The sequence below is a fragment of the Lissotriton vulgaris genome, chromosome 5 (genome assembly GCF_964263255.1).
Source record: "Lissotriton vulgaris chromosome 5, aLisVul1.2, whole genome shotgun sequence".
In the NCBI taxonomy this organism is placed as follows: domain Eukaryota; kingdom Metazoa; phylum Chordata; class Amphibia; order Caudata; family Salamandridae; genus Lissotriton; species Lissotriton vulgaris.
Window position 1 is genome coordinate 1,327,597,163 of NC_141693.1, and position 72,089 is coordinate 1,327,669,251.

The 72,089-nt window shown below is 45.8% G+C and overlaps 1 protein-coding gene across 1 annotated transcript; it reads left to right on the forward strand.

Moving 5' to 3' along the window:
• The first annotated feature begins 25,023 nt into the window (after positions 1-25,023).
• LHFPL5 (LHFPL tetraspan subfamily member 5) lies at positions 25,024-49,640 on the forward strand. Its single transcript, XM_086919664.1, has 2 exons — positions 25,024-25,569; positions 49,369-49,640. The coding sequence occupies exons 1-2, from the start codon at positions 25,158-25,160 to the stop codon at positions 49,638-49,640; spliced, it is 684 nt and encodes a 227-aa protein (XP_086775790.1). The 5' UTR covers positions 25,024-25,157.
• The last annotated feature ends 22,449 nt before the right edge of the window (positions 49,641-72,089 follow it).

A 72,089-nucleotide genomic window follows, 5' to 3' on the forward strand; every position in this document is an offset into this window, starting at 1 on the left:
CCAACCCGCGGACTCGTGGCAGGAGGCAGCAAGGAAGGAACCGGAGCTGAGAGCGAGGAGCGAGGAGTCGGAGAGTCGAGCTGAAGAAGAGGAGGAGGACGCCGACGGCGACGTGTGGTCTGAGGACTGGTGGAGTCCTCAGGAGGTGGCTGGAGAGCGGCCGCAACTCACCAGGGAGTTGCGGCGGGCCACGTGAGTAACCATCATCCGTTTCCGTGTGCCTATTGTAGATAGTTGTAAATAGTATAAAGCTGCACAAATCTGAGCACGATAGCACTGTATATATATATATAGGCCCCTCCTACACCGTGAGCACCCTGTCACCCCTTTTTCTCCCCTCCTATTTGTCGGTCTCTTACACCTCCCCGTTTACCCGTCCCTCACCATCACTTCTTCCGTATCCTCACATCCCGGTGTCGGTGGCAGTTACGGTACTTGAGAAGAGCGAAAGACTAACGGCTCTGTATTTTTCTCTCGCCCCAAACCTCCGAGGCCCACCGGTGGGAGCCCAAGACCCGACGAAGCAGCCGAGAGCGAAGGCGTACACCATCCTGACGACTTCAGCCCAGCGGCAGGACGTATTCCACAACCCTTCCCGATCCGACGTCTTCTCTCCTCCGGACATCACCAAGAACACCATCGGCCCCTTTGCAGAGACTTATTATCACCACCTACCTGTGTCCACAATAAAACTCGCTAATCATAGCGCACTATATCTGGCCTCCCCGCTTGTTATTCCGGCCCGCCGAAGCCCACACCCCACAGACATACACTAGACCGAATAACTGAGAACACTCTCACAGGCAGCAAGTAATGTTGTACATGTATCAGCATATTGAGCATAGTAACCTGCAGAATGATTGATGCAGTGTGTTTTTAACAAACAAACTATTTCTCACGTTTTCTAACTATGTGCGCATGCGCAATAGAGTAGTGTCTCTTTTCGCGCTTGCTCCGATAGTTCTGTTAGGCTCAATACTTAAGAGAATATAAAAATACATTCTCACACGACGCATGTAACGCTGCATCGTAACAGCGACTGACCATAGAATTCTCCTTATGAATGATGAAATGGATTTGGAACAACAAACCTTATCTGCATTTCCTGAATTATGTGCGCATGCGCGATGGAGCAGTATCTTGTTTCGCGTTTGCTCCGACAGTTTTGTTCAGTAGGATGCCCCGTATGCCTCGTCGGCCTCATTATTCACCGTTTGGCGGGTATTTAAGAGCAGAGGGCTACCTTGCGAGTGCCTCCACTCCCGCTTGGCCCATAGACGGAGGTACCGACGGACAGGTGAGTGTCCTTTTAGACTCTCCTCATTTTAGCCAGGCTGTACAGAAGAGATCAGTCCAGTTAGTCTCTGTTGAAGTAAGGAGATTATAAGTAATCTGTGAGGTCCTTATCTTTCAAAATGACTGCGATATAAGATGGGTCTTCGATGCTCCATACTCCTTGATACTGTAAGGGCTCCTAATTGAGGGCAGCCCAGTTAACCTTCTTTGGACCATTATCAGCCCCTCTCACTAGTGCCACTAGACTGCAAGTTTCTAGTATAATTAATTGAATGAGAGGTTTAGATACCATCACAAGAGTTGTTCATAGGCACTCTTGAGTGTCTGTATTATGCTATCTTTAATGTGACACATGGGTAGCTGCGTTGTGTGTGAACTTTAGCTTGACAGTTGGGTACCTATCACACATCCGTTGGGTTTGTGTGTAGAGCAATTGGCTTGGGCACTGTAGAACTGTGTGCTTACTGTGTCCTTTTTCTACACCACAGAGCGGGGCCTCATAGTCTCGAGCGGTTGCCGGGTGAGGTGAGGTCTTCACCCACACAAAGCTGGGTGAGTATCACTGTGAGGAAATGCCTCGAAGTGATAAAGCTATTATGCTTTTTTCATATATGCAGAATGTCAATTATTCATGCAGGTGTGTCTTGTCTATATAGTCTCTCTGTATGCAGGTGGTTGTGTATGTGTAACTTAGTGTTGTTAAACAATACTTTTTTGTTTATTGATAGGAAGAAGACATGCTTCTCTCCCACCAGTGGACGTTTAACCGTTAAAGTTCCTGGTAGATATGTATCCTTCTACTAGTAATCTTATCGTTATTTTTCACTGAACACAACAATTGTAGTTATAGCTGCAGTAGCTACTTTACATTGAAGGTCCTGAAGAATGCCGGTGAAAAGCCCCTTTGGCTGAAACATGTTGACCGTACTGCACAAGCGCCAGAGGGTAGTCGTTCTACCAGGCGCGGTTTTTATCCCTTGACACACGGACGTCTGTATATACGTTCTTTCAGAGCCTGTGTAGTCAATTTTATTTATCACTTTCACTCGAGCACTGCACATTATCTAGTCCACTACATGGTAAACATCATGGCTAGTTTTCTGACATCCAGTTCTACACTGGCACTATATGGCCGGCCGAGATATGGATCGATCTGCAATTCCCACGTGACGTAAACTCCACCGGAAGGGTGGTCTGATGGGATTGGTACTAGCTTTGTTTTTTCAATAGCCTCCAGCAGCATTGGTTCACATATGCAGCCTACTGTCCCTTAGTCACTGATATGGCCACACACCACCCCTTGACCTGTTCTGCTCTCTTGTGTGTTTTTTCTGACAATTGGGGAGCGAGCAGACAGGTCGTTAAATATTCCCCCCGACCCTCCACATATGTTTGTTTTTGTTAGAGTTCATTTCATAGCCTCTGGCGCACGGTGAGTTCACTTCACAGGCTGAGAGCGCACAGTGAGTTCCCATCATATCTTTTTCGTCTTCCACAGTACTCCTTGAAAAAGGGCTCCCCCACCCGAAATGCATCGGAGTTGGAGTATATATATTTAACCCAATGTTTAATGAGAATATCATCATTACATTGCAGAAGCTAAAATGTTGAAGACATTCATTTGAAATTGAACATTATAAATACACTTTGACAATATCAATTCACACCCTGTGGAGTCATTTTTTGGAACCTTAAGGAGTGCCTCACCCGGGGATGCATTCACTTGTATGTATGCACGACTCATACTCGACTTGTTAGCGTTGCGGACGGACACGCTACCCGTGAGAGCAACCTAACTGATTAACTCTAAAGTCACATTTTTGTTAAACTCTAACGCTGTACATCTTCCCACCTATTAGTACTATTAGTGCTCAGACAGTTCACAGGCCGTTCACTACCTGGGGAGTGTGTGGATAGTTCACAGGCTGCGGCATACGATAACAATTCACAGGCTGCAAATTGCAATAAATTTACACAGGCTGGAAATGCAAGGGCAGTTCACTAGTTTGGGAGCGCGTGAATGGTTTGAAGGCTGGGAACAGTTCACAGGCTGGGAGTGTGTGTTCAGTTCACAGCCTGAGAGTTCCTAGGCCATTCATAGGCTGGCGTTACAAGGACAGTTCATAGGCTCGTGGTGCCAGGGAATATCACAGACTGGCAGTGCAACAGCAGTTCCCTAGCAGGGGATTCTGCAGACACTTCACAGGCTGGGAGTGGGCATACAGTTTACAGGCAGGGAGTGCGCAGACAGTTCACAGGCTGGGAGTGGGCAGACAATTCACATGCTGGGAGTGCGCAGACAGATCACAGGCTGGGAGGGTACAGATAGTTCACAGGCTGGGAGTGTGCTGACAGTTCACAGGCTGGGAGGGTACAGATAGTTCACAGGCTGGGAGTGGGCAGACAATTCACATGCTGGGAGTGCGCAGACAGATCACAGGCTGGGAGTGCACAGACAGATCACAGGCTGGGAGTGCGCAGACAGTTCACAGGCTGGGAGTGGGCAGACAATTCACATGCTGGGAGTGCGCAGACAGATCACAGGACGGAAGTGTACAGATAGTTCACAGACTGGGAGTGGGCAGACAATTCACTGGCTGGGAGTGCGCAGACAGATCACAGGCTGGAAGTGTACAGATAGTTCACAGGCTGGGAGTGTGCTGATAGTTCACAGGCTGGGAGGGTACAGATAGTTCACAGACTGGGAGTGTACAGACAGTTTACAGGCTGGGAGCACGCAGACAGTTCACTGGCTGCAAAATGCTAGGGCAGGTCACAGGCTGCGAATACAAAGGCAGTTCACTAGCTAGGGAGTGCAAGGGCAGTTCGCATGATGGGAGTGCGCAGACAGTACACAGGCTGGGAGCACAAGGGCCGTTCACACAATGGGAGTGCGTAGATAGTACACAGGATGGGAGCACAAGGTCAGTTCACTAGCTGTGGAATGTGCAGCCAGTTCACAGGCTGGCAGTGTAAGGGCAGTTCACTAGCTGGGGAGTGCAAAGAGTTTACAGGCCAGGAGGGCACAGGCAGTTCACACGCTGCAAGTATCTGGACAGTTCACAGGCTGGGAGTGCAGGGATAAATTACAAACTGTGATAACAGTGATCATACACCCCTGCCCTCTACGAGTCCAGATGCACCTGTAGACCACTGAAGAGGAGATGGAGGAACGACTAAACCCCGGAAACCCACGCAGCCTTCAAAGTCGCCGCCTCTCCACACCACACCCTCCATAAAACTGCAAAACGGCCTTTCAAATCAGCATCAACGCCAACGTACACAACAGCAAAGAAATCTTCACCATTATCAAGAAGTTCCCCAAAACCAATATCGAGACAACAGAAGTCCCACCCTCCCTAGACCTCTGCAACAAACTCAGCACCTACCTCCACTACAAGATCAAGCAGATCTACAACAGCTTGACACCCAAAACCTGCCCATTACTCCCTCCACCACCTCATGAGATGACACTGCCCCTCAAGAGATCCTGCTCAACTGAACCCACGCACCCCAACAGACGACACCCTCAAGACCATGAAGAGCATTCACTCCGGAGCCCCCTCAGACCCCTGCCCGCATAACATCTTCCACAGAGATGCCACCACCATCAACCCCAAACTACACCAAACCATCAACTGCTCCATTGAGACTACCATCTTTCCAGATGACTGGAAACACACCGAGATCAACCCCCTGCTGAAGAAACCGTCCACTGACCCAATAGGCCTCAAGAACTTCAGACCCATCTCCCTGCTCCACTTCCTACTCAAGGTCATCGAGAAGGCCATCAACACCAAACTCTTCGAGTTCATCAAAGCCAACTATGTCCTGGAATGCTCTCAATACAGATTCCGAGACAACCACAGCACCGAGACCGCAGTCCTCTCTGCCACCAACAACATCTGCTCCCTCCTCAACAAGGGAGAAACAGCAGACCTCATCCTCCTCGACCTCTCAACCACCTTCAACACCATCTCAACACCCTATTCATGAGACTCCACGACGCCGGCATCCATGACAAAGCCCAGGACTGGATCCGTTCCTTCCTCACCGGTTAAACACAGCAAATCAGACTCCCCCCATTCTTCTCGGTACCAACAGAGATCAGCTGCAGAGTGCCTCAGGCCTTCTCCTTGGAGGCCCTTGCTTTCAACATCTTCATGGCCTCGCTCGCAGCCATCGTCAGGAGCCACAAACTCAACATTGTGACACCTGGCTAATTCTATCCCTCACCAACGAACCTACTATCACCAGAAACAACTTTCACAACAAGATGAAGGCCGTCGCCATCTGGATGGGAGACAGCTGCCTCAAACTCAACTCAGTCAAGACCGAAGTCCTCATCCTGGGGCCCAACACATGTACTTGGGAAGACTGCTGGTGGCCCGCTGACCTAGGAACTGCCCCACATCCACTGACCATGCACGAAACCTCCGGACTCTTCACTTACCATGAACCACCAGATCAACACCATCACCTCATCATGCTTTCACACCCTTTGCCTGCTTTGGAAGACCTTCAAATGGATCCCCACTGAGGCCAGGAAGATGGTCACACATGCATTCATCAACAGCAGACTCAACTATGTCAACACACTTTATGCTGGCGCCACCCAGAAACTCCTCAAGAAACTTCCGAACGTGCAGAGCGCTGCAGCCAGACTGGTCCTCAACATCCCCCAATGCAGCCACATCCTGAACACCTACGAGAACTCCACTGGCTCCCAGTCAACAAAAGAGTCACCTTCAAGCTCCTCTCACACACCTACAAAGCCGTTCATTCATGACACCAGACCAGCATACATGCACCACCGCCTCTCATTCCACGTACCCACCACACACCTCTGCTCTGCCCAACAGGCCTCGCCACCATCCCTCACATATGCAAAAACAGGACCGGAGGAAGATCTTTCTCGTACCACGCCACCATATCCTGGAACGCCAGACTCTCCACCTCAGGATATCCCCGTCGTTGACCCAATTCAGGAAGGATCTCAAGACCTTGCTCTTCGAATGAACCACATCGCCCAGTCAGACCTGCAAACCCCTCCCCTCCCACATCCCCAGCGCCTTGAGACCCTCAAAGGTGAGTAGCTGCATTTAACAAGTACTGATTGATTGATTGATTGATGGTACACTAGCTAAGGAGTACACAGACAGTTCACAAGTTGGAAGTGCCGCTGCTCAACACAGGCTTGCATTACAATGGCGGTTCACTAGCCGGGGAGTGTGGATACAGTTCAATGGCTGAAAGTGCACGGATAGTTCACAGGCTTGAAGTACAATGGCAGATTATTAGCTGGGTAGTATGAAGACAGTTCACAGATTTAGGAGGGTGTGGACAGTTCACAGGCTGCTGATTTCCAGGCCAACTCCCAGTCTTGGAGTACAAGGGCGGTTCACAGGCATAAAGAGTTTGGAGATCTCAAATAGTTCACAGGCTGGTACTGTAGAGACAGTTCACATGCTGGACAAAGTGGACATACAAGGAAAGTTCACAGTTTGAAAGGGCAATGGCAGTTCATAGACTGGGAGTATGCAAACAGTTCATATGTTGGGAGTACAAGGGTAGTTCACAGGCTAAACGTTGTGTGGATAATCGATAGGCTGGGGGTACAAGGGGAAGTCACAGACTAGGAGTACACAGGCAGTGCATTAGCTGAGAAATCTTTCCAGTTTACAGGCTGGGAGTACAAGGGTAGTTCACACGCTGGATGTGCCAGGATACTTTACAGGCTAGAAGTACAAAGGCAGTTCAGTAGTTGGGGAGTGCTTGAACAGTTCACAGGCTGGGAGTTTGTAGGGAGTTCACAGGCTGGAAGTAGAAGACCACTTCACAGGCTGGGATGCGGGGATAGTACAAAAGCTGAATGCGCATGGATTCTGGCAGTACTAATGGTATCAGAATAGTATCAGGCTGGGAGTGCAAGGACAGTGCTCTATCTGAGGAGTGCGCACAGTTCTCAGGCTGGGTGTACACAGCGCTTAATTTGTAAAATAATAAGTGCCAGGGCCCTGACTATGAGGCCACCGCTGCTTGCACCACCCATTGCCCCTGTGTCGCTGCCAATGACGGTACCAAAACAACTACTAACCATCTTTAGCCTGCAGAAGACAGTTCAGAATATTTCAGGTCCCCAAAGCTAAAGGAATCGCAGAGGTGGCAGGCATTAGTACTTTTTATGTATATTGTATTCATAAACAACTGTTGTTCTGCTCATCTCTAAATTAGATGAGCAGCGCCACCATGTGACAGACTGTCATAAATGCGGTGTTCATAATTGAGTGCCAGTGCAGAGCACCAGACACCAATTAAGTGCCAATGCCAAGCACCAGAAGCAACCAGCTCAAATTAAGCACTGGAAAGGAAGTCCGCAGGCCTAAAGTGTGCAAACAGTTCACAGGCTGGAAGTGCCAGGGCACTTCACAGGCTATAAGTACATGGGCAGTTTACTAGTTCGGGAGGGAGGGGAAATTCACATACTGAGAATATGCCAGGGGTTCACAGGCTGAGAGTAGAAGGGTAGTTCACAGGCTGGGGGTGAGGGGATTGTACAAAGGCTGGGCGTGCATGGATTCCCTCAAGATTAAGGGTATTAGGATAGTGTACAGAGTGGGATCAAGCCTGTGCTGTGTAACTCTAGACACATATTTTCTGTCTGAGAAGGCTCCCTTGAGCTACTGAACTGACAAGCTTATGTTGATGCACCTGTGTCCAGTGAGTGGTACAGAGACCTGAGAAGACTTTGGGCAGCATTTCCTGCACCATCAAAATGACTCTTTGCTCTCTACTGATGAAGGAAGGAATCCAGAAACGCATGTCTAGAGTTACATAGCACAGACTGCAGCAAAAAGGGTAACAAAAATTAAAGGCTACTACTGAAGTAAGTGTTATCATGCACTGTGTTTACCAAGATGCATTGGGGCAACTAGCGTGCTGGGATGTGAAGCAATGTGCTTCCACCCTGCTCCTGACTGTATTAAAACAATGGCTTTATTTTGGTGCCCCTCCGCTTTTAAATCTCACCCTTCGCCACCACGTTGCTCATGTCACTGCTATACCTGTTATGTGTGTGGGATGGAAGCTTGCACTTGTGGTACCTTTTCCATCTGTGAGGGAAACCTGCATTGCTTATGCCCATCCTGTAGCTGCTGTTTGAGTGTGAGTAAAGTGTGCACTTCTGATGTCCACGTTGTACCTGTGAGTGTGTGTGTGTGTGTCCATGTCTGTGGGAGAGTGACTATTGCTGACTCAACCATACTTAAATTATGTGAACAAGAGAGCTTGCACTGCTAATGCCCCTGTAGTACTTGCCCTAATTGTGCAAGGGACTTTTAAATTGCCCATGCCCATGTGATATGTGTTCGATTGGCGTACGAGGGATGTTTGCACGCCTGAGGTCCCCATGGGGGCTTTTCTTTGAGTGTGTGCCCATGCGATATGTGTATGATTACTGTATGAGGGACGCTTGAATTTCTGATGATCCAGTGGGGCCTGTTCTCTCAGTATGAGGATGCTTGGACTCCTGATGTCCCTGTGGGACCTGTTCTCTGAGTGTGAGGGATGATTCTACCTCACAGGACCTGTTCTCTGCACTCTTGATGCCCCTGCGGTCCTTGGACTCTGTGTTTGAGAAGCTTGCACTGCTGCTGCCTGCATTATACCGGTCTGGTAAAACAAACGTGCACACCTGATGCCATGTGGTGGATGATGAACAAGTTACTTACCTTTGGTAACAATGTATCTGGTAGAGACATAGTCTAGCCGCAAATTCCTTAACTTAGAATATCCCCAGGCGTCAGACTGGTCTGGAATATTTTGCGCAGCAGCACCTCTGCATGCCAGCGGGCGGCGCCGTACTGCTCCGCCCTGACATCGTCTATGGACGTGACGTCAGCGGAGCAATAAATGCCCTGCCTCAGCTGATGATGTAAGAGGGCACTGCCAAGACCAAGGCAGGAAAGCCCGCAGAAGCCATTAGGAAGATGATGGCGCAGAAACAGCCTCAAGAGGATGCCGAAACCCGGCCAAACCCAGGGAATAGGGTACGTTCAAAAGTACCCGCATTTATACAGAAAGTAGAACTAGTCCAGGCTATAAGCAGCGTCTGCCTCTTGTCCGGAAGAGAGAGTAGTCCCCTCGCAAGACAATGAGAAGAATAGACAAGCCGAACTAGGGAGTACTCAGGACCAACTCATGGGTCCTAGACGCCAGGAAGAGCGGAGTTCAAGGAGAGCCGGCTCCACGAGTCCGCCACATTAAGAATGCCAGCAGAACGTACAAATCCCTGCGTGGAAGCAGCGGGGTGTGGAGAAAACTGCTGGGGAATAAGCCAAAAAGCCATAACAACGTACAACGGAGAGGCCCACGGCAACTCCCTACTGGCAACAACAACCCAGAAGGGGCTGTGCCAAAACCATATGACAAAAAGCAGGATGCCAGGCCATGCGAGGTAGATACCACACGCAGCATAGACCTAGACCAGGAGTGGAAGCACCACAGACAACAAAGCGATGCGACCCTGTGGGACGCAGTAAAGGGGTATATGAATCCCAGAGGGATACCCAGAATGAAAACTCCACAGGAGCGAAGAAAGACATATGCAGACACCTGCCACCAGCCAATACCCCACATAGGGCAATGGTCAACCCCTGGCAAGAAGGGGGGGACCTCTTGGCAAAACAGACAGTCAGAGGACTGAAAACAAAAACAATTAGCCATACAGCCATACAGCCATACAGACCATACAGAGACACCAACCTGTCTCTAATAAACAGGGGCTGTAAAAAAGACCCGCAACCAAGAAGAAAGTCAGTCAGTGACACAGCAGAATTATGGTAGCCCTGACAGAAGCCTGGAAATCACCAAGTCCGCATGGGACCCAAAAAGATCTATTCCGTTAAACGGCATGTCTTGGAGGCTCTCCCGAATATTATCAGGGAATCAACTATCATGCATCCAGGCATGGCAGCGCAAAGCCACCGACCGTGCTAAAACACGGCTCACAGAGTCTGTGGTATCCAAGGAGGAGCGGATTGAAAAATGTGCCATCTCCTTGCCGTGAAGGACAAGACGGAGAAACTCTGAGCGCACTTCCTCCAGAAAGGAAGGAAGAAGGTTAGCCCTGGTGTCCTAGAGTACGGAGGACGCACGTGCAAACTGAATGTACTGTTTAAAGCGCAGAAGGCTGCGCTAGAAGAAGCAAAAAGCTGTCTTCCAAATGCATCCAGCCACCTGGATTCCCAGGTGGGAAGAAACAAGGGCAAAGTGGAGGAGTCCTGTAGCCCAAAAGCCGTTTGAATTACCAGGCCCTGAGCAGTAGGGTGGAGGGATAGGCAAAGTGGATCCCCAGGGGCGGGACGGAGCCTACCAACAATGGCACGATCGACTGAGGCTCTGGAAGAGGGCCGTGCCCATGCGCCACGCAGGGCTTCTAATAAAGCACCCCAAGGAGTAGCAAGGGCTCCACTGTAATGGGCTTGAGATGAAGCAGATCCATTAAGGGATCGGGACAATTATATCGAAGTTTAAATATCGATGGGACAAAATATCGAAGGTAAGTAATATCGACAGTCTTAATATCGATATTAGTATGATATCAGTAATATCGAAGTTTTAAATATCGATGTCAATAATATCGAAATAAATAACTTCGATGTTACTAATATCCATTTTTAAATAAATTTAGTGTATATTATATTGTATTTATTATGTTTTATTATTTATTTTTAATGTAATTTAATTAAATATTGTCTTTTACTACTGTAGCGGGTTGTGAGTTTATAGGGGAATAGGGTGGGAAGTAATTTAATTATGTTAAATTAATTATTAATTAGTAGGAATTATTAATTAATTAATTGAGAATTAATTTTTAATTAATTTTAATTCATTGATTAATTGATAAATATGTTCTGTAGCGGGTTATGGGTTTATAGGGGAATAGGGTGGGAAGTAATTCAATTATAATATATGTTTGTACATATTTTAATTAATAATTAATTGGTAATTAATTTATATTAATTAGTTAATTAATTAATATAATTTTGTACATATTTTTAATTATTAATTAGTTGGTAATTAATTAATATTAATTAGTTAATTACATTAATTAGAGTATTTTTTTATATATAATTTTTTGTTATTCTTAATTAATTAATTGGGAAAAATAATATTAATTATTAAATTAAATTAATTACAGCTAATGTGCTAATATATTTACGTTATTGTTATTGTTAATTAATAATTAATTGGTAATTAAATAATATTAATAAATTTTGGGTAAAGGAGTATTTTTAGGGTTCAGGGTCAGTTTTCAGTTTTTGGGTAAAGGGGTATTTTTAGGGTTCAGGGTCAGTTTTCAGTTTTTGGGTAAAGGGGTATTTTTAGGGTTCAGGGTCAGTTTTCAGTTCTTGGGTAAAGGGGTATTTTTAGGGGTCAGGGTCAGTTTTCAGTTCTTGGGTAAAGGGGTATTTTTAGGGTTCAGGGTCAGTTTTCAGTTTTTGGGTAAAGGGGTAATTTTAGGGTTCAGGGTCAGTTTTTAGTTTTTGGGTAAAGGGGTATTTTTAGGGTTCAGGGTCAGTTTTGGGTTTTTGGGGTACAGGGATATTTTTAGGGTTCAGGGTCAGTTTTGGGTTTTTGGGGTACAGGGATATTTTTAGGGTTCAGGGTCAGTTTGGGGTTTTTGGGGTACAGGCGTACAGGGTAAAAATAAAAAAAATTACTTTAAATCAATTAAATGAAATTTAAAAAAAAGAAAATTACATTAAATTATTAAGTGTTTTATTTATTTTAAATGTATATGTATTAGTTTTAATTTTGTTTTAATATTTTTATTTAATATTTGTAAAATTATATGTATTTTAAAATTATTTTTACATTATTATTAATACATTTTAAAAAACGATATTTTTAATTTCGATATTTTTGTACTACGGTATTATTTTTTCGATATTTTTGTACTTACCTTTATGAAGATATGACTCCGATATTTTTGATGTCGATATTTGTGCCGATATTTTTGTATTTCGATATTCTGTCTGTCGATATTATGTCAGACATTCAACTATCACGCATCCAGGCATGGCAGCGCAAAGCCACCGACCGTGCTAAAACACGGCCCACAGAGTCTGTGGTATCCAAGGAGGAGCGGATTGAAAAATGTGCCATCTCCTTGCCGTGAAGGACAAGACGGAGAAGCTCTGAGCGCACCTCCTCCAGAAAGGAAGGAAGAAGGTTAGCCTTGGCGTCCCAGAGTACCGAGGACGCACGTGCTAACTGAATGTACTGTTTAAAGCGCAGATGGCTGCGCTAGAAGAAGCAAAAAGCTGTCTTCCAAATGCATCCAGCCACCTGGATTCCCAGGTGGGAAGAAACAAGGGCAAAGTGGAGGAGTCCTGTAGCCTAAAAGCCGTCTGAATTACCAGGCCCTGAGCAGTAGGGTGGAGGGATAGGCAAAGTGGATCCCCAGGGGCGGGACGGAGCCTACCAACAATGGCCCGATCAACTGAGGCTCTGGTAGAGGGCCGTGCCCATGCGCCACGCAGGGCTTCTAATAAAGCACCCCAAGGAGTAGCAAGGGCTCCGCGGTAATGGGCTGAGATGAAGCAGATCCATTAAGGGATCGGAACTGAGGGGTACCACAGGAGGCTGAAAGCTGAGGATAGCTGCCCGGTTTAAAGTCCATGCATAGGCAGCCCCTAGCTCAGTAGTCACCCTAGGAGGGGACAAGAGGTCGTCTGTAGGAGACGGTTGGAGACTAATTCTCCCAGTTGCCATAAAGAGTGGGACTGGGGAACGACCCGAAGGCCATGCCACACTAGGGACCTGCACCAGTGGCTCCCGATCAGGGGAAGCGGCAGCCTCCGAAAAGGCTGTAGCGGATACCGGAGTCCCCCGACCCCGCTGAGGAGACAGAAACGAAGAATCCGGAGAGAGGTCAACCCCAGGTATGGACGCTGGTGTCGATGAACAGATGGACACCGGCGGCGATGGATGCGTCGACAGCGGTGTCGGTGGCGCTTTGCCGGAGTCGACTGGACGTCGACGGCTTCCACTAGGGACACTACCTTGACTTTGACTGGCGTCGGATGATGCGTTGCCCCAGACGTGGGCTCAGGCTTAGAGCTAGGTGTGGGTTTGGGCGTGGAGCCCGGCTTTTGATTCGACTTGGAGTCCAGCTCTGAGCCCGGCGTCACCGACGGCGCATCCGCCGTCCATGCAGGAAGCCGCACAGGGCTATGCGTTGACTGGCGGTGAGAGACTGGCGTCGAACCCGGCATCATCGATGCCGCTTCCGCCGTCTGTGCAGGAAGCCACACAGAGCTATGCGTTGACTGGCGGAGTGTGCCTGAGTGACGAGGACGGTTTGGGCCATGGCTCAACGTCATCGCCTCGGCTTCGGAGACGGAGTCAGTGCACACAACCCTGGTCAGGGAAGGATCCGCCGATGAGGGCCTGGCCTGAGTACCCTCTGCCTCTGTAGGTCCCGAAGGCGCGCCAGGAAGAGAGGGGGACTCAAAGTTGTCCTGAAGAGCCCAGGAGTAGGCCTCCATTCAGGAGCGCATCGGTCCAACTCCTGGAAAAGGAGGGTATGGAGGAGGTGACCTCCGGGCGCCCATAGCTGACCCCGTACGAGAGGAATGGGGGCCAGTGGCGCGCCTACAGGAGGTGGACCTCAGTTGATGCTTGCGGCCTCCTTACCTTTTTTAGGGCACCAGTCGTGGGAGCAGTCTCAGGAACGAGCCCCCTCTGGAGAGGGAGAGTTGTGACGAGAAGAGGCTGGGCCGGACAGCCGCACAGCCAACAGCTTCATACATCATTCCCGAAGGGACTTCGGTTTTATCTGTTGACAGTCGCCGCATTGCATGGAATCGTGGTGCACACCAAGGCACCACATGCAAATAACGTGTGGATCAGTGCCAGACATCTGACGTGCACAGGCCCCAAAGGCTTTGAACCCGGAAGGCATTGCACACTTTTCCAGTACCACGCCAACGTTGTTGAGAAGGTCCAAAACAAGGCCAGGAACTGCTGGTTTCCAGGATCCGCGTCGTGACGCGGAAAAGAAGAAAAATTATGTTTGTGCGCCGGGGCGGGCATATATGGCTCCACTGACGTTATGTCCATGGACGACGTCAAGGCGGCGCCGTACGGCGCCGCCCCGGGAACGCAGAGGCGCTGCTGCGCAAAATTTTACGGACCAGTCTGACGCCTGGGGATAGTCTAAGTTAAGGAATCTCTGACAAGACGTCTCTATCAGATTAGAGTGTGCAATGAATATTTATGTGAATCATGTGTATATGTTGTGTGTATGTGTGGAGAGATTTCTTTATTTTATTTATTTTGAAAGTTTTATATAGCCCGAACATGACCACTGAGGGTATCAGAGCGCTTTACAGATTATGCATCACAAGGTAATAAGCATACGAAACAGAATAAACAAAACAACACATTCAAAGTCAAAATTATCCAGCAATCTCGTGAAGGCACAGCAAAGCAAATCATAAACAACAGAGGGAGTAAAAAGATCACAGTCTAGAATTGTCCGACCGACTCATGAACAATGTGGCTGGGGAAGAGTCAACGGGTATGGACCCGGAAATTACTTCACCAGTAGCCCTAGCACTTCTTTTTTGAAGAAGACAGTAGACGGGTTCACCCTGACTTCAGGGGGAAGGGAGTTCCAGATCCTCTGAGCCATCCCTGAGAAGGCTCGATTATAGGTCTTTTTTTAGGTTTAAGCAAAAGGGAACTGGTGCTTCTGAAGGCTGTAGAACCACAGGAGAGTACCAGTTTCTGCGTATGGTACAACAGCGTCTTGAAGTGGAGCTTTGTGAGCCATGCATGCAATTTTTAGCTGAATCCAAGCTTCATACGGCAGCCAATTCAGTTCCCGCAAGTCAGGGGAGATGTGGTGGTATTTCTTTGTGCCATTTAAGATTCTCGCAGCAGAGTTGAGGGTAGCTCTAAGAGGAGCCGTCTTAACTCTGGGCAGGCTACAAAGTGTTGCACTTCCAAAGTCCAGCTTTGAGATCATTAATGCTTGTACTGCAACCTTTAGGTCAGGAGCAGGGAGGAAGGGTTTGAGCTTCCTACGTAAGCTGAGTTGGAAGTTCGCTCCTTTGGTGAGGGAACTGATGTGCTTCTGCATGTTCAGGCTTTTGTCTAGAATGATGCCCAGAGATGATGCCGAATCTACAGGGTGCGGTCTGCAGTTAAGGGAAGTCAGCAGATTCAACAATTGCTCCATGGCGAGGGATTGGTTGTGGGGTGAGATCAGTAGGAATTCCGTTTTAAGAGCATCTAGCTTCAGGTGATTGCATGTCAGCCATCTTTGTGTTTCCAGCAGGACTGAATTGATGGACTGGATGTCTTCGGGGGAGGCAATCTTCAGGTATAGTTAGGTATTGTCTACATACATATGATAGCGAATGCTGGATGATTTTAACATTTCTGTCAGATGCTCCATAAACAGGTTAAAGAGCGTGAGGGACAATGCAGACCCTGGTGGCACCCCCAAGGTGACTGGTGCAGGGTGGGACAAGGATTGATTCACCTTGAAGCTTTGGGTTCTGTTCTGAAGGAAGGACAAGAACCAGCTTAATACCGGCCAAGACAGCCCCGTCCTGTGCTCTAGGAGGTCAATTAGGTGATCAGGTTTGACAGTATCACATGCTGATGAAAGGTCCAGATGGATCAGTAAGCACGACTCACTGTGGTCCAGCATTCTAAGCGCATCATCCACGATGTGCGTTAGCGCCGACTCTGTACTATGACCTAGGCGGAAACCAATGTGATAGCAAAGTTGGGCAAGCACACATTTCTCTAAGTGTTTTGCTAAGGTGGGGATGTTAGTGATTGGGCGAAAGTTAAGAAGGTCCATGGGATTTGCATTTGGTTTCTTTAGGATCGGAGTAACTTGAACTGCTTTAAGGCAATCCAGAATAGCTTCTTGCATAAGAGAAGCATTGACGATTGTCGTCCAAAGAGTTCGTAAGGCGAATCTCACTTACGGGAACAAGTTCGATGGCAGGGGGTCATTGTAGTGATTGGAAGGTTTCAAGGTCAACAGCATTTTGTGTATAGTGTATTCATCCACGGTTTGGAACAGATTCCAGGATGCATTGTTTTTGAGGCGGCAGGGCTGTGAGGGTTCAGTGATATTCGACTCTGAGGGGCAAAGGGTGATCAGCGGCCCGCTCGAGATGGGATCATCGACCGAGCCTAGTTCAGATTCGATCTTAATAGTCTTCTCCATTAAGAAAACAGTTCGGCAGTGTCCCTTGACCTGGGGCCGAGAGGTTAGGATGATTATTAGATTGGGACTTGATGATTTCGATTAGTTTTTTCAGACAGTTTTTTGCTTGATCTAGTTGAGTTCTGAAGAAGGTAGCCTTTGAGCATCTAATGCGTTTGCTGTATATGCTTTGCAAGGATCTCAGATGACAAAGATGTTCAAGGGAGGGATATAATCGGCACTTCCTTTCTGCAAGATTTAGTTCTTTTTTTCGGCATTAAGACTACCATTGAACCATGGTTTGAAGAGCTTAGCAGACACTCTTCTAAGCTGAAGTGGTGAAACTGAGTCAAGTACATTAAACATTGCATGAGTATAGTAGGTCGTCAGGGGGGCTAGATGTTATCACAGATCTCTGTCAGGTCTTGCTAGTTCATGTTCTGTAAACCTCTTTTTAACTGTTTTGGGTTCTTAGGTTGGGATCTGCTTGCTCTTACCGACTCAAGGACGAGGAAGGTGATGCAGTAGTGGTCAGTCCAGTCACAAGGGAGGATTGCCTCCAAGCTGAAACATTTGAGCTTACCAATGACAAGATCTAACGTGGCTCCTTTGATATGTGTAGGGCTGTCACATATTTGGAATGGTTATGGTCAAGAAGGAAGGATTTAAGGCTATTGACCAGCACATCATTTACATCATTCCAGTGGAGGTTGAAATTGCGATTCTCCTATTAACATGACCAGAGAATCTGGATTTCATTAAAGACTCGGAGGCTGACATTATGCATTATCCTTTAATAGCAACTCACACAGCCGCACTACATCATAAAGGATAAAGTTCTAGAGTTAACAACACTGAACAAAGGATGTAACCAGGAGATGATCTGCTTCTTTTAAAAGAATCGCAGCAGGAAAGAACTTCAAAACTGAGAGATCCGAGTAACAGGAAAGAACTTCATAGGCTGAGAGATCCAGGTAGAACTTGAAAAACATCAAGGAAGAAACTTCAGCATGTCAAAGGCCAGCCGGTTAAACGGAGTTGCCTAAAAGAAAGAAATGATTAAGAACCAAGAGCCTAAAAGAGTTATCTCATCACATAGGCATAATAATAGAATAAAAAACAATTGAAGCAATCAATAAGATCATGAACAATATATCAAAAGATGTAATAAGTTCATAAAAGACATCCCAAAGTTGTAAAAGGGAGGAGGGAGGGATAATGTCAGCCTCCGAGTCTTTAATGAAATCCAGATTCTCTGGTCATGTTAATAGGAGAATCGCAATTTCATTACAAGACCGGAGGCTACATTATGATTGTTCGTAGCCCCGAAGGACAACATCAGACATATGCTCGATAGGCTTGTAATAATGACGAGCAAAGGTATTAGCATTTGACCAGTCAGCAGCTTTCAGGATATCATCCAACTTACCACCTGACCAGAAGGATTTACTGGCCACTGGAGGTTGAAATCACCCAGGAAGATCTGAGAGGGAAAGTCTGGTTTGTTGTCTGTGCTATTCATGTTTTTGTAAGTGAGGGAAGCTTACACTGCTCATGCCAATGTGGTACTAGGTCTGTCTGTGCTGAGTAGGAGCCTCTGTCTGTAGTAGGAGCATGCACAGCTGCTGCCTTGTGGGGCCTTCTAAGGTTTAGCAGATGAATGTGCTCCCTCGGGAGAGTGGTCTGGGGACTGGTCATGAGGCTGAACCTGGTTCTCCAGTTCCAAATTCATCAGCTCTGACCATAGGGCACATCCTCTCCGCCACTGAACACCATTCTGCCCCACTGAGAGAAACTTGCACTGCCTTCAACTACAACCCAATTGTGCCCCGCTATAAACACCTGGATGCGACTCAGTTTAAATTGCACACTAGAAAAGAGCAATATGCTGCCTAAATAAATTACCAACATGCTGGAAATAGCAAACACTCATAGGGAATGCAGGATTAAGTAAAGCATTTGAAATGTAAGCAGGAAAAACTTGGTTACCTTAATGCTTTTACACTCACTATTCAGAAATCAGTGAGTGCTTTTGCCTAAAAGGTTAAGGACATGACTACAGGGCCCGGAAGGGACCCATTTTAATGTCCATTGCTTGTATTCTTACAAAAATGTAAGCAGTATGGTTTAAAAAGACCAGATTGTGAAAACAGAGGCCAGGTATACATTTTGTTTACCAATCCACCCTTCAATCAGGCTTTGCAGTACCTCCAAGATTGGTGCATTTTCCCAAAATAACCACAGAAAAACTCTACCTATATCAATTTAAACGGTGCTTTAAGTCACCTATTTTCATTGACCGCTCTTGCTTAACCACCGCAATCAAAAACAAAATTCAAAAAAGCATAGTCATTATTTAGTTTATTATTTTTTAGCTTTTTCCTTATATAAACATTGATGCATTGATAAGAACAAATCGTAACTATAAAGTTCAAAGAAATTCATCAGATCCCATTGATAACAGTTCATTCATCAACATGCAATCTCTTTCATACCCACAACATACTCATGCAAAACCTCCAATACATACATCAAATATATACAAAAAACAGCATAATACGCACTAACATATAAGAAATCGCAAAATTTGCGATTCGCAAAAAAATTGCATTTGCGATCGCAAACTACAGTGTAGCAATGCATCAACGTTATTTTTGCGAAAAACTGTGATTTTTCGCAAAAATAAAGAATCGCAAATTAATTCTGAGAAAACATTTGCGATTCTTTATTTGCGTCTCCCAAATAGAGAATCGCAAATGAAATGCATAAAAAATCGCAAATAGTGATTCCCTTGAAAATCATAAAATTGCTTTTGCAAAATAAGAAGGAACACAACCAGGTGGTAATCATGAGTGCAAATTTCCTACAGCTGCAAATCAACTCAAACTGATTTAAACACACCCAGAATGAGCTACCACAAGTCACAATGGCAGGGCTTTACCTGACGGCGAGGAGGATGAGGCTGCAGGCTGCTGGACAGAGATGGAGGCGAATCAATGAGCACATCTACAGAGTCTGTATAACTTTGCTTGGACAGGATGAGGACGAGATAAACGATACGTATAGGCTGAATGCAGCAATGATCCATGATCTCATCAATGAATTGGACCCCATCCTGCAACGACAGACACGTAGGGCCAATGCCATCCCAACGCATGTTCAGGTCTTATGTTGCCTACATCTACTGGCGTCAGGCAGTTTTCAGGGAGTAATCGCAGTAGCTGGAGGTGTGTCGCAAAGCGCACTTTCAAGAATATTCAAATCATTCCTCGATGCCATGATGGTCCAGATAGGCTCACATATCAATTTCCCTACCACAGACCATGACATTGCCAAGACTAAACAGGGGTTTTACCAGATTGCAGGCTTCCACATGTTTTGGGTTGTATTGATTGCACCCATGTGGCAATATGTCCCCCTGCAGCACAGGAATATTTATATAGGAAATGTTATCATTCCCTCAATATTCAGGTTGTCTGTAATGCAAAAAACATGATAACTGACATTGTGGCGCAATTTCCCGGCAGTGCACATGATTCGTATATATTCAGACAAAGTGGCATTCACACCCGTCTTGCAAGGGGAGAATTTGGACAGGGACATCTGCTAGGTAAATATGTGCAATACATTGTCACATTCATTGTACGTATGTCAATGTCAAACAACCACTGACCCCCTTTGCTTCCTTACATGTAGGTGACAGCGCATACGCCTTGCGGAATTACCTCATGACACCGTACCTCAATCCTACAACTGCTAACTAACAGAGGTACAATGCAGCACATATATCAACCAGGAATGTCATAGAGCGCACATTTGGGCTGCTGAAGAGCCGATTCAGATGCCTCCATAAGACCGGTGGAGCACTGAAATAAAACCCTGAACAATGCTGCAAGATAGTGGCAGCGTGTGCCATGCTGCACAACATTGCGACAAAGGGAGGAATGGAAATGGAGCTGTCTGACAGTGACTCTGAGGATGGGAACCAGCAAGTGCAACACCACTGTGCCCTACAAGGATCAGGCGCAGCTGAAGGGCGCAGGAGAAGATTGGAGATCACACGAAATTACTTCTAAGGTGAGTAATGATGACACAAAAACAGTATTTTGAAAGCAAAGTAAGCTTTATGTAAGGAAATAATGACCAGGGTGTTGAAGCACACTTTCAATGTGACCAGTGGCACATGAGTCTTGGTAATGAACATGTATGGATGAAAAGTAACGAATACTTGAAACTCAGTCATAAGGTCACATTGCAACAATGGTTAAGTCAACATCTTTGTAAATCATTGTACATGGGAGCCTAGCGCTTCCCTCCCATGAACACCCAGACGCCTGTCAGTGCCAGCATCTTCATCCCTCACGTTGGGAGTGGAGGGGGTACTGCTGCGTGTGTTGCGTCTCACTGCAGTGGCAACTGGCGTTATTGTACTGCCCATGCTTGAGGCACACTCACTACCCTCTTCCTGCGCAGACATGTTGCCTGCACTAGTGGATGCATTCGTCATTTCCACAGCATTGGTCACCTGGTCCAGTGCTTTGGCTACATCTCCGCTCCAATGGCACATTTGTGTTTGCATGGTCACGGACCTACGTGCCAGCAGTGCAGTTGTAGTGGCAAGCCTATTGTTCGATTTCAGATGCATTTTGAGTTGCTGCATAAGTTGCCGATGGTGTCTATTCTGAGATGCATGTCCCTCCTGCATGACCCTGGTCAGTTGCTGCACAGTACTGGACAGTACTGCTATGTTGTCTGCCATCTTTGCAATTTCCATCTTCACTAATCGTGTGTTCTTGCTCTGCAGGCGATGTGTACGAAGCATCTGTCCCTCAAAGCCACCCCAGACCTCATTTGTCTGCTCCGTCTGCTGTGTTCTGCGTGCTCTATGTCTTCTACGCCGGACTCTGAGATTGCCTCTGCTGACCTGTGTTGATGGAGTTGTGATGGTGGTACTTTGGCGATGGCTGCCCTCAGGTGTTGCATTGACCTCATCATCTGACGCCATGGGAACTAGTGTTGGGACAGGTTCCCTGCATGAATTTGGTGCACATGACTGTTTAATTGGCAGAGCTGGTGTGTCTTCATGTTCAGATGCGCTGGAGTGCTGCATTTCCTGGACCTCACTATCTCCAGCCTCTACACGTTCTGCATCTGTGAGGTTAAACAGTGCAAAACAGCATTAATTAATGCTTGTGAGGTAATGTCACAGTTATCAATTAGTAAATTTGTGATTAAGTTGAACATCGGCTACGCTAGTTTTAGTCGTTAATTTGCATATGTGTGTGTTTGTCATTGTAACTGCTTGATCTGCCTACATCTCTCATAATACACTTCCCTTTCTGAATGCATTGTGTAGTAGATGTTTTACAGTGTGCAATTATGCTGTGCTGAGCTCATGTTGTGACTTAAGTAATTGGGACAATGGCAACATGCATTCATATTACCTTCAAATGTGTGTCATACCACCAACAGCTTCAGGCTGGATTGTGAATTCCACCAAGTCCTCCATGGGAGTGTTCCCAGTGTCTGTTGGTGTCCCCCCTCCTGTCTTGTTTGACTCCTTCAGCGGGTCTGCAATGCACACCTTGGCCCGACTACGCAGATCATACCATCTCTTTTTCAGCTCTTCAGTGGTGCGGTGTGTCACCCCAATGGCATTTACTCTGTTCTGTATCCCTCCTGTCTTGTTTGACTCCTTCAGCGGGTCTGCAATGCACACCTTGGCCTGACTACGCAGATCATACCATCTCTTTTTCAGCTCTTCAGTGGTGCGGTGTGTCACCCCAATGGCATTTACTCTGTTCTGTATCCGGATCCATATTTTACGTTTCTCTTGCTCTGGTACTTTTAATGAAGCTTTGCCAAACAGCTTCTCATGGCTGTAGACTACTCCCTCAATGAGTGTTTCAATTTATTTTTCTAAAAAATATCAATTTTCTTTCCCTGCCTGTTTGGCTGTCCTCTGCTGTTTGTGCAGCTTCCATTTTCAGTTGTTTGCCTGGTGTTTGCAATCTCTCTGTCCCACTCCTGTTCTGCTCCCAGAGCCAGCCCCCTCCTCTCCCTGAGCCTCTGCACTGAAAATGAGGCTTAGAGTGCTCACTTTCTTGTTCTGATGTCATCAAGATGCATCAATGTGGGACTCCGGAAATTGCGATTTCGCTAATTGGGATTTCGCTAATTGCAATATCCCAAAAGCCGGATTTTTTCTGCGATTTTTAGCGATTCTTTATTTTATCACTATTTTTACGTTGCATCGCGTTTTGCGATTCCTTATTTGCGATTCCATAAAAATCGCTAATAAGGAATCGCAAATTTATACGATGATGCATGTGCCTGTTAGTCCCCTCACACTGCTTGTGAGTGAACAAAGACAATTATTTTGACTGGGGGATATCAGATTACAACGTGTTTTTTTTATTTTAGCCAGATGTAGGATATTATAACACAAAAAAACTTTTAAAGTTGATTATATTTAAACAAGACACAGATCTCAAATCAATTGGGAATTTTTTGACATAATGAATCAATTTGCAAAAAATAAACGGACAAAGGGGCCTGATTCAGATCGCCGACCCGCGTTTCGGTGGAACCCATTTATCCTTATGGGGTATCACCTTCCTCAGGGCGCTTATAGAACATTTTCAATTAAAAAAGCAATGGGACCTGTTGAGCAAAAAACAGAAGTTACATAAAATCTTCACGTTTCATTTCTTAATGAAAAAACAAATTGATCAAACATAAAATATAAATTGGATAATAAATAAATAAATTGCAGTGAAACACAATAGCACAGAGGGTCAGAATTTATATATTAACACCAATAACAAAATGCTCATGTAAATCTATGGTAAACAAATGCATATGAGAGAGTGTAAAAGAAATACATACAAATATAAATGAGAAAATTGGAAATCACAAAAGATCTAGGATATAGACCTGTAAAGCTCAAACGGGAGGAAGCTAATATAACTGAAATTCTGCTAGTCTCAAAACCAATTGGTAGTGTTGAAAAAGAAAGCTGTGTCCTAAAGAAATAAGTGAATAGGTATTGACATGAACGGGGCCTAATTTAGAATGCTCAATCTAGTGCATTTTCCCACCAGGGAAAAACAATAATGTTCAAAGAAAGACAAGAAAATAAAAGTAGGGCTTCACTGGCAAGCTCTGTAAAGTGACGCTAATATGTTTGGGCGTGAATAAAATCAATCTGGCCACTGTGCGACCACTCTGTTTTGCTTTATTACTTTTTTATTTTTCATATGTTGAACCTTTTATTCCTAAAGCTGCACAGTGGAAAAGAAAAATTTCAGAAAAAGACAACATAAGTGTTTTTGTTTTTTGGGTCCATTTCGCAGGGAACAAATAAACGAAAGAAGGAAAGAGAGGGTGGGAACCGTTTCTTGAAGTCACGGTTTTCAGTAAGTGAGGAGGCGCAGACAGAAAGAGAGGGATTAAGAGGAAGAAAGAGAGGGGGCAGCTACCAACTGCAGAGCAGAAGGGGACACTGTCCTTGTTTTCTCTGAGCAAGAGGGAAAATAGTCCTTTTCTTTCTCTGCCCGCCACGCGCGTCCCGAACGCCAAGCCTTCTCTGTAGGTTTTGCCTTTTTCTGCCGTCCTGCTACAAATGTTTAAAATAAACAAAACAGCAGGGAAATTAATGTATTGAATAAAAGAAGGAGCGCGCCGTGCCCTGCAGATCACATTCCCGTCCACTTCGACCACTGCTTGCACTTGATTCAAAACGAGCCTGCACAGCTTTGCACACTGTACCTCCCCCGCATGCGGCGCCAGTCCCTTTCTATCCTCAACGCCACCTCCCCCGTCCGACACTATTAATCGCCGCCCTAGGCTTTCGTGTAAACAGACTGTGCTCACCAAGATTCACTAGTACCTCGTTGTAGCAGCCCAGCAAAGTTAACCAACACAAACAACAATCGCAGGACAGGTGGCGGTCAGCAGCGTGCACATAAAAACACACGCGCACACACGTGTAGTAGTACAGCAAAATAGTTTGAGAGGCAATTAAGCACTTGCTACGCCTGTGCCCCTGGTCTCTGTATTATTAAAGCTTACGTGCATCTTTCCATTTTACAAAAACCATAAACTCTTGGCACCGCCAGTGCTATTTTGTTACACCCCGCCGAGGCCTGGCCACACACAACGCCACTGTAAATTATGATTATCCGCCCGGTCAGTCCCACAGCTCAGGTAATTCTCTCTAAACCAATTAGTATTACAGCGCTGGCCCACAATGCCCTTGTGGGTCGGCCGTGCTCTTCAGCGCTCTGTGCTGGCGGGCGGCAGCCCTCGGGGGAGGCCTGCTTCGGACACCCCTGAGGCATGAATATTTCATCGAGCCTTGGGTTACGGAATAGGATCCCGCCGCCTCTGCCCTGTCTCTATCCTGGAGCCTGAAGGCCTAGCTCCATGGCGACGACGAACGCCTCTGTGACTTGAAACTTAAATCCGAACAGTGGGTTTTTAGGATGGGTAGTAGGGCGAGGCAGAGCTCCTGATGTTCCTAAAACAGCGTCTCTTTCTGGGTGACAGTGAATGAGGTACAGCAATTTAAAGTGAATCAGCCCCAGCGTCGCCCTAAAGCGAGCCACTGACCGCGGGCGCCATGACCAAGATGCTGCCGGCCCAGGAGGCCGCCAAGATCTACCACACCAACTACGTGCGCAACGCGCGCGCCATCGGCGTGCTCTGGGCCGTCTTCACCATCTGCTTCACCATCATCATGGTGGTGATATTCATCCAGCCCTACTGGATCGGGGACAGCATCAACACCCCGCAGGCCGGCTACTTCGGCCTCTTCAGCTACTGCATCGGCAACGCGCTCACCTCCGAGCTCATCTGCAAGGGCAGCGCCCTGGACTTCGCCAGCATCCCCTCCGGGGCCTTCAAGACCGCCATGTTCTTCGTGGGCATCTCCATGTTCCTGATCGTCGGCTCCATGCTCTGCTTCGGCCTCTTCTTCTTCTGTAACTCGGCCACGGTCTACAAGGTGTGCGCCTGGATGCAGCTGGCGGCCGGTGAGCTGGGCAGTGGGGGGCGTGCACGGGTGCAAGGTGAGGGCGCAGAGGGGGTTGTACCCCAGCACACGGCCCTCGTAGTAGGTACAATGCCTCGGGATGTCAGGAATTCGAGTGTCTTTACTACAGGTACAGTAAGGTAAAATAGGTGCATACCAGGGGATTTCGTTTAATGACTCCGTGCAGTGACAATGAAGTGCTTGGGGGCGTGGTAGTCCCCCCAGGGACAGTGACAGGGGTGCCCTGGGTGCCCTTCATTCCCTGCAATCAGACAGTGAGCTACGAAGCTAGAGATGCCAAGGTATGTTTATAGTAATGTCGGCGATACATAGAGTGAAACAGAACGTTTTAAACAGCCAGCCGCTCTCGCCCAGTCCTAGCTTTGCATAACACTCGTATTATAAATTAAGTTTCCTACTGTAGTATCTCTTGTACTGTTCAACAGCCCTTTCTCCTCTCTGTGCACTCTTAGTCAGTCTCCACCCTTGTATAACACTTGCAATGGAAACTGTTTCTTACCGTGGGCTCTCTTCGCCAGCCACCTTTCTGATCCGTGCACTCTCAGTCAGTCTCCAGCCTTGTGTAACACTCTCGCAATGGAAACTGTTTCTTACAGCGCGCTCCCTTGCACTCTTCAGCAGCCGCTTGTCTGCTCCATGCACTATTGTCCAGTTTCAAGTCTTGTAGTATGCTCTTTTCTATAGGTCCCTCTAGTTTCTATTCACTCAATCGCAGTATGTTTTACTGTGTTCCAGACTACATTCTATGTCCCAGGCCTCACCTGTTCCATTCCCTCTGGCCCTCAGTGGGACACTGTGTTTTCTACAGTTTGTAACTCTGTCCTAGTCGGTTCCACATATTTTTGCTCAATCCATTGTTTGTTCCATGCTATCTTAACCAAACCAATGTCATGTTTTATGAACTCCTTCCAAGCCCCTGTTTTTAGGTCTCGGCCTGCCAATGCGCTTGCGCATTGCTGGCGGAGATTATAGTAAGGGCAAAAGAACAGTCTGCCAATGGCGGATCACGCACAGTTCATGTGATCTATGCGCGTGCACAAACCAGCCACGTCACAAACCACCATCTGTCTGTCAGTGCCTCACATCACACTTCAAAGGCCCCGCTCCCCGCCCCTGCGTGCGCACACCATCACTCTCCTACTTCCCCTCCCACCTCCCACGGCCGGCCGCTTTTCCCATTCACGCGCTCTGCAGGTCACCATTTGCCAGCATGCGGCCGCAAATTCCTTTTGTTCCCGCCCACCTCATACCCCTTTCATCTGCCATCCTACAATGTCATCCTCTTCATCTGACTCTTGTAGGTTCTTTCTCATCCGTCTAATCCTTTTGTCACAGTGCTCCTCTTTCTTCTGCACTTTTCTGCGTTTCTCTCTCTTATTCTGGAGTAAACTCTTGTCAATGAAAAATAGTTCCTGGTCCCCAAATATAAATACTGGTGAGCCCCACCTGCAACCAGGGGCTCAAATTAAGCACTGATTAAATACACATAAGATTACAGGTTCCCCTGATCCGCCACATTCTTCTAGCCTAGAAGCATGGCCTCCGGTCTTTGAGATTACAGGACCTCTCATGACGTGGCTCGCCTCCCCGCTATCGGCCGCTACTCCAGGCTGCTCAAAATTCCTCCGCACGGCTGGTTTCTCACATTTCTTGCTCCTCGCATTCCTCCCACCTGCTTCCCCAGCTACGATGGCCCGCCGAGTCCACTCTCCTGAACATTCCTCCGCATTGTTTGTCAGCACTTCCATCGCTGCCCCCGCCCTCCTCAGATATCCGCGCTCTTCTACTAATTCAATCTCGAATCGAGGAATGAGTAAAGCAGCCACGAAGACCAAGCCAGATTATAGCCCCGTAATATGAAACCCAAAGCGGATAGCGGCTCTCAGTGCTGCTCCGGATACTTGCCTGAGAAGGTTCGACCCTTTCATGCAGCATGGTTCAGGCCGTTAGACATATTGCTAAGTATTTTGGTCTCCGTGATGATAATAATGATGATTGAAACTATATTTCAGATTCCACCATGTAGTGCCTCTTGGCGCTAGTCCCTCATTGTGGTTCTGTCACACTGCCAGATTCCACTGTCCTGACCTCTCTTCTAACACAGTGTGCACGTTTACGTTTTCTTGTTGGAATATGGATGCCATACGACAACTGGGTTCTAAACAACATGTTCGGCATGTAAACGTGTTTTGCTTTTTAGTTCACAATCAAATATGCAAGTCCAGTCTGCTCACTAGAGAAAGCTCTCTACCAGGCTTTATTGATGTAGCCCTTTCCATGGATGTTTCACGAGAGCCATTTCCATTGAATGTTAGATTTTTCTATATTTTCAGCTGCAAGAACGTCCCTGAAACATGAGCCTAAACGTCTGGCTGTTGCATGTAGGCACTGACCAGGCTAATAAGAGTGATGGCGGCAATAAAGAAGGCCTGTGTGCATTCCTCAGCCTTCACTGCTTGTTTATACGGGCGCTAGACGCTGTCTGCATTAAAGTCCTACTGATAGCAGCGCTCCTCTTACTTGACTCCAATGATTCAGACTAATCTGCTTTTATTCATATTTGCTTGCCTCATGCTCCGTTTTACACTCAATTAATCCCCTTCTTTCCCTTACATTTAATTTACACCCCCTGCCGCCACATAATTACACTGCACTGCATTCAATGCAAAATACACTCCATATACCACTCAATTACCCGTCACATAATTACACTGCACTCCATGCAACATACACTACAAATACCACTCAGTGCCACATAATTACACGCCACATAATTACACTGCACTCAATGCAACATACACTCCAAATACCACTCAGTGCCACATAATTACACACCACATAATTACACTGCACTCCATGCTACATGCACTCCAAATACTACTCAGTGCCACATAGTTACACGCCACATAATTACACTGCACTTAATGCAACATACACTCCAAATACCACTCAGTGCCACATAGTTACTTGCCACATAATTACACTGCCCTCAATGCAACATACACTCCAGAAACTACTCAGTGCCACATAATTACACTCTACTGAATGCAACACACACTCCACGCAATACCACTCAGTGTGACATAATTACACGCCACACAATTACACTCTACTGAATACAACATACACTCCACACAATACCACTCAGTGTCTCAGAATTACACGCCACATAATTACACTGTACTCAATGCAACATACACTCCAAATACCTCTCAGTGCTACATAGTTACACCCCACATAATTACACTCTATCTATCGCATCACCACAGCATCACTAAACTCCACCACAGCATCACTCAGGGGCACCACAACATCACTGCGCTACCACAGCATCACTGAACGCCACAGCATCACTCGTCGCCACCACAACACTCAGTGCCACCACAGCAGCAGTCTGTGCAACCATTCAACAACAACTGGTTCAAATATGTTCTCTCAATGTTTCAAAATTTATTACAAATGTCATAAAAAGATGTTAATATTTCCCTTCTGTTCTTGGATTTTCATCATAATAAAATACACTGAACATTAGCTTCACAAAAGTTATTTACAAAAGTTTAAGCTATTGAAATTATAAATTACAATAATTTTTATTTAAGTATTAATTATTAAAAACAATTAAAAGCAATTGTTATTTGTAATATCAATACATCTAAGTCACGTAAATACAACACATAGTGCATTACAAATGCTATAGGTGTCACATTTGCGAAAGTTAAAAGTATTGGCATTGTAAATGACAAAGCTATTAATTTTGCTATTTTCAAAACCAACACATAAATTAAAAATGTGTCATTTACAACACCAATAGCTCAAAATTTCCTAATGCGAGACCTATTGCATTGCAAATGCTTGTTTTCTGTGTCTTCTCTCCCAAGCCCTAAACTGTTCCAAGTTCGCTAGTCTCAATTATTTCCATCCTCTCTGCTCTATTATGTCAATCCGTGGTCCATGCCTTTTTGACCCTTTTACACTCCAAGCTCCTCTCTGCTCCATACAGTGTTTTCTGGGGCCCTGTGTGTTCCCCACACTTTTCACTAGGCCTCTGTCTGTACCATGCACCCCACTGCCCCAGGCTATGTGTGCTCAAGGCACTCTTCTCCATGTTTGTTAGTGTGAACCCACTTTCCCAGGCACCTCCATTTCAAGCAGTCTTTTCTAGAACACCCAGTGTTCCAAACAAACCACCTTGGACCCACCATTTGTATAATTTTACCCAGACCCATCTCGGTTCCATGCATTATTCTCCAAACCCCTCTCTGTCCCATGTGTTCTGGTTCAGATGCCTCTCCATTCCATGCATTCTTCTCCAGATGCCTCTCCGTTCCATGCATTCTTCTCCAGATGCCTCTCTGTTCTATGCATTCTTCTCCAGAACCTTCTCTGTGAAATGCAATCTTCTTCAGACAACTCTCTAATCCATGCTGTAAGAAATTGGATAATCGGTTGAGGGGGTGGAAGCTCCACTCAGTCAAGAATCACAATGCTTGTTGGGGTGAACCACAAAAGTCACAAAATTAACCTCTGATTAACCCTCTGGTAGTTTGGCACAAAAGCAGTCAGGCTTCACTTAGAGGCAATGAGTAAAGTATTTATGCAGCACTTAAACATTAACACCTTGGCTGCTTGCGATATTCCCCTTCTGTGCTGAAGGTCAATAGAAATGGGTGTGGTCATGACGGCTCCCAGCCATCATCAGCACATGCCCACTGTGACTCATGACGACTGGGAGCCGTCATCAGCACAGAAGGGGTTAATAGAGTGAAAACATAACACAAGAAAATCCCTCACGAAGGTGTAAAGCTAGGGTAGATTGTTTTAATTAAAATGAGATGCAACAGGACTGTCCTTTGGCAGCAGCAGGTCCGCGCTCTGGGGAGCAATGCAGTCCTTCTCCTATAATGTCCACAGGTGCAGGAGTGAACTGAAGTGTGGCTCAGGAAGTCCAATATTTATAACTGGTGATAGCCAGTAGGGGAATTCCATATACTACCCTATATCTGCTTCTAAAGTTTCTTCCCTTTCCCTACCATAGCTCTAAGAAGTTTGGGGTGACAAAAGACTAGTGTCAGGTTCTTTTGTGTGCGCTGGAGGCAAGCCCTTTGAAGTATAAGTGGGACCTGGTACAGGTCTGCTCCTAGCCATCCTGCCTACACCCAGTCCCCTTTGTCTCACTGTCTGGTAGGAATACACACATCCCAACAACTGAGCCATTCATAGTCATGTCACCCAGGATACTGACAGAAGACACAAATGGTTAGGATGAAAATATGCCAACATTCTAAAAGGGAATTTTTCAGAATTGTGACTTAAAATCCAACTTTTCCATTAAAGAGGATTTTGAATTACAGTTAATTTGAGTGTAAATATGACACCCCTACCTGCTATCAATCCAAAGCTATCACTTCTGAAATGTAATAAGGTAACCCAGTGTGAGAGAGAGGTGTTGCAACAGTGTAAAACAACTTTTGGAGTTTTTCACTACCAGAACATGTAAAACATAAACCTACATTTCCTACCTTTTATGTGTAATCCACCTGGCACTGTGAGCCTTTAGGGTCTACCTTACCAGTGGAGTATATTTATTAAAAAGGAAGGTTTAGGCCTTCCAAAAGATTTGTATTGCCAGGGCGCAGTGGTAGTTTAAAACTGCACTACAGGTTGCAATGGCAGGCCTGAGGCATGTTTTAAAGTTTTACTTTAGTAGGTGACATTGAGTGCTGCTGCCAGCTTTCAGTATGTACTTTACAGACCCTGGGTAAATGTAGTACCTTTTATTAGGAACTTACAAGTAAATCAAATGTGACAATTATATGCAGAACAATTTTACCAAGTTTGAAAGTGAGAGCACTTTTGCATTGGTTAGCAGTGGTAAAGTGCCCAGGGTCCTAAAAGCCAACACAAATGGATTCAGCAAAGGAAGAGAGTGAAGGCAAAAAGTTTGGGGTGACCCTGCACCCAGGGCTAGGCCGAACACATCCATTCTTCTCCAGACCCCTCTCTGTTACACACTTTCTTCTCTAGACTCCTCTCTGTTCTATGCGTTCTTCTCCTGACCCCGTCTCTGTTACATGCATTCTTCTCCTGACTACTCTCTATTACTTTATTTTTCTCCTGATACCTCTGCGTTTCATGCATTCTTCTCCAGACCCCACTCCTGTCTGTTACATTCATTTTTCTCCAGACCACGTTCTGTAAAAGCATTCTTCTCTAGATCATTGTCTGTTCCATGTATTCTTATCCAGACCCCTCTCTGTTCAGTGCTTTCTTCCCCAGAGTCGCCTGTGTGATATACACTGTTCCCAAGTCCCGATTTGTGCAAAAAACTTTATCCTGTGGTATTCTCTGCTGCACGGTCTGGATGTTTAATAGGACCATGCCCTTTTCTTCTGACCCTTTCTAGTCCAGGCACTCTGTCCCAGGACCTTTTCTGCTCCACTCTCTTAAGAAACCGGTCCTAGGAAGTTTGAATCCGGTCCAGGGAAGGCATGTCTTGGCAGTTCGGGCTGGACTGTTCCCATGAGGCACAGGGTCAGACTGATTTACATATGGCCATGTCTGAACTGGGGTGGCAGAGTGGGCTAAAGAACTGTGATGGGTTAAACCCAGATCTGTTGACTGGATGTGAGTGTTTGATTGGTTCAGATGCTCCGTCCATCACCACCCCCTTTTGTACCGCTTTGTTCGCCATAAGTTGGCAGGGTATGCTCAGACATGAGTCCCTTGCTCACTTTGCCACTGGATTCAAGCAAGCCTGGCTGAAGACGGCTGTAATGCCAGAAACAGGTCCTAGGGAGCTTGTATCCGGTCCAGGGAAGGCATGGCTTGGCAGTTCGGGCTGGACTGTTCCCATGAGGTACAGAGTCAGACTGATGTGCATATGTCTGAACTGGGGTGGCAAAGTGGGCCAAAGAACGGTGATGGATTAAACCCAGATCTGTTGACTGGGTGTGAGTGTTTGATTGGTTCAGATGGTCCGTCCATCACCACCCCCTTTTGTACTGCTTTGTTCGCCATAAGTTGGCAGGGTATGCTCAGACGTGAGTCCCTTGCTCACTTTGCCACTGGATTCAAGCAAGCCTGGCAGAAGACAGCTGTAATGCCAGAAACCAGTCCTAGGAAGCTTAATTCCGGTCCAGGGAAGGCATGACTTGGCAGTACATTCATTTTTCTCCAGACCACCTTCTGTAAAAGCATTCTTCTCTAGATCATTGTCTGTTCCATGTATTCTTATCCAGACCCCTCTCTGTTCAGTGCATTCTTCCCCAGAGTCGCCTGTGTGATATGCACTGTTCCCAAGTCCCGATTTGTGCAAAAACCTTTATCCTGTGGTATTCTCTACTGCATGGTCTGGATGTTTAATAGGACCATGCCCTTTTCTTCTGACCCTTTCTAGTCCAGGCACTCTGTCCCAGGACCTTTTCTGCTCCACTCTCTTAAGAAACCGGTCCTAGGAAGCTTGAATCCGGTCCAGGGAAGGCATGTCTTGGCAGTTCGGGCTGGATTGTTCCCATGAGGCACAGGGTCAGACTGATTTGCATATGGCCATGTCTGAACTGGGGTGGCAGAGTGGGCTAAAGAACGGTGATGGATTAAACCCAGATCTGTTGACTGGGTGTGAGTGTTTTATTGGTTCAGATGCTCCGTCCATCACCACCCCCTTTTGTATCACTTGTGTGGGAGGCCAAAGTACCTACGACAGGCAAGGGCCCAAAACGTATTGAGGCGACTTCAAAATTGCCTATCACAAAACGACCTGGTTTTGCAAGGGGGGTCACCTGGGTTTTTGGCCCTGTGCTCGGCGGCCAGCTAGCGAAACCTACCAAACCCACACATTTCTGTAAACTAAACATCCTGGGAATTATAGGGAGGTATAGTTTGCGTGGATCCCCACACTTTTTCTTACCCACAATCCCCTGCAAACTTAAAGTTAGCTGAAAAAAATCACTTTTTCCACACATTGTTGTGTGGGAAAGTTGTGGCATCACTGGGCTGATACAAATTTCCTACCACCCAGTGTTTCCTTAGGTCTCCCGATAAAAATGGTGCCTCACTCGCGTGGGAGGCCCAAGTACCCGCGACAGGCAAGGGGCCAAAAAGTGTTGAGGTGACATCAACATTGCCTATCACAAAACAACCTGGTTTTTCAAGGGGGGTCACCTGGGTTGTTTACCCCATGTTCGGTGGTCAGCTAGGGAAACCTACCAAACTCACACATTTCTGGAAACTAGACACCCAGGGAATTATAGGGAGGTATGGATTGCGTGGATCCCCCAACACTTTCCTACCCAGAATCCTCTGCAAACCTCAAATTTAGCTGAAAAAAATCACATTTTCCACGCATTTTAGTGTGGGAAAATTGTGGCATCACTGGGATAACAGAACTTAGTGAGAGCCAGTCAAGTCACCCCATCCTGGATTCCTCTGGGTATCTTATTTACAAAAATGTATAGGTATGCTAGGTTTCCCTAGGTGCCGGCAGAGCTAGGATTCAAAATGTTCAGCTAGGCACTTTGCAAAAAAATGGGCCATTTTTATATGAAAATGTGGTGTGTCCACGTTGCGTTTTGGGCCGCTTCCTGTCGCGGGCACTAGTCCTGCCCACACAAGTGCTTCTGGCAGGGTTGTCAGATGCAATTTAAAAAAAAGATTTTCTCAATTTGAAAAGCCTTTACATGGGCACTATGTAATTGGCATAGCCGCAACATCCCTGGCACCAAGGTCATAAGATTAGTAATATGTCTCGCCAATGCCACAGGATTTATCACTCGAATACCACCTTTAAATATATTTTGGAAATTCAAACATTATTTCTCCAAACATCAGCTTTGGAGATTTAAAAATACACACATTTTCGTCTCAAATACATACCTTTCAATTTTGGTCCACATACATTAATTATTTCTGCCAAACAAAAGCTTCTAATTTAGTAGGCAGTGGTGCACATAGACAAACTACTGACAGGCAGCTGGTCAACTACCAGTCCCTCACGAGCTTGTCGTTGGAGAAGACTTCTCTAGATTGATTAACCTTTAGTTATCTCAGATTAAAAAGGCAGAAAAACATAACACTTTTTTGCTATGTACATTTGAAAGAGTGGTCTTGCCCAAACTGCCAATGGTGACATGCAAAACAAAATGTAAATGATGTTCACATATTTTGCGGGGATGCACGAGGTCAGAAGTAGCATGCGTAAAGCTAAGATGCACGTCGGCATCAAGCAATGAATAAGCCGAGAATGAGAGTGAGTGCGCCTATGAGCAAGAGAGACTTCTCAACACTGAAAGAAGTGTGCATGGCGCTGCTGTCCTTAGCTACGCCCCTGCCAAATGGGGAAATATTGACAGAGATGAAAAGAGGAAAGCAGAGGGCTGCTGAAAGAAAAATGTGAAGCAAGGGAGGGGTGGGGGCTATAGGAGATAAACTCCAGAAACTAAGAGCAAGAGCTGTTGAGAAAGTGTATAGCAGTGGTCATCGTTGGGGAGGAATGCGGATACCCACCGTCTGCGCTACCTGGCCAACGAAACCTACGGACCGCTGATGTGACGACGTGCCCGTGGAGGGCCAGCGGTGAGGCGTGCGCAAAGTTGTGTACAATGCAATACAGTTGAGAGGAAGTGGCAAGAATCCGATTGCCCCCCTACTGAAGTGAATTGGTGGGTGCCTGTATGAGCCGCTGCTCAGGCAAAAGAAGACAACAGTTGAAAGAGCTTGGTGATCCCCCGTGATCAACAATGAGCGCGTGGTGGCTGGGTCGCTGAGCTGCGGGACAGGCCTGCTGGGAAAACAGGAAGGTAGGTGGCCTGTTCCCCTGACTTGCTCCCCATCTGCCAGAACAGCTACCGCTAGCGAAGTGCAGGGGAGGACTATTAGCACGCCCTAAGCCGCACTGGGACTGCTTGCTGATGCGGTGTGACATCAGGCATATGAGCCCTGCGGAGGCCTTGCGGTGATGCGCGTAGCGCTAAAGACGAAGGAAGGCCTAGGAGGCAGCGAACTGCTGGGGCCTCCCCACCCTGGGAATCCAAGTGCCCCCCTACTGCAGTGAAATAGCGGATGACTGCATGAGGCGCGGCTCAGACGAAAGAAGACAACCGCTGAAACAGCCCGGTGATCCCCGCGCTGACAATGAGCGCAGGGAGGCTCGGTCGCTGAGCTATGGGACAAGCCTGCTGAGAGTACATGGTGGTAAGCGGCCTGCTCCCCTGATTTGTCCCCACCCGCCAGCACAGCTGTCGCTAGCGAAGTACTGCGGAAGCCCACTAACATGCCCTAAGCTGCAATTAGGCCACTTACTGATGCAGTGCATCACCAGATATATGAGCTCCGCAGAGGGCCTGCGGGGGCGCACATAGCGGTAAGGAAGAACGAAGGCCTGCAAAAGTGCCTCCTGAATTATTGGATCAGCAGCGAAGTGTAGCTGTGCCATTATACCCCTCCAGCTCCAACCCTGAGGTGACACCTGTGTTGCTGTGGGAGGGAGGTGGCTGCCCGTTGTGACTGTACGCTTGGACCGCCCATGTGCCACTATGGCGGTGTGAGGAGGAGGCGGTGCGGATGACCCAGCGACCACTGCTATGGGCCTGAGCTGTGGAGCCATAGGGAGAGGCTGTTCCATGAGCTCTGAAATGGTTAGCCTGCCCCTGACGTCCCCCTTGCCTGGATTGGTGCTACGCTGGGGTGCCCACCTCACTCACACTTCTTCAACTGCTCTGGGACGACTATGCAGGATATAGTGGGGGCGGGCAGCCACCACCTGGGCTGAGCTGTGAGGCTGACCTGGGCCTCGTCTGCACGGGCAAAGCAAGGAGAGTAAAGGCGCGGAACCTGCCGAAACGCAGGTTTGCCTGGAGGTCGGATTGGGCCTAGGATGTCTGCCTAAGAAGCAGAGAGGAGCACTTGCCCCACGGACCCCAAACACGAGCGCGAGGGGACGCTGTGTGCCTGCACTGCGCTGGTCCGCACTGCGCTGCGGGGACGGATACACAGAATGAACGTGTGCGGTGGGACACCCTCTTCCTGTACTGCACCATAAACCTTCAACCAGTGCCCATAGGCACCTCAGTGAACGCCCACAGACCAGCGGGTCAGCCACTAAGACAATGGGAAGTCAGACGCCAGGGAGACCCTACCTCTCTCCCCTACAAACAACAGGCTTGATCAGGCCTCACCACATTCTGTCAAGGTGGAGGCGGTAACCAGGTGATAAAACACGAGCATGTAAGCTGTGCACGCACATCCCAATAACTGTCAACCTCATACATCACTTAGGCAGCTCTTCCACGCGACTGGACCTGCTGCGCCAATACGGTCCCTACTCGCGGGTGGCACCTCCACAGCCCTGTGATGAATGGCGACGGTGCAGCAATTAGTAATGGTCCGTCTACACACCAGCACCTAAGCGCGCTGACCAGCAGCTTGGAACATACAGCGGGAGGGACCGACACAAACACAGAAATGCCACGTGCAACACTCGCTGCCAAACTGGACTCTGTTCTGGCAGCCGTTGAGAAGATAGGATTGGTGCTAGAAAAAAACCTGCTCCTCATTGGAATCCAAAATTGACAAGGGCACCTCTGATTTTAGCCTTCTGAAAGCTGACCACCACAAACTCGGGGACAAAGTACGCCTTCAAGAGCAAACACTTGCGTAGCTCAAACCAGTCATGCGCAATCACACCGCAGCCTTCCAAGACTTAATAGATAGGGGAAAATGACCTTGAAGACAAGGTAGAGGATGCAGAGGGACGCACACGCCCCAACAATATTCGCGTCGTGGGACTTCCGGAGGGTGAGGAGGGACAGCAGCCAGAAGACTATGCCGAATGCTGGATCAAAGACTTGCTTCCCGCTGGTGCCCTGTCTCCTTACTTTGTAGTCGAGAGAGCCCACCATGTCCTGGCACAAAAGCCACTGCCGGGAGCTCACCCGCACCCATTCCTGTTTAAAGTTCTCCACTATAGTGACAGGGACTCAATCCTCCGCTAAACCCTCAAGCTGGCAACCATAAAGATAGGAAACAGCCAAATTATGGTATTTCCAGATTATACGGTGCAAGTCCAATGCCGTAGAAGTGCATATACGGTCTTGAAAAGACAGCTCTGCGACCTTGGTTTAAACTACTCATTGCTATTTCCAGCTCGACTTTGTGTTGTTGCAAAAGGATCGCGCGTTTCTTTGATTCATTCCATGAGGTTTGGGACTGGCTGGAAGAATCAGGAATGGTGATGGGTCCGAGACCGCCTGCAGAAGAAGAATCTAGAAAATTCAGCAGAAAATGCAATCGCTGGAGCAGACACAATAGCCAGCGCTCTGAATCCTTAGCCACCTCCACGGCCCCATATCTGGCACAGAGGACGGCAAAAAGACAAGAGGCACTACAAGTCCCAGCGATGCTGGGAACTGCTACTCACCACTCAGACGGTCACTTAAGCCAGACCAGGTCTTCAGACACTGAGGACTCCACACTATCCAGACTAGAGGACTCTGAGGAGTTCCCAATGCCCGAGTTTGCGCTGCAACTGGCTGATGACATTATCTGACTCTTCCAAAGGCCTCCGGTAGAATGATGAACATTACTCATGCAAGTACTTGCCACACCGACAGAATGTTGTGTTGCTTAATATGTTGAATATGTCAATTTTATCTCACATAGCGCAGCACTGCCTCACCCACAGCTACGCACAACACATGCCTAACACTACGTTGGGGGGTGTGTGGGACCCGCACCGTCTTCCCTTGCGCTGCGCACAGGCCGAGGGGATACAAGGCCAAAACATGACAACAGGGGGCAAGACACTCTCCGCCACGGACACATCACACACCCATGCCTCAAGTCAGTTTGACAAGAAGTTTTTAGAACTCAGTTGGGCACTACAGTTTGGTCGAACTTCCACTCGGAACTCACCCTCATGGATATGCATAGCTTAGTTCACGTATGTCCCCTGTTTTTAGTAGCGCTGAGCTGGAGCACATCCCTGCAGGCCAGGAACTGCAACATTTTGGCCCCCCAATGCCGACCTGGTAAATGTAAAATGGAAGCAACACAGGTCAGTGTAGTCACATGGACCATGCGCGGTATACACACAGCGGCACACAGATATTTGATCTATGCCTACCTACGGCGCAGAGCTACCGACATAGCGCTGCTCCAAGCAACACACATGACCCACGTGGAACTGGGGCACCTCCGTAGCAGATGAAGAGGCCAGATACATGGCACCAGCTACTCAGCACATGTGTGTGGTGCTCTCATCTGGGATCGACCCTGAAGGTAGATGTGCTTTTGTGAGCAGGAGGCTCAATGGTCAACCGATCCTAATTGGGTCCGTTTATGCCCCGAATGTCAGTCAGCCTGCATTTCTAGAAACTCTCACAAACATTCTAGTGGAGTCCCCTGTGCCCAATGTAGACCTGGACAGATCGTTCCCGCCCTTGTCTAGAACTAGAGCTGCTGCGTCATGAGACAGAAAGGGAAGGCAAGGGTAGAGACAGTCATCGTCTAAAGGCGTCCTTTATGAAGCTGCTGTAGATATAGGGCAGCTCCCTCCCACGTTGTGTGAAGAGCATCTGATTTCACCGCCCAAACCTGACAGAAACCTGGCAGATATGGGTTCATACCGACCCCTCACCCTGCCCAACTCTGATTATAAAATCTTAGCAAAAATCCTAGAGGACAGGCTAGCGCAAGTAGTCCCAGCTCTGGTGCATACGGACTAAAACAGTTTTGTGCCATCCTGAAACACCTCTCTCAATCTGCGTCGCTTTTTTCGCAGTCACAACCTACTCCATGTGTGAATGGCCGAGAGTGGGCTGCCTTGTACTCAATCTCAAGAAAGCATTCCATTCTCTTGAATCCCGCTCTGTGGTGTGGGTGAAGTTGGGACCATACTTTTCGGCTGCCATCCCGTTGAGCGTGGGCCGAGACAAGGAAGAGGTGTGGCGCAGCGGCCAGGGCGACTGACGCTGGAATCTGGGGATCACGGTTCGATCCCCAGCTCCGGCAGCAGGTTAGTCCAGCACCATGTGACTCTGGGCAATAGCTTGCTTAATCTTCCCGACGGCCCCCAGCGCCTAGAGACCCTTGCGGGTGATTGTGTGCTTTACAAACGTGGATTTATTATTTATTTATTTAAGGTTGCCCGTTGTCCCCTCTCCTTTTCGCGCTCGCAGTGGACCCACTAGTGGAGTCACTAAGAACACAGCTACATGATGGCATACCGCAGGGCGATGATACACACGTGGTGTCGCTGTACGCAGACGATCTGTTGATCAACTTGCGAGACATCACTCAGGTCCCAGAACAACTTGCCCAAATCCTCTGGGAATTTGCAGCTGTATCAGGATTAAAAGTAAATGTTGCTAAATCCAAATTATATGCCTTTAAAGAAGATTGCCGCAGCCCAGGCCTCTACTCAATGACGTGAGAGTGTAGTGAAATGCAGACACATCTATCTGGGCATGCGTGTGTATCATCAGCTGCTGGACCTTTTCGAAGGAAACCTAGGCAGAGCGCTGACGGTGGTGAGATCCCAGGTGCAATTCTGGAGTACGCTCCATCTCGCAGTGGTGGGTAGAGTAGCACTGCTCAAAATGGTGGCTTTGCAGCGATTCCTGTACTACTTCGCCAATCTGCCTATCTATGTCCCTGCCTCCTTTTTTGCCACAGTGGAAAAGATGACCAGAGACATTATACGGGGTCCCAATTGGCACAGGGTGGCTATTAGAAAGCTATATCTGCTCTTCGACCAGGGAAGCCTGGCGGTGCCCTGCTTTGAGCATTACTACCTGGCAGCCCAGCTTCAATGGATCACCAGATGGATGGCAGACTGTCAACACGATGACACAGCGACCACACGCCCCCCATATGCTTTCCCCCAGATCCTCGCGCTCTTCCACCCCGTCACGTGGTTCGGCCCCCAGAGCCCTGATTCCTGAACTTGGCATACAGGTGCTATTGCAGAAGCCTCCACCTCACTCAGGGCACAACGCCCTATGCTCTTGTGCTCCCCAATGAGGGTGCTCCTATGGGCCAGGCATCACTCACAGCCTCCAAGCTACAGCATTGGCATGACATGGATATACAAACTCTAGGTGATCTCTATAACGAAGGATCGCTTATTCCCTACACCATACTAGTGGCCGATGACAGACTCCCTGTAGGGCGATTCCTATTACACCGTTCATTGATGGCCTTGCAACAGAACCACCAACGCATCTCACTATACAGTATATACATGTCCTGGGACGTGGTAGGCACCCAATGCCGAGGTTCGCGGCTCACTGCAGCAGCATACAGCGGTAAATCTAGACCCCCTCCATCCCAAATGGGAGCACGACCCGGGCTGACCATTAACAGATAAAGAATGGGGGAGGGCACTGGCCAGTCCAGTTCAGATCCCCAGGAATGCTAGATTTAGACAAATCGAATACTACATAGCACAGAGAGCGTACCTCACACCAGCCAACATCAACAGATACTTTCAGCGTGCTGATTCAGCCTGCCCCAGGTGTGCCACTGTGGATGCAGACTTGGTGCACATGCTCTGGGGCTGCACCAGTCTGAGAACGGACTGGGAGGAGGTGGCGACTGCGCCTGCACTGACAGAGAGATACCCTTTGACTGGCCAACATACTTGCCTCACATATTCCGCAGGACGCGTAACACTGAAGTAACCTCAAGGTTCCTAAATCTGGGCATGGTGGCAGCCAAGAGGCTAATCACCAAAAGATGGAAGGCAACTGATCCCCCATATATACAGGAATGGAGGCGCTCTACCCTTGCGTGGGCCAGACCTGAAGGTATAGCGATCCGGCATGAGAAAACTATGGGCCTCAGGAAGATACCCATCTCCACAAGTTGGGAAGCAATTCTGGTGACATTACAGTAATGTGCAGCTCAACCGGATCAGCCCTTGCAAGCAACTGACCTGGTGAGGTAATTCCGCGCATGCGTCCAACATCCCTAAATCACACACAAGCATTCGATTAATTGTCCTTTGCTGTGCAACGACAAGCTGGAGCGTACGCCCGTTAGACACCAATTGCCAAGGCAATAAGTGGGGGCGCATACAGCGACACGCGCAAACACAAATACAAGCAGCCATGTGGGGCTGTTCCAGCTCTCCTCCAAGTTTTGTACCGTCTCCCTTGTTTTATATCCCCCCTTCTATTATTAAGAGCACAATATGTCAGAGGGGCCTAAGCCGTACTCGATCCGACACGATACCGGCAATGTAACAACTCTGGAATTGTACATCGCAGCTAATAACCCGCTAGGTTACCAGGCGCTATGTCTTTGCTGGGATCAGTCGAAGAGCCATGTCTTGAGCCAACTTCTGAATTCCGGGAGAGATGGTAATGTACGGAGGTGAAGTGGTAGGTTGTTCGAGGATAGGAGAAGAATCGTCCTCCACTGCTGCTTCGGCAGATACAGGGATGGTGTGTGAGGGCGAGCAGAGAGGAGCACAGGTGTCGAATCAATCAGTCAATCAATCAGTACTGGTTTACCTTGGCTTATTACCCTTGAGGGTATCCAGGCACTGGGCTGTCTGGGGTGTCTGGATGGTTGGTGGACATTCAGGCAATGGTTGATAAATGGTGGTCCTAGATCATGGAGAGCTTTGTAGGCTTGGGTCAACATCTTGAATTGGCATTTTTTCTGAATGGAGAGAGCCAGTGAAGGTTACTGAGGTGCGGGTGATGTCAGCATGTTTAGCGAGGTCAAGGCTGAGTCTGCCAGCTGAGTTCTGTATCGTTTGTAGTCTCTTTAGGAGTTGGGCGGTGATTACGGCGTAGAGCTCATTGCCGTAGTTCAGCCGGCTAGTAACTAGGGCTTGAGTGACAGTTTTCCTGCTGATGACAGGGATCCATCGGAAGATCTTTCGGAACATGCGTAAGGTGTGGAAGCAGGTGGAGGAGACTGGATTGATTTTGCATTTCATGGTGAGTTTGTTGTCCAGAATGATGCCAAGGTTTCAGGCTGTGTCTGTCCGTGTGGGTGTGGGTCAGAGTTCCGAGGGACACCAAATGTCATTCCATGGGGAGGTGGTGTTCCCAAAAATCAGCACTTCCATCTTGTCCGTGTTGAGCTTCAGTCAGTTGGTCTTCATTCTTAAGGTAACACTAGTCATGCAGTTGTGGAACTTTGTTCTAGTAGTGGATGGGTCTTTGGTGAGCGAGAAGGTGAGCTGGGTGTTTTCTGCGTAGGATAAGATGTTGAGGCTGTGGGTTCTGATGAAATCGGCCAGGGGCATAATATATGTATTGAACAGGGTGGAGCTGAGGGGTGAAGTTTGAGGGGTGCTGCAGTTGGTGCTGTTCGGTTCGGAGTTGAAGGGTGGTTAGTGGATTCTTTGGAATGGTCCAGTGAGGAAGGATGCAATCCATTTGAGGGCATCTCCCTGGTTCCCAATGTGGTGGAGTCTCTTGATGAGTGTACTGTCTGATACGGTGTTGACCACTGCTGAGAGGTCGAGGTCCCCCTGTTTGAGGAGGTTTCTGATGTTGTCAATGTCAGCGTGGTCTCTGTGCTGTGGTTAGTGCAGAAACTGGATTGAAAGGCATCCTGCAGGTTGTTTCTCTCCAGGCGTTCAGTGAGCTTGTGGTTGATGGACATTTTGAGGAGTTGGCTGGGAAGGGCAGCAGCAAGATATGGCAGTAGTTCTTGAGTTTGCGGGGGTCGGCAAAGGATTTCTTGAGGAGGGGTCTGACCTCTGCGTGTTTCCATCCATTGGATAAGGTGGCTGTGGTGTTGAGAATGACTGAGTTGGCAGTTGATTTCCCTGCTCCTGAGGTTGAAGAAGTAGTGGGGCAGGGATCCGTGGGTGCTCTGGAATGGATGGAGTTCATGGTGGTTGTGGTGTTCTGAGTGGTGAACTGTTCCTATGTGGTTCTGTTGGTGTGAGGAAGTTTGTAGAGATCAGTGGGTTGGGGTTCAAAGTTCCTGTAGATGGTGGAAATCTCCTGGTGAAAGTAGTCTACCAGGGCGTCACAAAGTTCCTTGGAAGGGGAGATAGTGTTCTCAGTGGCTGATTGACAGGAGAACTCACCGATGGAGCTGAAGAGTTCCTTGCTGTGGATGGAGCTTGCTTCAATACAGCCGGACAGGCCCTTTTTTGTGGCTTTGAGGCTTTGGTGGTATGTGTTGAGGGCTGACTTGAAGGTGGCTTGTTCTGTGGAATCTCTGCTCGTGTGCCATCTTCTTTCTAGTTGCTTGCAGTTGAGTTTATTGTCCTGAGTTTTGGTGTATACCAACTGGCTTGTTTGATGGATCTGCTGGTCTTGGCTGGCTTGATGGGGGTGACTGTGAGTGCAGTTGGTGATCCAGGCGTGAAATTCTGAAAGGCCTTTTCCAGGTTGGTTGTGGGCCGTGCTGTGTGGTGTTGAGCAACACCACTGGGTCTAGGCTCCCAACAGCAAGGCAGAGCCTACATGAACTAAATAACAAAATAATTGCCAATACTGTGAAATCTATTTTGTCTAAATGGCCATCCACTAATTGACACCAAACAAACAGTGGAACACTTCTGTTTCCATCTGAATTAATCAAATTGGGATTCTTGTTTATTCAAAATCACCTTTTTCATTCAAATTTTTGTTACTTTTCAATTTTTTCAAAATTGCAACAATAAAAATATGCATATACAATACAAATGACATCAATATACAATATATTCACAGGCACACCCACTCTAGATTTGTCTCACTTCCAATCACTCCCACTCCATTCATTCACCACAAAAACACACCATATATTTACAATGATCAAAATACTTTTTACATTATTCTTTTTACAAAGCCATACAATATAGAATCAAAAAAATGAATTTTTGAATTTGAATCTTTAACTCTTGAAGTTAGACTATCTTATGGCTTGAAGATTTGTTTACGCGTTTCGAACTCTAACTAGTTTAGTGAGTTCTCATCAGGACCATTAAGTGGATGGCCATTTAGACAAAATAGATTTCACAGTATTGGCAATTATATTGTTATTTAGTGTGGTGTTGAGGGCATCCATCCATTAGGTCTCAGCTCTTTAGCTCCAGCTGCTTTGGAGGGTGCTAGGGGACCTGGTGGTGGTGCATGGGGATCTCAGGATGGTGAAGTGGGTGATAGCATGGTCAGTCCAAGTAAGTTCGTTGGTATGACTGGACATGACTCTGTCGCTGGCAGTGAAGATAGGGTCAAGTGTGTGTCTTTTGCTTTGTGTCGGGTTAGTGATCAGTTGGGCAAGGCCGATGCTGCTCATGCTTTCTAGGAGGTTGGCAGAGTTAGCGTCTTTGGGGTTGTCGATGTGGGAGTTGAGGTCAAAGAGTAAGATATGGTTCTTGGTGTCCATGGCTAGTGGGGCGATGAATTTTGGGATGGCATCGCAGAAACCAGGGTGTGGTCCTGGGGTTCTGTAGGTGAGAGTGCCTCTGACTGTCATTCTACCATTGGTTTAGAGTTGAAAGTTGAGGTGTTCCATGATCTATTTGGTGTTGTCTTCGGTGGTTGTGCAACAGATGGTTTCTTTGTGGATGATGGCGATGCCTCCACCGTGTTTGTTGGTTGGGTGCTAGTGTTTCATCTTCTAGCCAATGGCCGCTGCGGTGGCGCTGTTGGGGGTGTAGGAGGGGTTGAGCCAGGTCTCTGAGATGAAGAGCACGTCGGGATGAGGGTGGTGATGTTTTCCCAGATTTCGGAGGCATACTTGCAGAGTGCTCCGGTATTGAATAGGAGGCAGTGGTGGTCGTTCCTGGGTGGTCGTGTGAGGTGGGTGTAGCAAGGGATTCCGCGAGGGTGGAAGGTCCTGTTTTGCAGGTGAAGAAACAGCAGTAACAGGTTAAAGGTCCTACCTTTGATCAAGGAGATGCAATGCAGCTGTTGTTGTTGTGGTGTCTGGTGTCCAGAACTCAGAGCTCTGCAGTGGAGTATCTGTGGGTGGCCGGAGGGCCAGGATTCCTGGCACTGGGCGCTGTCCGGGTGCAGATGGGTTTGCCTTTGGTGCACATGCAGCGCAGTCATGCTGTGACCTCCATTAGGTAGTTCTTGGGAGGTGGGATGGTCATTAGGAGGCAGTGGACCGAGTAGCCGGGGAAGGAGGGGTAGGGGAAAAATGAGCGGGGACCAACAGTACTGCAAACAAGACAATCAGGCAAATGAAGAAGCAAGCAGATTTAATAGTACAATGTGCAAGACAAATGGTAGAACAGCAACAAGAAGCACAACAATCGGGCAGGTAAAGAAACAAGCAACTTGAACAGTGCAGTGGGCTAAACAATCAGGCAAATGCAGACACAAGCAAAAGTCAGAACAGAACAATGAGTAAGACATATGGTAGAACAGCCACAGGAAAAGCAAAAACAAACAGGCAATTTGAGAATGAGCAACTTATCAGCAAAGCAGAGGCCAGAAGAGCAGATGGCAAAGCTAAATGAGTCTGCAAGGGGGGGCAGACATGCAGACCTGCCCAATGGGGTCATGTTGCAACCTCCATTAAGTAGGTCCAAGGAGGTGGGAAAGTCGGTTGGAGGCGGTGGGTGGCGGAAACGGAAGGAAGTGAGCAGGGGCCAACTGTACTGCCAACAAAGCAATCAGGAAAATGAAGAAGCAAGCAGTTACAACAGTACAATAGGCAAGACCAGTGGTAGGACAGCAAGAAGAAGAACAACAATCATAGCGGTGAAAAAATAAGCAACTTGAACAGTGCAGTGGGCAAGACAAGTGGTTGCACGACAGCAAGAAAGCAAAAACAATTGGGCAACTGCAGACATGTCAAAACTCAGAATAGAACAATGGGTAAGACAAGTGGTAGAACATCAAGAAGAAAAAAGCAATCAGGCAATTTTAAAATGATAAAGTATAAGCAAAGCAGAGGGCAGAAGATGAGATTGCAGAGCCAACTGAGCAGTGCAGGCCACCATGAACGAAGGGTTGTGGGGCGGGGAAATCGTGCGAGTGGTACTGGATATTAAAAAATTGACGTACCTTTTGCCGCCGGCCACACCAGCGTTGCATTTCCTCTTCCTGCCTTGTTGGTCGCAGCAGCCCCTGGGACAGACTCATCTCCAATCCCCATGCCGCAGAGCAATGCAGGGATTGGTCTGAGCAGGCAAAAAAGTCACCCTGCTCAGACCAGGGAGTTTGTGGGGTTTCTCCAGCCCTGCTGCTCGATGCTGCTAGGTTGGAGAAAACCTAAGTACGCATGTGTGTTTTGGTCAGCCTGAGACGGCCGGCCAAACACACATGAGCACTTAGGGAGTGGAGTGCACTGGCACTCCTCCTCCCCCCTCCCATACTTCGGCTCCGCCCCTCCCAGCAGCGCTAGCTAAGAGCCTGCACATGTAAATTAAAACGATGCAAGAACATTGTTTTAATTTACATTTGCTGGCTCTGATCCAGTCAGTGGGGCGATGCTTCTCCTCCATTACGGAGGAGCTGCCACTGCAACTGAGTCCCTAAGGGGTAGGAGACACGAGGACCTGCTCCCAGATGGTGGGCAAGCTGGATTGGCAGTTTTTAGGTCTAAGCTGGATTGGCAGTTTTTAGGTCTAGGCTACAGACAGCTTTTGTATGGAGTTTTATATAGCGCCATGAGCACCAGTTATGTTACATACGGATGCATTCCTTTTTGTTAGGCACAGGGAGATTAAGTGATTTGCTTAGAACCACGGAATGTTGAGCGTTATACTGGCCTGGTGCAGTCAAACATATATAAACATGCATAGGTGGGCTGTTAGGTCAACCCGCCTCATACAATGGTGTGCTTACCTGTCCTTAACATTTTGATTCCATCCACTACCTCACACGCCACGGGGCAGGGGTCATCCCACTTAGCCATTGACTCTTTTGCTCTATGAGTAATGGACTTTTACCTAATAACATAGTCACCTGTCTTCAACCATTGGTCTGTTGTCGTGCCATTCACATTTTTTCCATCGACTACGGTATAAATCAAAGGGGAATGCATCAGCCCACTTCAGCCATTGGATGACTTCATGATGACTTATGGCATGCTGCCCTTTCACAAGAAGCACATCCACAGTTGTTCTCTTCATTGCTAGGGAGCTCTATGGTAAAGTCGTCTTTTTTTTAGACCCAAACTATTTTTTTACTTTAGTCTATATATTTCTTTTTAGATTGATGAGGACCTGGCAGCTTCTTGAGCAATATAGCTTTACAAAAAGCATGATAAATCATATCATAAAAATGACAAAAGGCTTGCGGCCAATGCCAGATCTTCTTTCTTAAGCTGTGCTTCTATGTTTAATCAATGTCTATAGGTTGAAGTAATTCAAAGTCTATAGAACTTTTCTTTGCTCCAGAAATCATCATATTTTCTTGTAATGTACCTTTAAACTGTATAACGGATGGTTTATATACTTGTAAGTAGACCTGCCTACTAGAAAGCACACACACAATTCTGTTAAAATGATAGGCAAACATATTATTTTTTATTTAAAACATTATTGCAAGTGCATGGCCATCATGTTTTGGCAGCAGGATGTTTTTCCTACTTTTTAATTTTTGTGACATATATGCCTGCAATACAAAATGTAATCATTTTCCCAGCTTACCAAGGCCTGACCTCTTGCCTTTTTCAATGCTTGTTCAGATTGGACATATGTAAATGGGAGATGCTCCGATGGCATGTGAGAGTATGTATGAGTGGGGTTAAAATGTACTGGGGTAGAGCAGAGTGGAAGTGGAGCAGAGAGCAGTAAAGCATAGTGTGTCTCTGATAGTGGTGGTTTTTTAATAGAAAACATCTAGTAAAGTGATTGGCTAATAGGGAAAGATCTGCTTTAGGTAACCATGGGGGAGAGAGAAGTTAAATGTGCCTGCGAGTCTTCTTGTTGAGGCTGCAGTGTGTTGATAAGTTTTTGGAAGTATGACGATTTGATATTGTCCAGAGCATCACATGGTTTGTGCAGATCTTGTCTGTACTCATGCAGGTTTTTAATGGTCTTCTCCTTATATCGTTTACTTGGATGTGTCCTCAATTTGGTTTTACGATTACAAAAGTGTTATATCGAGGGTTCAGGCTTGGCCGCAGTGAGGGAGAAGCGCTTTGGCGGATAGTGTGCAGTAAAGGCTTGCTGCGGACTATTATTGAATAGTATTCTGGTTCATGGAAAAGTGCTTTTCCCATTTAAAAAACAGGAACACAACAAAGTCCTAGAACTCAACAGAAAATAAACTAGATCATCCTCCTATGCCTGTCAAAGGCAACTTGAAATCTTTACTATTCTGTGTGGAAGAGGTGTGGCGCAGCGGCCAGGGCGACTGACACCGGACGCTGGGGATCAGGGTTCGGTCCCCGGCACTGGGTATTAGCTTGCTTAATCTTCCCGACGGCCCCCAGTGCTGGGAAACCTACGGGTAGCTGTGAGCTTTACAAATACAGGATTATTATTATTATTATTATTATCTGACATATGAATCTGAATTTAGATGGTGTACACACGGCGCAAGGCTTTTGCTTTTGGGATAGTACTTGAGTCATTCCGTCTGCTAAGGGGTTTCAACATCTGGAAACACTGAAAATGGAATGAAGTACGGGAAATCAGGAGTGAGTTGGTGGGGGAGCCTTGTAGAGTTAGAGAAGTGAAGGCTACCAGAATATTTTTTCCAAAAACATGGGGCAAATGACCCAGTAATTCATCTCAGAGGTACAAATGAAAGCCGGCCTTGGAGGTAAAAGTTCCTATCAGTCCTTACACTTGGTCTGTTTGTCCTGGGACTGGGGCCAGGCTCAAGCTAGCAATAATGTTCTGTCTTCCTTTCTTCAACCCCAGCCGCTGGCCTTATGATCGGGTGCATGATCTATCCTGACGGTTGGGACTCCGCGGAGGTGAAGAGGATGTGTGGGGACAAGACCGACAAGTACAGCCTGGGCGCCTGCACCGTGCGCTGGGCCTACATCCTCGCCATCGTGGCCATCCTCGATGCCCTCATCTTGTCCTTCCTCGCCTTTGTCCTTGGAAACCGGCAGGATAGCCTACTCCCAGAGGATTTCAAAATTGAAAACAAAGGTAAGATTTCACAATTTAAGAATGTGTTAGGTTGAGGCTTTTCCTCCACCATGGTGAATTTCTCTTTGGGTGAGACAGAGCAGTCAAGCCAGACTCACTCCTTAGTGGGTAGAACTCCTTTGTGTGCCTTCATGTGACAGGTCTACGCTCACGAGAACTGTAACCTGGCCTCTTACTACACAGTCTAGAAACAACCACTGTAATAAAACCAAAAACATGCAGTTCCCCAATGGCCTGAACACTCACTCTCCCCTATGGGCCTACTGGCCCCAGTCTTAGTGAAATGCCTATCAATTTCCTTACCGAGATGTTGTCCATCTAGACTGGCCCAGACCTCTTTCTGTCCTGGTCCTTGCCCCACTAGCTCTTGTTGGATTCCCAAGTGCCTCTCTCACAGCAGCAGATCAGCTTAGTCTACCTCCAGCCCACCCCCATTGCCACCCTGGCCAATCCTCGAAATATGACATGGATTGTCAGTCTGGGAACAAAAGCCAACTGTCTGTAACACTAACAATTCCCAACAACTCCATCTAATGAACTAATTCTGCCACACCAGTGGCAAAGCATAAAGAATGTAAAATAAAATTGTTCGAAATTATCCATCGTAGCAGCAGCAACAGTAGTATAAACATGATAACGCTCTCAAATCCCTCCACGCCTCAAGGTGCGCAGGGAGGCCTTCCTGTGTGCTCCTTCTCAAAAACGAACCTTAATCCCACACTCAGCAGTTCCATCATATCCGATGGGAGAGCTGCTATTGATTACCCCACTAACCCAGAAGGTCCAGGTAGAGACTGACTCCGCCGCAGCTCCTCAGAGCCTCCATAGTGGGACACAGCGCAGTCACAAAAGACTCACCCAAAATTGTGCAAACACCACCCTTAATGTAATAGGCCTGCATTAACAAGCTCTATGACCTAGCATGTCGCACTTACAGCCTAGAAACAAGCACCGTGCTAATAACGAAAACAGACTAACCCGCAGAGGCTCGTTAAACATTGCACCTCTCTGGGCCTACCAGTCCCAACCCCCTGTAGCCACATGTTATCCTCACAATTGACTGCTGTCCATCTAAGCATCCTTTAACTTCATGCCATCTCTATGTGTTTAAGTGGCGCGTCCTTGCCCTACGGTCCCATCCATATTCCTAAATGACTATCTTTGAGTGCACATCAGCTCGTCCCACCGCTCACGCCCTTGCCCCACCCAAGCTAACTTTACTACCCAGGAACAAAAGCAATGCCTCCTAACCCACCAAAAACTGCCAACAACTCTGAGCACAGGAACCCCCCAAGGTTATCCTGCTGACCCTATTTGACATTGAAACCCTCAGAAATCTAATCATATCTACCCCAGTTTCTCCCTCAGCTACACACACCTCTCAATTCTCTAAACAATTGAACTTGGGGGCATATTAGCAAGGAGTAGCGATATTTATCGCTAAATGCGCTTAGCGCACTTTTTTTATCGCTGCCTATCACCGGATATTATCGCAGACATAACGTGCTATTAGCAACGTTTATCTCCAATGCGATAAATTATCCGGCGATAGCAGCTCAATGCGAGAATATCGCTGGAAATCCAGCGATATTCTCGCATTAACGCCAATGGGGGCTTAATGTGATAATCCACCCCCCATTGACTATACAGGTAAGTCAACTTTTTAGCAGGAGTTAGAATCTAGTGATGATCCTGCTTATCGCAAATTTTTTGATTGCTTTGCCTGCCTTGCTAATAGGCGATAGCTGTGTTAGTGACTGTTTTCAGTCGCTAACAGTTTGGGTACGCCCACTTTGCATGTCATTAGCGATAAATATCACTGACATGCAAAGCGGGCCTCATACCTGTAGCTATCGCCTATAAGCTGTCGCTAATTGCTGTTAGCGACAGCTTGCTAATAGGGCGATAAAAATATCGCCGCTTTAGCGGGACAAAGTCCCCCTAAAGCGGCGATATTGCCCTTGCTAATATGCCCCTCATTTCCCAAAACCACAAATTTATGCCTTAGTAGCTAATACAATCTCTCTGACGCAACAGTTTCATGTTCGCATTCCTTCTTGCTTGCCCCCCTCCAAACTCTCCTGAGTAGCAACTGTGACCAAATCAAACATGATCCACACCAGTGATTCTTGAGTGAAGTCTTTCTTCATTTTTTTCAGCAGCACTACTTCCAGTAGCTTCACTACATTGTTTTCTCCTCCCAAGTTACCCATCAAGATATCTGGAGGACCCCAAACTTTGTGTAATGCTGTTAATGTGGCCAACAGCTGATCTCATCTCATTATCTCTCTACAATGGGCACCCTGAATGTTGACATCAGGCTGTCAATGGCACACAGTTTCGAGGCCAAAGTATATAAAAAAATATGGACCAGTAAATTAGTCTAGATTTTCTATACTTAACTCCATAAGCATGTACCTTGGTGATAGATATATCTTTAAGATACATAGTCATGGAGTACTAGTAAATCTATACTTCCGCATATGCACTTACGTTTTGATATTCCGTCCCTCATAGGTACATAGACATGGGCTTATAGTAAATCTATATTTCCCCATATGCACTTATCTTTCAATATTCCATACTTGATATTCTTCTACCACAATAATATGGGGCTCAACGTTCAGTAGTAAAATCTTCATTTACGCCACCAATGATTCTAAATTCTTTAATCACGAAAGCCAGCAATCACCTGTTTTCCAGACTAGTTTATAAATCAGGGTGTGTGAAATTCCTATAGCCTGATGCCCAGGACATATTGTTTAGGGTCAAAGAAAAGAAGCTTTCAAGTTTATTTTGAACATGGGGCAAGTAGGCCCTACCCCCTGCTGCACAAAACCTTTGGCTGCCAGATTACACTTCAACAAAAAAAGAGATGTCTGGTCAGTCACAGGACTGCCACAATTTTGGAGCGAATTATGAAAGGATAACACACTCACTCAATTTGAGTAGGAAGGCCCTCACACACCGACCTGGTCAGTGTCATGCTTCATCATCGGGCCCCACCAAAGAGGCCGAGTGCCTCTTTGGTGTGCTGCGACGCCAGAAAGACTGCGGAGCTGGTCGTGTGGGGAGGGCGTGATGTGAGTGAAATATAATTAAAAGTGCCTAAGAGGGTATCAAAAAAAGTTTTTAATGAGTGATCCCTAAGACACAGGTAAGTGGTATATGTGTCTGAATTTACGTGCCAAGGTTGTTAGGATTTGGTTAAATTCAGCTAAATACCACAGAGTTAATTAATCAGTCAACATGTTTCTGCCATACTAGTGGTATAAATTCACCAAGGCATTCTTCAGGACTATACCCCGGCGATGATCGTCAGGGTCCAGTTCCGAGGAATTTTGAAGGTTCAAAAGCGGGTTGTGAGCGCTGAGGGCGATGTGCCAGGTGCGCTCCAATCCTGCTCCCGAGACCCATGGTGCTAGTAGCGCCTTGTTTTAAAGTGCTGAGATACCCCTGATTTTGGGGTTTTTTCTTTAGAATGAGCTACCCGCTCTTCTAATTTTAAGCACTTTTTTCACTTTTTCTTTTTTCACTTTCACGCCCCCAGGTTAGGGTGGACTATTAGAGTGTCCATACCGCCGGGGTATAGTCCTGAAGAATGCCTTGGTGAATTTATACCACTAGTATGGCAGAAACATGTTGACTGATTAATTAACTCTGTGGTATTTAGCTGAATTTAACCAAATCCTAACAACCTTGGCACGTAAATTCAGACACATATACCACTTACCTGTGTCTTAGGGATCACTCATTAAAAACTTTTTTTGATACCCTCTTAGGCACTTTTAATTATATTTCACTCACATCACGCCCTCCCCACACGACCAGCTCCGCAGTCTTTCTGGCGTCGCAGCACACCAAAGAGGCACTCGGCCTCTTTGGTGGGGCCCGATGATGAAGCATGACACTGACCAGGTCGGTGTGTGAGGGCCTTCCTACTCAAATTGAGTGAGTGTGTTATCCTTTCATAATTCGCTCCAAAATTGTGGCAGTCCTGTGACTGGCCAGACCTCTCTTTTTTGTTGAAGTACATTTAACCGGGGACTGAGAGAGTGTCCTTGATCCTCCCTACCTCTCCCTTTGTTGAAATATGCCAGATTACACTACCAGATTATGACTAAGGGAAGGGAATTGTCTGCAGTTAAGAAAATAGTTGTGCTCATTTGTTAATGCTGTACGAACTTGTATTTAAGATTCATTATTACAAAGCCTTTTTTTATTAGGTTGAGCGTTCCAAAGAAATGTTGTAAGTTTAGCTTGCACACCCATCAGTATAAAAAAGTGTACACACGTTTGCAAAGTTTAACACTATAAGGCAACATATAATGCTTCCAGGATGCTCTTTGATTAGATGCAAATATAAGCAAAAGCTTGAAAGCAAGATTGATGATTATTTGCTTTCAAAATAAAAAAATGCAACTAGGTAAAAAACGATTTGCTAAACTCCTGTGCAATTTTAGGTACCATTTCTTTGAAGCATTGCTGCAAAATGTGTTGATGCATGCTTGTATTTCCCAAAAATATTCATAATGGAAAAATCAGTGCAACCATTTGCAACAGAGTTATTGGGAAAATAAACAAGCATTGGCAAAGCCAAAAGGTATAACTTTTGTGGACAGCCTTTTGGTTACGTCAATGTGTGCCTTAATTTGATGTGGGTTTTGTAAAGCTTTATTGTTGTGGGAGCTAATGGGCCCTCATCATTATAACAAACAATGGCAAAAGCAAAAATATTTTTGGTCTCAAAAACCAAGCATTGCCACAGTGGTTCCTGTTACTGAATAAAACTACTGTGTGGGCCAGCATGCTCCTTGTGAAAGCAGAATGCTGTCACTCACAGTAAAAGCAACTGGTATATAGAGAGAGCGATATAGAATTTTAATATAAACAAAATGGCAGACCTAAATAGGGGCCCAATTCATAAAGAAAGTCACAAATGTGCACCCATGGTATATGTCCTTGCAGCAGTGTAGATTTACGGCTTTCATGAATTGACAAGAATTTAGAGAAGTAAGTCAGGAAATTGTAGTCCTCAAAAATATTTGTGAACTGCATTTTAGCACTGGCAAATAATCATGTGAACATTTACTCATGCGAAAATTGGTTGCATGCTAGTGAGTTCACTTTCCCACTGATCACTTTTTTCCCCAACCCTGGAAGAAGTTTTACCTCTGCCCATGTCAGGAGTAAATTTCCAACCTTTCTCCGTATGGAAAAAGGTTAGAGAAAAGCTGATGAAAACCCATAAAACATGCAAGTTAGTAGGTTTGCACAGACTCAAAAGGACATTTCAACCATAGAAAACTATTGCTTACCACTACCTCCAGCCCCAGTATGTAGATCTGTGGAAAGGTGGAAAGTCAAAGGAATTGCTAATATTCAAACCCTACTATGGTATGAACTCTGGCATGTTATGTTGTTGGGTTGTCTTGTAAAGCGCATGGCTACCCCAGCAATGGGGCGTCCCAGCGCTGTAGACCACTGGGGAACCCGTCTGGCTTTCCCTGTGAGTTGATCCCTGCTGGGTATCTCCAAGGTGAAACCAGGCATCCCCGGTGTATGTGGGGGGCCGTTGTGGAGATGAGGCAAGCTAATGCCCAGAGTTGCCGAGTGTGATCCCTGGTTAGAGTAGGCACCGAAGCGAGAATTATCGAGCCTGCTGACCCTGGTCCACGACCCTGCCGCGTTGGGAATTGAACCCTGGTCCCGGGCCGTCCTCTGCTTCCGGGTCTGCCGCCTCTAACCAGTGAGCCACACCACTCCACAATAATCATAATAATAGAGGTTATAATCAGAGCTCTTCTATAATGAGATTGCGGCCATAATTTGTCGCCGCACTACATGGCACCAGAGGGACAAGTGGATTTTGTTATAGGACATGTAGTTTCATGAAGCAACCTGTCCCAGTTACAAGTAGATATTTTATTAAATTTCACATCCCTGATAAATGAACGCACATGGCTACACACATACACAGTTTCATCATCATTGGGAACGACCAGATAATTTGCATAGGGGAAAATATAGTGAGCCATCCAACTATAATATGTCCACGGGGAATACTTACCTTCTACTGCATCATAACACCACCCTCCCAACCCACCAATGGCCCTTACTAGCACCTCTGAAAAACCCACCCTGCATTTTTCATCTGCTGCCCATATCCTAAAAGAGTGAGTGCCAAATTACAAAATGGGCAATCTCACCAATTGAAAACCACATCATCACCAACAACTAATTTCAAAAAAGGGTGTCACTCCAAATGCCTAAATAATATCCCTTTTGCCTAACCAGTAAAATGATTAAAATCTTAACCCCTTCCATGCTGGTGACGAACCCCAGCCGTCACGCTCTGCGGCGCCCGTGTGCTGATGACGGCTGGGGTTCGTCACGGCCCCGCCCTGTTCTTTTGTTTACCGCACAGCGGCGGAAACGCCCCAGCATGGAAGGGGTTAAAATGCATCTCAAGAGCAAATGTCAGTATGTATGGACCTTCTGTTTTACTTACATATTCACTCCAATCCGATCAATCTTAGATTGAGCCAGTTCAATCATTAAAGTACCTCCCCTCCAATGTATCTACTTTAAGGAGCCCTTTCCTTTTCCTGCACTATAACGCTAACGCCATTAGGACCCATAAAACATTCAAACCATACACATGTATCATAAAATGCTGCTTCTCAAAGTAGTAATAGTTAAAAATATTGTTCATTAAACTTTTCACCATAAAAACATAATAATCAATAATAATATATTTATAACAATCAGTAATAATACATTTAAGAACAATAGGAAATCGTGAGATCCCAGAATTGACCCAATATATATTCGAACATCCATCGCTCCAACCAAATTCATGTGTCTTTAATAAAGATTTAAGATGCAAGCGTTGCAAAGCTAGCACGGAAAGACATAAGAGCAATAAGAGCAATAAAAAAGCTAAATTGTACAGGATGAGTTGTTCTCACTGGCAGAAGAGATGGTTTATGCAAGTATTTAAATTATAATTATTCTCCAATAAACCAAGTTGAAAGAGTATCAGTTGTCGCAGTCACCTAGGATTAAGTCACATGTAAAATGCTAAACCAATCCAGGTACAACTTTTAACACATTATAAAAGGCCAATGTCGTTTTGGTGGCTATGAAATGTGTGTCTGTTCTAACCATTTTCAGATTGGCCATTTACATGCACTTGAATGCCTTGCAGTATTTCTTTATAAAGAAAATTCACATCATAATTAACAAATTAAGTTTTGATCCTGTTTTATACATAAATGGTATGACTGTGCAACAGATCTTTCAAGCACTATGCTTCCAGACTACTATTATCAGCACTTGTTAAAGATGATAAGAACTTTAGCCCTGCATCCTGATATATAGGAGTGAGCATAGCCCTAGTTCTGAACAAATTACTTCTATTCATACACTAGGCGGCAGTCCTAGTGCTTGACGTTAGGCCAATGCCTCAAATTTCTTAAAACCATTAGCTTCGTCCATAATCAATCCCAGCTTTCCATAAACAAGACTTGGGACTATATTTGTTAAATATACTTTAACAATGGCGTTAATGTTAGACCACAGTTTTGAAGATTAAAACAGATTAAGCCGGACTGGGAACTGAAAGCAGCCCTGGCAAATTTTGGCAGACCAGCCCCCGTCAGGCGCATTGCGAGCGAGCGCAGCATGCAAGCCTAACCACTACTAGGGAGGTTTGGGGGGATTCTCCCCCAAGAAAAATTTGTAAAAAGACAGACCAAAATGGTGCATTTTACAGCACATCTCAGAATCCAGCTACCCCTCCAAGCACTCCATGGATTTACCTGTGACCATGGGCTTGTACAGGGCTGTGCTACTCGGTTTGTGCTATACAAACACCCCATACACAGGTGCGTGCTGAAACATGGTCTTGTTCTTCTCGCTGCAAGGAACTAAGGGGCGGATTAACTGGTGCAGCTGCACCTGATGCAGACCTGGGGGGGCACTGTGTAAAGAAATAACTTATGGGTTAAATAGCACCTGCTGCAAAGTACCTTGTGTGTAGTGTGTCCAGCAGTTTTCAGACAACAATAAAAAATGCCCCGTTAACTCTGGTGGTTAATGTTCCTGCTAGAGAGAGATCAGAGTTTGGGCTAGTGACAGTTTTGAATCATCATGAAGTAGCCCAAAGGGATATGTCTGCTGCAAGGAACATGTACCATGCAAATTACATAACTGTATTTTATGTGATTAGCTCAGTGGGTTACTGCTTTTGCCACAGAGATGTATTTGTAACCAGCAGTTCCTAAATTACAATCGTAATATAGGGCAAGGACCAGTAATCTGCCATCAAAGAGCTACAGGCAAACTGCATGCTATAGGTTAGAACATTATTTTTCCCCAGGTTTTTCATTATCCAAATGCTGCTAAAAAAGTTTGTTTGGGTAGAAATATATTCTTAATTGTAAAGCCAACCCCAACTACTGAGGTACATTTTAAATCCTGAGTTTGTGCTTCTCCAGAACACACATTCTTAAAATGTACTGCCTACCAGTATGGCTAATATGGGAATCCTACACCCTGCAATTCACTTTGTCTTATGTATTATTTCCTATAGACTGATTTACACACATATATTTAATTGTCTCCATATATAATGTGTGTATATTGTAAAGTGTTCACACAACCTACACTGGTTTTGAGTAGCGCTATAAAACAAATGAAATGCATGTGAGAGTGGCTATGCAGAGAAGATGGGCAGAGAACCTGACACCTCTGTGTGCCTCTGTAGTGGGTGCGTGAGAGTGGCGCCTTTACACAAAGACGGTGTCTCAACTGCAGCCTGGCAAAGATATTTGAACGGAGAACCAACCTGAACCAGTTCTGCAGCACATACCATTTTGAAATATTTATCACTGAGAATAAAAGATAATAAATGCCGTTAAGTTCAATGTGTGAAGGGTCATTCATGTCACGTTATATTTTGAGCATATCTGATGCACATTAACGCAACCTCACACCAAGGACAGTCACTATTATTCAATGGCAAACATATCTGCAGTTCTACGTCTCCCCAACATTACTAAGTATATGTAGTTCTAGAAACTATTTTTTTTATTGTTAGACTGCTGACATACTTACAAACAGATTCTAGCTAAAATTTAGTTAACAGCAAATGTATTTGAAAGAGAGGCAGCTTTCTCCGTACCACAAAGACCATCCGCAAAGCTGTGAAAATGTACTGATCGCAGCCCACAAGTCGAAGCTGCTTGTAAAGCATAGGCAGATGCCACTATTTTTCTTTTTTTGTTACCCGTCATGTCTATCAGTTAACCCATTCCTTAAGACATGGATTTCTGATCATCTGTATTGCAAGCAGGTCATCGAACTATGTCACAGACGAAATGTCATTTAGTTTACCCCCAGGGATGCACTCAGAGGACCAGCAGAGCCGACCAGCTGTACCCACCCACCTCGAGTCATAGCCAGGCCTAGACTAGAGCCAGGCTGAGCCTGAGGCCAGCCACCAACTCGCTCCGCCTATGCTCACAACAAATGCCACTGCGCTGCGTAACCGGGCTGTGGCCGATTATGTCATTAGTGATGTCATCTATGATGTAATTAGGGACATTTTATGAGTTGAAAACAATTACATTATTGATGGGTTCATTTGTGCCAAGATGCCTCAGTGAGTCAAATGCCACCTACAGAGGTCGATGTCTAGCTGTCAGTCAAGGAGGCAAATGCCAGCTGGGCTACCTTCGTCATACACTATTCTCAGGTTGATAGGATGGGTAACATTTTATAATGTAACATTATCACATGGTATTCAGTACCTAGAAACAGGAGGACGTCATCCTCGAGTGTAATATAAGACAGATATTATTATGATCTTCTCATTTAAGCAAGGCCATTTTACAAAGACATGTTAGCATAATTATCTGAAATGTGGCATTTATTGATCTTCTGTATTGAAAGATTTATGCCCATCCATCACTCGGCCTTATTACGCAGTTGTCTTTAGAAAATAGCTGCTAATCTGTCCATTTTCATTTCTATTTAACACAAACAAAAACCATTTTAAATCTCATGTTTGAAAAACGTATTGTAAAATACTGCCCAAAGTCTTGAAAATTTGTACGCATCCTTGTGAAAATCCAATTGCTAATAATAAACTGGTGCTGGAAACACAATATTTACAGCTGTTGTATGGATACAAACATTCATAAAACTGGCAAAGCCTAAACATCTGCTGAGAGGTTCTATGTTTGACAGGTGTACTAGAAAGCAGCGCTTTCCTGGGTCAGAAGAAATACAAAATTACAAATTTAAGAAGAAGGCACAGTTTTACAAAGCAATGCACAAACGATCTAGTTATGCTATTGACATTCTTTGGAACCAAATGCCTTTTCATCGGAGATCACAGACAAGCCTCACGATTTTAGAAGGCAGCTAAAAACCTGGCTGTTTTCATCGACCCTGTAATCTACACTTGTATTGTCCTATGATCATTTCTTTAGTAGGCAAGAAGTGCAGTGCTAGCACCACGACACTTTAGGGTATAATCTGCGCTTTAAAAATATAAATTAAATCTAATCTATACCACAGCTGCATTCAGGGGCATCACGAAGAAAGGCAACACAGACACCCAAAGGTGGCTTTTCAGTGTTTGAATCGGTGCCACCCAGAGGCGCATCTATCAGTGGTGTAGAGGATGGAGAGGTGCGGGTCTTCTTAACCTGGATTATTGTTGGAATTTACTACCCAACAAATGGTCAGAGGCCCGTTTAGCTGGTTTGCTCTAGGGCCCCCTTGCTCTATGGCTTGTCGCCAAGCACCTTGCCGTTTGTCAGGCCTGTGCTGGGGTAAGTTGAAAGGTGTCCTTTTTTTATTATTATTTTTTTTTATTTTATTGAGCAAATTTATAAAGTGATCAACAGTACACCGATTGACTAATCATGGCGTCATATACAATGTACATCATTATTTAAGGCATTGGGACATTTTCACAAAGTGCATACGTGCCAAAAAATACACCTATTCATATATTCCTAGCAACCATGTTATTCGATTTTTTTAGGCTAATGCAATACATTGATAATTTTTTGGATATGAAAGGCCGTCTACTTGATAGTTCGTTCACAAGATGCCTGCCTCAGGGGACCGCCCCTTGTGGTGTACGTATTTTGGGTAGATTTGCATCAGCCAGGATTAAAGCAAAAATTATTTTATCTCATCTCGAAAGACTGAAAACAGGATTACGAAACGAGCTGGCAAAACAACAGTCATGTTTACTTTAAAATGTTGTATTATAAAATCATGTCTTTCAGGCCTTCGGTTCATTTTTTAATGTGGGCTGTATTGTCTAATAAAGCATGTGCTACATTCATATGTTTGCAGATAGCACTGGTCAAAATCTCAGAATGTTGTGTTAAACCCACGTTTGTGAAATAACAAGACTTGTTTGTAGAGAAATAAAAGAGAGCCCTGGGCACACACTCCGTGGCCTCACGTGACATCGATGAGCATATGTGTGGCTTAATGAGTGCCCACTGTCACAGGGGTCACCTCCACCTGTTTGCCACTGTGCATGGACACTGCGATCGCCTGACCTTTGTGCCACCTCTAACATCTGAAAGGCACTTAGCAAGGATGACTAGGAAACACGGAGAGGCGCTACCAGATGAGTTAATCTCCTCCCATCACACCTGTTCTGGCAACTGTAATAACGGATTGTCTCTGCAGCTTGACTTGTGGCCGGCGAGTGCTACTTTCTGCCGCGCGGAGGTCAGCTGGGTGACAGAGCGGCCGGCTTGTGTGGCATTCCTATTTGTTGCAAAGGCGATTTTTACCATCATGATGATCTGACTCGTGGGTGGCACTGTCTGGGGGCATTGCGACCGGGCCAGAATTAAAAGCAGAAGGGGCTAAGGACCTAGGCCCCTAGGCCCCTAGGCCCCTTTTGCTTTTAATTCTGGCCCGGTCGAGTCGCCCCCAACAGTGCCACCCATGAATCAGATTATCGGATCAGATTGTATGCAATTTAAATGACAGCGTCCAGTCATAAATAGATTCACCTGCGGGCGGCAGACAGGAGCAATTAAACTATGATGTGCCTCTCTTTCCTACTTGTCTCTCTGGCGCATGAGCATCATGCGCCTTGTTTTTTTATTACAAGATACTGGCAGACAGCTAAAACAAGATTCTAGCAAGAATTATTACATTGCAACTCTTCTCCCCATAGGGTTTGTCAGAGGCAGTAACCAACACCGCAATCATTCCTTACAAATGTAATCTGTGACATTTCATGTAACAAAACACGGCTCTGTAGACTTTAATACAGAGAAATACCAATCTGCCCTCACATGCCTATTGATTTTAACATATGCTTTTCACAATCAATTTATCAGGCTTAATTAATTTTCGAAACTTTTCATAGTAAACGGGTCAGACCTATGGCAAAAGTTTTTATTTCCTAGTAAGCCAATCAGACCTGTAGCTGTTATCAATGGTTTATAACCATAACCAACTGAGGCTCCCTGTACTAGGTATAATCTTTCCCACAAAACAACCATCAGTCACACAGTCATAGAATTACATGGTATAAACTGACAGTTAGCAAAGCAGAATACTACCTTCCCTAAGAGGCTCTAACAAGGACAGTACATATATTCTTTATCCACAGTTTAGCAGAGAGGGTAAACAGCTCCAAAACCCAGTCCTGCTATGGTAATCTTTGAGATTCCATGTAACAAAATACATATCTGTACGCCTAAATACAGAGTAAAAACAATATACCCTTAAATGCCTATTGACTTTAACATATGCTTTTTCACATCAATATTTCAGGCCTACTGCTCCTATCAAAACGTTTCATTATAAACAATCAGACCTATAAGCTTTATCATTGACTTGTCATCATAACCAACTCATACTTACCATGTTGGTTCATAAGACGTCCCACAAGGGACCCTCAGGTATTCCATAATAGAATTACAAGCATGTACAAAATACTGGAGTCAAAACAATATAAAATTGCTACTTATTGAGCCTAATAAGGAACCATTGACAACTACAGTCCATGTAACAATATATCTGCCTACAGGCCTTTGCACAGTGGAATAGCTACCCACCCTTATGATCATATTGCCTTTAACACATGTTTTTCACAATACGTAAGTTAGGCTTACTTGCTTTGTCATAACTTTTCATTATAAGCAGATCACTCCTAAGGAATCTGACATGGCTTATCCCAGTGAACTTAAAAGGCCTCTCGTCTTTACCAATGGCGTGTCATTATATACAACCCTGGCTTCCGGAAGTGTACACAAACTCGCACCCATCAGGCGCACAGTTTATAAAATTACAAAATGTACAAAATTACTGTTGGCTAAACAATATACAACCTATCTCAATAGGGCCTAACAGGAATCATCACAGTAAATGTCTACTCCATTGCTTTATCAGAGAGGGTGCCTACAAACCCTTGCCTACTATGATAAACTGTGAGATTGCATGTAACCAAATACCTTCCTACATCTTGTGACAGAACTGTTAGTGGTCTATTGGCTTTGTAATAATTTTTGGTAATAAACAGGCCAAGCCTGTGGCATAGGGGCATGACATTTCCATGCTCACCAATCAAGTCTATAACTGTTATCATTGACTTGCCACCATAACCAACTGATGCCTACAGTCATGAGTGCAAGCTTTCCCACAAGGCAAGCTACAAGCATGCAGTCATAAAACCTCAAATGTAAACAACATTACAGTTGGAAAAGTAAAACACTATCTCTTCTAGCAGGGCTTAACAACAATCCCTATGGTGCAAATCTTCTATAATCTTCGAGATTACAAGTAACAAAAAAACTCTCTGTAGACTTTTATTGAGTAATAACAGTCCATCCTTAAATGCCTATTGACTTTAACATATGCTTTTCACAATCAATATGTCAGGCCTATTGCCTTTATCCTAACTTTTTATAGTCAACAGTCAGGCATACAACCTCTATCATTGGCTTGCCACCACAACCAACACAAGCCCATTGTACTGAGCACAATCTTTCCTGAAGGCAACCATCTGGCATACATTCATAAAAGTACAAATATATACAAAATTACAGTTAACAAAGCAAGATAATATCTGTCCTAGGAAAGCCTAAGAAGGATTTTTGCAGTACACATCTTCTTTCCCTACAGTTCGTTCAGGAGGCTCACCACCATCAAAACCCTTACCTACTGCAGTAATCTGTAAAATACTTTGTAATAAAATACCTGGCCAAAGGCTATAGACCAGTGTTATAGCGATCCATCCATAAAAGCTTATTTTATTTAATTATTAGGTTTCACCATAACTAGATCATGCCTACTGGCTTTGTCATAACGTTTCATAATAAACAGATCAAATCTATGAAAGTTTGCATGACTTTTCCCAATGAACCAATGAAGTATTTAACTTTTGGCCTTACACTTTACCCAAAACCAGCCTATTCAAGTGCACATAAAATAGTAACCATCAAACATACAGTTATAAAATTACAAATATGTCGGAAAATGCAGCTTGCAAAACAATATACAACTCCTCTTGAAAGGACCTACAAGAATCATAACAGTGAAAACCCCTAGGGGTTGTCAGCATGGGTGGCCTGCACCAAAACCCGTGCCTACTGCTGGAATCTGTGAAATATCATGTAACAAAATAAGTACCGATCTGTAGGCTTAAACATAGAGTAATAACAATCCACACATAAATACATATTGACTGTAACATATGCTTTTCACAATAAACATGTTAGTCCTAGTGGCCTTTTAATAAACATATGTCATAATCATAAATCTTTCATAATCAATTCATCATTGGATTCCCACCATAACTAACTTATTTCTGCTGTATCGAGTATAAACTTTGCCACAAGTCAAAAACTGCAATACAAGTAGTCTTTTTAGTGGAAGCACACAAATTCAGCCGACTCCAATCCTGCACTCGAGCGAACCAACATGTGGGTGGAGCCTAAGCCTCTCTCTCAGTAGGACTCTGCTCAAAAAAAGGATTTGTGCCAGATCTTCCTAACTTAGCATATTGGGCAACAAATAAAGGCAAAATGCGCGACAGTCTCAACATTATTGGAAGGAGGTACACATTTGCACTAATCCAGACACTTACCCTCCAACAATAAGAACTGTGATGTTTACTTTTTTGTTAGCCAATACATTGCCACACAATGGCTAGCACAAAAAAACCTTTTCAAAAACAATAAATGCAAGGTTGTGCTTATCTCATACACAAATATCTGTCCCGTTCTCTGCACACCACTTGCTTTGCCGATGCACACCAAACTCCACCACCAATGCAGGATCAAAGGACATTTGACTCCATGCCTTAAGCCCCTGCCTCAATGTGTAAACATTGCCCCAACATCTGAATGCTGCATCCTCTTCGATGCACCTAAAATGTCCTCCCCTGCCTCCTTGCTGTCCACTTCTGCTACACTACAGATATAGTCTACCGACTTGTCTCCAACATCCATCTGCTCTCATAGGTCCTCACCCCCTTTGAGACCAAGACGTATGTGGATAGCGCCTGAACATCACATGTACCTGCTGAGTGGGCATTGTGGTCTCCTCGTTCCCATTAGCTCCGACTACCTCATTCTGGTCAACCTCCCCCCTCTCTGCTGGTGCTCCCCTAATGCCTGCGACACTGGGCGAAGTGGCAAGGAGGATCCAAGGGCCCCATCACCCAACCAGCACCACAGGTGTCAGATCAGTGCGACCGCCTCATGAAGAACCTGAAGGGCCTGTTAAACCCTAGTGGATATTTTGACAGACCCCAATATAAAAATGATCTGAAAGTGTTGTAAAATATTTCTGAAATATTCCCTCGATTGCTGAGCTGACTGGATATAAGCCTGAAGGCCTACCTACCTCTACCCCGACTTCTACCCTGATAACACAGTCACCACTTGAGCAGTGAACAGCAGAAAGAAGCTTTCCCCTCGAACCCTACTGTCACCCCACGGTAACCTCCTTTGCAGTGCTGCATTCCCTTCATCCCACCCCTCCCACCCTACCTTCCCCAAAAGTCTAGGGATGAGGAGTGGAAGGAGGAGGGGTGTTAAGTGTCAATGGCAGTCGGACCTTGAAAGGTACTCACTAAAAACGGACAGAAACATTCCCTTCTGCTGTCTATCTTCCTGAATGCCCAGTCAAACTCCCCCCCGCAGCTCTCAGGTCACCCATGGGCCGCTCCACGCGACGATCATCAGAACATCAAGTAAAGGGGGCGTCCATGTGTGCAATGTCCTTGAAGATCCTTGTTCCACCAGTGAACAGGCCGCCAACAGGCGTGAGAGGCCCGGAGTGCACAGACACGGCGAGGGCCCGGCCTGGTAATGGCGCCCAGCTCGCTCAATGCTCCCTGTCAAGTGTAGGTGAGGGGATGAACACCCAGACTGGGGGTTGATGGACTGCACAGTCAATTTCAAAAAACAGTTTATAGTAAGCAACGTTTCCAGTCGTTTCCTGTAACAGAAGGTAAATCCCAGGACGGGAATAGGCTCGCAGGATTCTTTTTTAGAGTCTCCCCTGCCCTTTGCAGTCTGTGTCTCTCATATTGTTCCTTCCATGCAGCACTTCCGGGTCTCATTGAACCCGATTACTTATTTTGCTCCCCCAGCTGCTTCTGGAAGAGTTAGAACCATGCATTTACCTCTTTCACTCAAATGTGATACCCGAGCCCCCACCCTATGACCAATCGCTTTGTTTGGGGATGCATGGCTGGAAAGGGGAACAGCCCATCTCCTCATCCTTCCAACATCTGCACTATCAAACCGGCTGGCCAATCACAATGCAGCATGCCCATTAAAGGATACCCATTCTGTCACATATGTATAATTAATTATTGTTTTATTCTAACATGAGCTGTGTTTTCATTTCAGAGGAAGAAGGCAAATAAAGATGGAAGAAAGATAGCGGAGAATTTCACCAAGAGGGCTACGGAGAACTGCACCACCTGCTTAAAAAGATTCTTCAATATTGGAGTACGAAAAAGAAAACAAATATTCACACTTGCACCAACTACACATAAAGATGAAAGACTGACAGAATTCCTGCCATTTGTCAAGAGAAATAAGCAAAATAAAATTATAAATCTAGCTCAATGACATGAACCGTGACAGCCTTGAACCCTGACTTTTATCCCATGCAAGGTCACTTGGATTCACGCTAAGCACTAACCTCACACCCTTAAGGAACACACTGCAAAAGAAAACAAAGTTTGCCTGGTACCAGCTCTGAACCTGTTCCTTCAAGACGGCATCCTTTATGTTGCAGCAGTTCTCATCCAGGGCCTGAAGAAATATGATCAGATCACCCCCATCCTGATGGAATCTACTGGTTTCACTTACCGGTGCACACCATCTTCAGAACTAGCTTCATCCTTTAGAAAGCTGTCACAACCTGCATTCCCGCTTATCTGGCTGACAAGCTCACAACCTCTGGTGGCTCTCTGCAGGGCTGCAGCCAGGGCTCCTTCTGGATGGGGGACGATTAATGTAAATAAGAAAAAGAACAAAGCAGCCATCCTTTTTCATCTGTGCTCCTTGGATTTGGACTAGCATCCCCATATCCATCAGGACCGACCACCCCAATCCTTCTTCAATTAACCAAAGAGTTGAAAACTCATCTTTTTAAAGAACACTACATCATTTATGAGGACCAGCACTTATTTTTCTACATCAGACATTTACCAAAAGCAACAGAGAGATAAACGCATACAGCAGAAAGACAAAGGAAGAGAAAGACGGTAAAACAGTTACAATGGGAGAAAGCAAGAGTAAGATAAAAGGGCGGGGAGTACCTGAGTGAATTAAAGCGGCATGAGGGGATTTAAGACTACACAGCTTTGGTAATCGGCGTACCAACATTAATTGCACCAGCTGAGGGCTTATGAGAGCTTTGAGTATTGCCGCTCATTCTTTTACAAATTTAGCACTTGCGCATGGTCAGTCATCTTTGAAGCAGAGCACTCTAGTTATAGATCTAATGCTGATATTCAGTTACCACAGACATACTGTCTTCCAATAATCCAGGTAAACAAGTCAATGTTGGAGTTAACAACCAACAGCTCCTGTAGTTGCTGCAGGCCAGCATGGACGATAGTTAAGAGCTCTCAGACCCCCAGGGCTCCAGTTTCTGTAGTCAAAGTAAAGGTATTACTGTTAGTGGACCCCTGCATACCACCTCAGATTAGTTTGGCATCACACCACAGATTACCAATTCCATTGGCCAGGTTTTATGGCACTGGGAGGTAGTGACACAAAGGGGAGTCCTGACTGCTTTTTGCTTGTACTACATACAGCAAGAGCGGGTACATCGTACACCACCAGTAGGCAGAGGCTGGTTGAGGTTCACTGGTTGCAGCGGAGAGGAGTTGCTGCTCATCCCCTGCCGAGGCCAGCCTGCCAATGTCTCTTTGCTGTGTACTTGGTGGGTAGCAGTGCCATGGACTAGCAGCAAATCCAATGTCGCAGGGTAAGTTCTACCCCATTCTCCTATAGTAAGCCCCATCACAGTTCCGAGATACAGTGCTCTTAGGGAGCCTGTTTATTTATGAGCCTATTTATTTATGAGTTTTAAGGAGAGTTAGCTAGACCTGAAGGTATCGGAGTGCTTTACAGTTCATGTGAACAGATTCAGTAGAACTAATACGAGGCTTCATGAGAGTTACCATAGTATATACAGAGGGAATAAAAACAATACAACGTATATAAGTATATTCAGAGGGTATAGAATAATATAACAATATAGATCAGTGGCGTTAGCGACAGTTTGCAATGCTGAGTCGGTCAAGTGACTGCATTGAATGATCCTGTCAGTGTGGTGAAATCATGGGTAGAAGGTTCCGTTTGATACAAATATAGGAGGGTTTACCATGGAGATCCTTAGGAAGTGATTTCCAAATCCTTGGAGCGTTTCCTGAAAAAGAGCGAGCCGACTATGCCTTTTTCTGGTTTGGGAAGGATACGAAGTGAGTCGGTGCTTTTCAGGACCTGGCTTCTTCTGCTCCTGATAGTTTGTTTTCCAGATACTTGTGTGGAGGACTTTGTGGGTAATACACGCTGTTTTGAAGATGCATCTTCCTTGTATGGAAAGGCAATTGAGACTGTTGAGAGCAGGTGAGATATCGTTGAACCGCTTAAATCCTGTAAGAAGTCTGGTGGCTGCATAAAGAGTTGCCCTTAGAGGTGCAAGGTGACTTTTCGTGGTCCCAGTGATTATGGTGTCAGCGTAGTTGTGTTTCGGGATTACTAGTATTTGCACTTCATTCTTTAGATCATCAGAAGGAATTAACATTTTAATTTGCTTGAGATATTTTAGTGTGAAGAGTGCCCCCTTGGCTGAGTTGCTGATGTGCTCTTTCATTGACATGTTTTTGTCCAGGATGATTTTATTTGTTGAGAGCGATGTTGAAGATAGGACACCAACCATGTCAAGACTGTGCCATTGGTACCAGTTCTATTCTTGAGGGTCTCAAGTAAAGCTTGGTGCTTTAGTGTCAGATGCTGCTAATAAGTCGTTAGAATTAGGAGCCAGGAGTTGCTTTGTCTAAGGTTCTGAGAATGTCATCTAATATATTGAGCATAGCAGTTTTTGCTCTACAACCTTTTCTGAATCCTGACTGGAAGATGTCATGGAGGTTGAATTCATCAATGTGTTGGTTGAGTTGTAGCAAGATGCACTTTTTGATCGCTTTTGCTAGGAAAGGAAAGTTTGTGACAGGTCTGCCCCAGATTTTTTGAGAATGGTGCAATTTGGTCTAGTTGGAGAGAGTAAGGTACGCAGACCGACAAGAGGGATGCATTGATGATTTTGGTCCAGAAAGGGGAGAAGATGTAGTTAAGGTTCTGTACTAGGGTGGAGTGGAGGGGATCAATATTATAGGACATGGGCTTCAGGTTCGCGTTATTTTGAAGACTTCTCCTTTTGTCAGAGGTTTGAAATCTGAACAATTGGCATTGTTTTTCAGTAGGAGAAGTGGGAGTTTCTATGGCGATAACAGTGTCGTCGAAGCAGAAGGGTTGAGATTGTAGACTTTTGACATGGATAAGGGATTGTTCAATTTTCACAATTTTTCTGGTAAATAAATGAGCTATTCCTTCACATTCATTGGTGGCTATGATTTTATGATGGAAGGTGAGGGTAGTTTGTTGTTTTAATATGTTGAAGAGGTCCCTCCGTCTGTTCTTCGCACGGTCAAGTTGAGTGCGAAAGAAGCAGCCTTTCCTCTAAAGGTGTGTTTCTTGTAGGAGAGATGTTCAGTCCTGAAGAGAGCGATGTGTGTCTGTAAGAGGTTCTGTCTCCATAATCTTTCAGTCATTATTAGTTGCCTCCGCTTTTTATTCAGATCTAAATTGAACCATGATCTTGACTGGGTCTTTCTTGATATCTTGAGTTTGAGTGGAGCCACTTGGTCAAGCAGATTTGTCATCGCTGAGTTATAGTGGGTGGTGAGGGTATCTACCATGCGTAGAAGGGGATGTGAATGTAACTGGGCGTTGATCCTGGTTTCCAGCTCCAAAAAGGTAATTTGTTGGATGTTCCTTGTCCAGTGCATGTGACTGTTGGATGAAGGCTAGGTAAGACCTGGGATTAGCCTTGGCATTGAAGTGTATAATGTGGTGGTCCAACCAGTCAATGTACATGATGGATCAAAGAGAGACAAGATCGCTTTTGGAGATTATCACATCTAGAGTAGAGCCTTTGTTGTGGGTCTGTTTTTTGAAGTGTTGCTTGAAGTCATTTATTTCAAATAGGTTTATTATGTTAAGGACCATGGTGCCTTCTGTGATATTCCTGTATAGATTGAAGTCTCCTAAGAATCGGCCACCGATGGCAGTTAAAGAGACCCATGATATCATGTCAGATAGTTCTCCGGTGAAGATTAAGCTGGAGATTTGGTGGGTGTTAAATGGTGTGAAGTTTGATTGCAGTTGCACCTTTTGTTATGAGTTCAACTACAAGGTATTCGAAGGTCGAGTAGTTTGTTGTCTTGAAAGTGTTGAGACAGATGCCTTCTTTATGAATGACCACTAGCTCGCCTCCTATATGCCCTCATCTGTCCCGTCTTATGATGGAGTAGCCAGGAGGTGTCAATAGTTTGAGTGATCATTGAGCCAGGTTTCCGTTAGGAATACAATGTCAGTTTCATCTGCTAGTATAGTTTCACCAATTTCAGTTACATGTTTAACTGTTGCTCTGCAGTTCACAAGGAAGCAGATTGCCAATGATTACTGGGTTTCTGGATGAGTGCTTTAGGGTTATTGGGTGTGCTTTAGAGATGCATGATACGCTAAGTGAAGATTCCACTTTTGATGGCGATAGAGGGTAAAGGGCTCAGTGGGGTCTGTGAGATAGGTGACCAAGGGGAATGGAGGTCCAGCAGGTTTGCCTACTATCACTTGGAGATCCTTTGTGGAGAATATTTTTTCCTGGCATAGATGTGGGTTTGCGTAACACCCTTTGCGACAAATAACGATACCAGCTAACCTATTTCCCACCTCAGTTCATATTTCAGGCAGCTCTAATCTGTTTCTCTCCGAAATACAAAGAGATATACAAACAAATGGCCATGTGTTAACAGATACAAATTCTCACAGTGCCACACCAAGACAAAGGCACTCACACAGGTGCCTGCTCAGACACACATACTCACACTCTACACAGATACCCCCTGGCACACCGCCCACTGGCACAATCACACCAGTGGCATAGCAAGGGCACTATGGGATCCAATGCAAGAGAGGACATTGAGCCGTCATTCCCTGGTTTGATTGTAAAAAACATATTCTAATTGGGACAAAATAGCCTCCAGTGCCACTGCACCTTCTTCACAATTTAGATTTAAGCTCTTGATACACAGACATATCATGATGCCCAGACACTCACAATGACAAAACACTACACAGACCGATTACATGCAAACAAGCATCTGGGGTGACATTTGTCATTGCAAAAGAAAGGGGAAAAACCTCTCATGGAGCTTGGTGAGGGAAGGGGTGTCTGTTTTTGGAATCATGGAGTTTGAGATTGTATGCATCAGATAACGAATACATTCAAGGATCTATAATGTTGTTAGTATATGACCCGAACAGAGAAATTACTTGCCGTTTTAAAAATTAAATCAGGAAGTCTTTTTAATGAAATACTAAACTATCAAATATTCACATCCATGTTTCAGTTCATTTACTTTAAATAAGCTGTAATTTGCAGATGGCTGTTTCTCATTCTGATTATTACCGAGTAATGCTTACATGCATCACTGGTTTTATTAACTACTTCCATTTTAGGTCTGGCTTCACTGGATAGCTGTTTAGACCTATTGATACCGAACATTTAAATGATATGTTGAATGGGCTTTGATCGCGTCAAGAGAAGCAGGCCTCTCTCAACTAATATCTATCATAAAGTCTTATATCATAAAGTGCAACAAATATGTATCGAAGCTC

What these genes read in the sequence shown, in the direction of transcription:
- LHFPL5 (XM_086919664.1), top strand. Translation starts at nt 25,158, where the DNA reads ATGACCAAGATGCTGCCGGCCCAGGAGGCCGCCAAGATCTACCACACC. An exon ending in CTGGATGCAGCTGGCGGCCG is followed by an intron (nt 25,570 to 49,368) that starts GTGAGCTGGGCA and finishes CTTCAACCCCAG; the next exon opens with CCGCTGGCCTTATGATCGGG.